The following is a 72,089-nucleotide window of genomic DNA, read 5'->3' as shown; positions in this document are numbered from 1 at the left end:
TCCAATTTTCAACTCAAATATCCACTTCTCAGAACAGCCTTTCCTAAACACCTCATCCAAAGAAGCAAATACCAACCACCCTAACAGGTTATGTTTTTCCCATTTTCTTGTTCTCACATTTCTTTCTTCTCACTTTACATTTTCTCATTAGGCTTCAAGCTTCATGAAGGCAGAGGCTTGCTTCCTTTCAGATCCCTAGCTCTTGACACAGACCTTGACACATATTGAATATTTTTCTAAATGTGTGTTTAATTCATTAGTTAGTGGCATTGGGAGTTCTGGATTTCAATCTCATTATTTGAAAAGTCACTTAATTTCTCAGCATTTCAATTACTTCATTTATAATTGAAGATAATTACAGGCTCTCTACCTCTGCCTCAGTGTGAAGCACAAATTGAATAATCTACATGAAAGTGCTATAGAAACTGTAAATATTACCCAAATATTAGTTATTTTAAAGAAACAAGCTTACATACCAGAATAAGCACGAGACAGAGTCAGGAACCTAAATGCAACTGTTCTCAAGTCCTTATTGTGAGACATGACTTTCCTGAGCTTCCGAATCTTCATTGCAAAATGGTGGCAATTCTGTTTTGTAAGTATTATATGACACATTTAGACAAGTGCAAAAGTCATGTGTGAAAATGAACAAAAGGTTACTTTTAAAGCCATGGAATCAGACCAAGGAAGCCTTAACATTCCATTTAGCTTGTCTAAACTTCAGACAAGGGTTTTCCTGACTATAGGCCCCTGACCTCCCTTTTCTTAGAGCATTTACTTTAGAAAACTTGCAACTGTAAATTCTTTCCCTGCCCCTTTGAGATATTCATCTTCTACTAGCCTCTTGCCAATTTTGTAACCCAGAAATGATCTTACTCCAGGACCTTGGAATCACCCCTTTGAAATGTAATTATCAAGAGTGATAATGCCCCTATCTCCTAGTCACTGGAAAAGGGTAAGAGTGGAACTTTGTTAAGTGACAAGTAGTAAACACAGATGAACCAATATCCTCCAGCACTTTTCTACTAGCTCATATCAGTGCTTAAAATGTTTCTGCTTTTTTTTTCAGTAGAGTTGAATTCAGTATCTCTCCCATATTGCATAATCTCTATCCCTATGGTAATAGTCTTGAATAAAGTCTTCCTGTGTCACTTCTCACTGTGTGATAGAGATGCAAAGATTACTCAGAGCCCAAATATTAAGAGCAATGAGAAGCCCGAAGGGAATGCACCCAGACAATGCCCTCAAGAAGGGAGAAACAAGACACAGCCCTGAGCTGGTATTTGCTTCAGCTTTTACTGAAAAGACGAGAAATTCAAGAGAAAAAACAACTTAATCTATCATTTATCAAAGGAATGAAAAGAAATTGGCTATGGGGCAATCTCTGGAAAACATCTTGAGAAACAAAGGAAAGGGAGTAAAGCTGGATAAGAAATGACCTTAATGTCCTTATCTAATCTAGCAGAAACTATTTGCTGTTTTCAGCATGTGCTGTTTTTAGCACTTAGGTTCTGCATCAGTGCATTTAAGATTTTTGCCCTTTGGGCACTCCCTGTTCTTTGTCAAGCCTATGTGCTCCCACATTCCTGTTTAACTTGTCAGGTGTTTTTTGTTAGTTTTGCTTGTTTGGAGGGGTTTGGAGGGGGTTGGACAAATTATGGATAAAAATGTTGTGAAAACAGTGACAATAGCTTTATAATATAATTTGAAGTTGTGTAGTATTATGCCTCTGGATTTGTTTTGTTTTTCTCAGGATTGCTTTGGCTATTTGGGGTCTTTTCTTGTTCCATATGAATGTTACAATGGTTTTTTTCTATTTCTGTGAAGAATGTCATTGTTTTTTGATGGGGGTTGCATTGAATCTGTAGATTGCTTTGGGTACTATAGACATTTTCACAATGTTAATTCTTCGAATCCAAGAGCATAGAATGTCTTTCTATCTTTTTGTGTCCTCTTTAATTTCTTTTAGTAGTGTTTTGCAGTTCTCACTGTAGAGACCTTTCACCTCAAGTTCTTGTTGCAGGTTTTTTGTTGTTGTTTTTGTTTGTTTGTTGCTTTTTTTTTCTTTGCTTTTTTTAGAAGTCCTCTGAAAATATGACATGATTGAAAAAATTTGTTCTGGGTACCTTTACATTAATTAATTTCATACCTTTGCCATATGGGTCTCCTCATTTGCTGAACTCCTGCTCAAGTATCCTTCAGTTCAGAACTATTGAAGCACCTGCTTTCAGTAGATACATTTGAAATTTCTAGACCAAGAGATGCCCATGAAAATAAAATCAAACTGGAGTATAAGAGTAGATCAGATTTATATTTGACTCAGTGATGACTTTTATTTGATTAACTGACCGATTCTTTATCATCCTCTTACAGATGGATCACTGTTTAATCTCATGGTTGCTTTATATCACAAAAAAAAGTGAAAAGTGAAAACACAGTACTATCAATCTGTGGACACGAATTCAAATTGGGTAAGAATTTGCTTGAGAATCTATGAGAAAAATCTTTGCTTTTCAAAAAATCAGTGCAGATGGAACACAATGAATGACATCAATGTTTCATTTGATTTTCCATTTTGATACCACTTGCTAGTGACTGTCTTGCTGATACCATAAACAGGCAGCAGATGAGCATACCAAAGACACTTATTTTTAGAACAGCCAGTGATTTTACTCTAAAATATTTTGCAATGGAATAAAAAAAAAATAGTGAGAAATCAAACATCTCCATGCAAAGAAAATGGGCAGCACATATTCCTGGCCTAAATTTTTCTTATGAGTTTGCAAAGATATAACTACAATTCAAGGCCAGAGATAACTCTTCAATTACAGATGCCATTCAAATTTATTGCTAGCCACCTTTATGAAATGCAGTTGCTGGTTTGTCCATAACCCTGAAAAAGACCTTTCCGTTTCCCAATTGCTTCCACTAAGGTACTCCATCTTCTTCTTCCACAAGAGCTATGACAAGACTTGTGCAACCCCAAAGCTAGGGTGTGGCGCTCCAGTCAGTGGTCATCTGTCTTCTCCTATTACTGCTGAGATTCCTATGCCTTGGCTAGATGGTCTCTTCAAGGATGCAGTCAGTACCTACAATTCAACTTACCTGGGTAGGATGATTGGTTTTGCGTGTCAACTTGGCTAGGCCAAAATACCACATGTAGATGTTAGTGGGAAGGTATTTTTTAGATGAGATTAACATTTAAATCAGTAGACTTTGAGTAAAGCAAATTTACTCAATTACCCTCCATAATGTGGATAGGCCTCATGCAATCAAACGAACGCTTTAAGAAACTGACTGACCTCCCATGAGGATAAGGGAATTATGCCAGAAAACTGCCTTTCGACTCAAAGGCAAATCTTGGACACATTAGCCTCCACAATTGAGTGAGCCAACTCCTTAGCAATCTCTCTCTCTATATAGATAGATAGATAGATAGATAGATAGATAGATAGATAGATAGATAGATAGATAGATAGATAGATAGATAGATAGATAGATAGATAGATAGATAGATAGATAGATAGATAGAGATATAAATATAGATATATATGTAAATATAGATATATGTAAATATAGATATGGATAGATACAAATATAGGTATAGATACACACACACATCCTACTGATTCAATTTCTCTGGAGAACCCTGAGTACTACACTAGGTGGACCACACTACTCTACAAGTGATCCTTAATATTTGATGGCAGCATGAACCTTCCTCTTCTTTCAATTTCCTAGGATTCTCAGCCCCAAGCTGATCAAATGACCAAGGTGCTAAGATTTTGTTATCCATGGCCTTGTTCTCATGAGAGCTTGTGACAAAATTACAGCTTCTAATGACTACTTTCATTCTTCCATTCTTTCCTTTCTTTATTAAATTAACATGCACTTTTAATGACATTCATTGGAAGAGATATAAGCAAGCATTGTCATCATTTGTCCAAACCATTAGTAGATTATCCTTACAAAGAAGTGTATAATGAAGTGACCTTCTTTGCTTCAACTTTCCTATTCTCCATAAGGCAGTCAACATGATTGTTTAAAAACATAAATTAGTTCATGCTGTAACTCTGCTTAAAATCTTCCAATGGCTTTCTGGCATTTTTGATAAAATCTGAACTTATCATTTCCATCAGGAGATCATCAAGACCACAGCTGCTCTGGCTTTGCTGCTTCTTCACATTCATCTCATACACCAGCTAGAGGACATCAGCCATACTGGCCACATTTATATTGCTCAGACAAGTACATGACATCTTAGTAATTGCTTGGTAATTGCTGTCTACAAGGTTTGTAATGCTCTTCCAAGAGCTTCCCCTGTTGGCTCTATTTGTCCATGGGACACAGTGAAACAGTTTCCTCCTTCGACAGAACATCTCTGCCTGCCTAGTCCAAGTCCAACCACCCTACAGTCCCTCTATATCATCTTAAACTGGCTTATTTTCTTCACAGCACATTTTATCTGAAATTATCTTGTTTCTTGTTTTGTATGTACGTTGCCTGTTTCTACCTCTAGAATTTAAGCTATATAAGAGTGTGAAACGTTCTGTCTTGTTGTCCTTGAATTACTAGGGCCGTATAAATATTCTAAATATTTGTATTTAATAAATACTTGCCGAATGTAGAAATCCAGAACAAGGCATTATCCATACTTCAAAAACCATAGCAAACCCACCAAAAAAAAAAAATTGCTCTCAAGGCAGACACCTATTAGAAATGAGAGCAATCAAAAGACTTGTCCTCAAAAATAAAGGAAAAGATGAGTCTTTAGATCTGCAGTGTAAGGTGAGCTCTGGTCTGGACTAGAAGTAAAGCTGACAGCAGAGAACTGACCAAGAACTCACTACATTCTTTCCCTGAAGATAAGATCAGCAGCAAGTCTAGGGCACCACCAGCTGTTGTTAAATCTTGGCAAAAAAGATAGCTGCTGAGCTGAAGCAGAGATGGAAATTTGTCACATAGATCAAAATTTGGCAAACAGTGTCTATAAAGACATAGACAGTAAATATTTAGGCTTTACAGGTTATAATGTCTCTGTAACAATTATTCAACTCTGCTGTTGTAACCCAAAACCTTAAATGGATGATACATGAAAAAGTGAGCATGACTTTGTCCCAGTAAAACATTATTTATAGACATTCTAATTTGAATTTCCTATAATCTTTTAATGTTTTATTTTGAAGTAATTATGGATAGACTAAAGTTGTAAGCAATAACATAGAGAGATCCCATATACCCTTTATCCTATATCCCCAATGGTAACATCTTACGAAAAAACAGTACACTATAACATCCAAGATATTGATTAATACAGAACATCTCCATCACCACAATGAACCCTCCTTTTGTACTTTTATTGCCACATCCATTTTTCTCTCCCCAAATTTAACCTTTAGAAACCACTAATCTATTTTCCATTTTTATAGTTTTGTTATTTTGAGAATGTTATGCAAATAGAATCATACAACCTTTTGAAACTGGCTCTTTTTATTGAGCATAATTTTCTGGAGATCCATCCAAATTGTTGGGTTTATCAATAAAAGGGTTTGTTTCTTTTTATTGTTCAGTAGTATTCCATGGTGTGGATGTACCACAGTTGTTTAGCAATTCATTTATCAAAGGATATTTGGGTTACTTCCAGTTTGGGGATATTCAGAATAAAGCAATATAAACAATCACTCTTAGATTTTTCATCAATATAGGCTTTCAATTCTATGAGATAAATGTTAACTAGTGCAATTGCTGGGTAGTTTGGTAGTTGCATGTTGAGTTTTTAAAAAACTACCACACTGTTTCCCAGACTAGCTGTATCATTTTATATTACCACCAGCAATGTACAGTGATTCAGTTTCTCTGCATCCTCACAAACATTCGGTGTTATCACTATTTTTTATTTTAGCCTCCCTAGTAGATGTGTAGTAATATCTCATTGTGGTTTTAATTTGCCTTCCCTAATGACTAATAATGTTGAATGTCTTATCATGTACTTAAGTCACATAAAATAGTATAAACACTTCAGTAAAATGTTTATTAATTTCTTTTACCTATTTTTAATTGATATTTTTTGGATTTTTATAGTTGAATTCTAGTTCTCTATCTATTTTAGGTGCTAATTCTTTCTCAGATATGTAGTGTTAAATGTTTTCTTCCAGTCTGTACATTGTTTTTTTTAATCTTTTCAACAGGTTCTTCTGCAAAAAGAAAATAAATAAATGATGCTAGAGCAATTGGACATCCATAAACAAAAAATCAGAACTTCAACTTAAATCACACTCCTTATACAAAAAATTAACTATAAGATAGTAAACATTACTATGTTTTATTTTATGAAACAATAAAATATTTTTAGAAAAAAACTTACAAGAAAATCTAGAAATTTTTTTTTGACAATAATGTATAAGCAATTAAATAGAGGAAGGAAAGCCTTTTGAATAAATTTGAAGATGTCCAATTTATTAACATTTTTTATACATTGTGATTTTGGTGTGACATCTAGAAATTATTGGCCTAGCCTTAAATCTAGAAGATTTTCTCCTGTTTTTTTTTTCTAAAATTATTTTATAGTTTTATGAAACATAGTACTGCTTACTATCTTATAGCTTTAGTTTTATATTTAATTCTATTATCCATTTTGAATTAATTTTTGTATAAGGTGGGTAGTGTTAAGTTGAAACCCTGATTTTTTGTTTATGGATGTTGAGTTTTCTGAGATTTTTTTATAATGAATGATTTTTTCCAAATTCTCTTTCTCCATTTATTGATATGATCATGTGATTTTTTCTTCTTTAGACTGATAATATGGTATATTTGACTTTCATAAATTGAACCAGATTGCATCTCTGTAATAAACTCTTTTTGGTCCTGTATAATTCTTTTAATGCACTGCTGAATTATATTTTCTAATATTTTGTTGAGGATTTTTGTGTCTATATTTGTGAGGAATACTATCCTACAGTCTTCTTTCTTCTCACTTTGGTTTTCATTTGGTCTGTTTATTCTAGATTCATAATACTGGAGCTTAGATTATCAGTTTGAGACTTTTCTTCTTACCTAATTTAAGCATTTAGTGCTAAAACAATTTCTTTTCAAAATTCCTGTGTCCCACGAATTTGATTTGTTGTATTTTAATTTTTAGTCAATTCAACTTTTTAAATTTTTCTTAAGACTTCCTCCTTGACCCTTAAATTATTTAAAAGTGTGTTGTTTCGTGTTCAACTATTTGAAAGTGTGTGGTTGGGAAGAGCTGGGATGAAAGCCATACCGTACACTATTGTATGGAAACATTCCAGTGCAACACTGGAGGGTGTGATACGATACAGATACTGACAGATATCTGTGTGGTGACAACACGGAAAAGCCACATGAGATAAAGACATTACAGGCGGACATGTCATGTTAACACTGGTGGCATAGTTGTGGGTGATTTCATTATGAGGGTACTTCAAAAAGTTTATGGAAAAATAGAATTGAAAGTTAATATGAATCTTTCTGTGAACTTTTTGAAGTACCCTCATACTTTTAAATTTAATAAGATTTGTTTTATGCCCAGAAAATATTCTGTCTTAATATATATTCTGTGGATGCTTGAAAAAAAAAAAAAAATGAGTATTCTGAAGTATTTTCATGGCCATGTTAAAAAAAAAAGAAAAGAAAAGAAAAATGTGCATTCTGCTGGTGTTGGGTGTAATGTTCTAAAAATGTTGATTAGATCTTGTCAATTGGTGATTGTATTAGTCAGGGTTCTCCAGAAAAAAAGAATTAGTAGGATATGTACATACATATATAAGAGGGGGTTTATTAGGAGAAATGGCTCACCAAGATAGGCTGTTTGCAAACTGGAGACCCTGGGATACCAGTAGTGGGTATACTCAGTCCAAGTCTGAAATCCTCAGAAACAGGGAAGCCAATGGTATAATTCTCAGTCTGAGGCCTAAGGCCTGAGAGCCCAGAGGTGCTGCCAGTGTAAGTCCTGGAACCCAAAGTCTGAAGATCGTGGAGTTCTGAGGCCCACAGACAGGAGAGAAGAAGATATCACAGTTTTAGTTGGTACAGAGAGTGATTCACCTTTTCCTCTGTTTTTGTTCTCTCTGAGCTCTCAGCAGATTGAATCGTGCTCACCCATATCGAGGGTAGATCCTTCCCACTTAGTCCACTCAAGTTGACACGCTAATATCCTCTGGACTCTCACAGACACACCCCAAAATAATGCTTCACCAAGTTTCTAGGTATTCCTTAATCTAATCAAGTTGACACCTAAATTAACAAACACAATGGTGATGTTGAGTTTTTATATACTTGCCAATTTTCTGTATAGTTCTTCTATCAATTGCTAATATGGGATTTTAAATGGGTTGAATGATATCTTGAATTTAGGATGGGCCCTTAATTCAATGAGAGAGGTTCTTATAAGAGACAGGCAGAGAGAGATTTGAGGTACAGAGACACAGAACAGAAGGCTATGTGAAAATGGAATAAAGATTGGAGTGGTGGGTCTACAAACCATAAAATGCCAAGGATGGCTGGCAGCCAGCAGATGGCAGAAGAGAGGCATGGAACAGATTCTCCCTTAGAACCTCCAGAAGGAACTAACCCTTCCTACATCTTAACTTCAGACTGCTGGCTTCTGGAACTGTGAGAGGATTTCTGTTGTTTTAGACTGCCAAGTTTATGATAATTTGTTATGGCAGGCTTAGGAGACTAATATATGGGTGTTGAAGCCTCTAACTATAATTGTGCATTTATCTATTTCACGTTTAAATTCTATCAGTTTTTGCTTCACATATTTTGCATGTTGCATATTTAAGATTGCAATATAACTGATATTAATATACCATTCTTGCTTTCTCCTGATAAATGTTTTCATGGTATACAAACCTAGCTATACTGTTATATTTTAAGTGAATTTTTTATAGACAAAAAATATTTTTAAGCCACTTGTAATTGGTGTACTTAGGCCACTTACATTTAATGTAATTATTGGTATGGCAGGATTTAAGTCAGAATTTTATTTATTTTTGTTTGTTTCATTATCTGTTTACAGTTTTTCATGTCTGTGTTTCCTTTTTCCTGTCTTTGCATTGGAAGTTGGGCTGCACTTTTTTTTCTGTGGTGTTTGGCTGATACAGCAGTTATTGTTGATGAGTTTTTTATCCGGCTAGCCTATTCCTTTCCTAGTGTTTTAGCTAGAGAACGTAGGGTTTTGTTGTTATGATTGTTCTTTCTGTCTGTGCCATTAACATTTCCGGGTGGTTGGCTTCTTCAGCTTCACGTATGGGATACAGGATGCAAAAAGAAAACCTAGGGAACCTACTAACGTTGTGTTATTTCTTGAGTCTTGGGGTCCCAATTTGGTTTGCCTTTTGCTCTCCATCTTTCAGGGTCTTCTTATGTTTGTTTAATATGTAATATTTTTAGATGTAACTAACAAAAACAATACTTAAAAGTTCATCTACTCCATCTCCCTGGAAATGGAAGACTCTCGATTTCATATAATTTTTACTTGTGATAAAATATTCTTCTTTTGATTTTTTTCTAACCATTTAAAAATGCAAAACTCTTCTTACAGGTCAAGTCATACAAAAGTAGGTCATGAGTTGGATTTGATTTATGGGCCATAGTTTACGAACCCTTGATATAGATCAAGATTTCTGAACTTCAACTCTCTTTGCTGGCCTCAACAGCCTGCTTCAAAAAAAGAAGGTGTTATTAGGTAGACATTGGGAAGGAAAAAAATAGCTTTTCTTTTCTAAAATCTGGGAACTTGGGAATAAGGGAAAATGCTATTTAAAAGAATGCAGGAGAAGGATCAGGTAAAATTACGAAAGGCCTTAAGAATTACAAGAGATTTCATGATCCCTTTCAGATGTAATTCCAAATAAAAACAACACTAAGTCATAAAATGAATATAAGAAATTCCACAAAAGTTTCTATTTTTTCTAATTATGACTACTTTTATGTTTATGTGTGACTTTATATAAAATTTTGTTTTTGTTTTTGTTTTTGTTTTTTGTTTTGCTTATGCTCTAATCACATCCCTAATCTGCTTGTTGAGTAATCCAGATCTTCAAATTAAATACATAAATGTGGTAATTTCTCCTCATATACTGACATTTATTGTATTAAAAAGGTAGAACACACTCAAACAAATCATAGCCCAAATAATGCCATGTAAAATTAAGTCATAGAAAGGAGAGAGAGCATAAAAGTAACTAACTGTTAAAACAAAAAATGAAAACATTAAATATCTAAGAAGCTAAAGAATTATCCAGCAAAATAACAGTTCCAAGAACCCAAGATAAAACTGACTTTAGAGAAGAGATTCAGACAGTCTTACAATGGAAAAGTCACACAGCTGCAGAACGTTTTCAATGAAGGCTAGGCGGGGGTGGGGCAGGGGAACACGATGTTGAACTCATATGGCAAATGAATGCACTGCCACATCCTATTCTTCAGCTGAGCCAGCCTGAAAATTCATGCAAAGTGCAGAGTTAGTATACATAATTTTATTCTAAAGCTTTCTTTCTTGAATTACTATTAAATTTTAAATAAACTGAGACATGAGCATTTGCTAAAGTTATTATGATTCCATCATGCACGGCATACAGATCTGTACCCTTCATGCCAGACGTTCTGTGGTACTGAATTCTGCTCAAAGTTTTTTCCAACTTTTTATTTATTTAGTTTACAGACCTTCAGTAAGAAACACCCAGTATCATCTGAAAGGACACATATTGCAAGAAACTAATTTCCTCCCTTATTGGAGCTATGTGATGTGTGACTTCCCATCGAGTACAATTACCAATGAGGCACAGGTGTGCACCACATGAGGAGGTGAAAATGTGATTATAGGAGGAGAGATGTTGGGATTTTGTTCCTGTATCCATAATGTAATTGGCCCCAAATGAATGCCTGCTTTTCTTTCCACATAGTCAACACCAAGCCTGGGAAGCAGGAAAACCAAAAACTTTGCCATTTCCAGATTCGTAACTATTGTAGTTGGATTTAGAACTAAGAAGAAAAGCTTTTAATTCCCCTTCATTAGTACTTGGGATTACTTCAGGAAGTTATCCTGAAAATTCCTTTTCTTCAAATATTCTTAAGCACCTTAGTTGAATAGGTAAAATCCAAATTCAAATAGTTTTTATCTTCCTTTTCTTAAATTAAAATAAATCATCCACTTAACATTTTATTCTTCAAAAGGTGGTTCAGAAAAAGTATGACTTCCTCTTGTTTTCAGTGACAAAATGCCGTTTTCATTGGAAATGCTTATAAGTTTGAATTAATAAAAGGAAAAGGGAACTTACCTAAACTGAACTGTAAGGCAAGGCACCAAATTTTGTTACATAAGAGTCAAATATTCATTCAATATTGCTGATTTCAACTCAGATGAGTACAAATAACATATTCTGGGTAGCATTGCTTGCACTAGCACGGGTTCTGAAACAACCTAAGTATCCATTACTAGGGGACTATTTAAATAAACTGTGATATACCTATAGATTACATTTATAGTAAAAGGATAAACAAGATCTTTATGTACTAATGTAAAATAATGATCTCCCCTAGTATGACTATAAAATTCTACCATTTGCTTTAAAAATATAAAAAAGAATGTGCATATTTATTCAGTTGCTTGTATAAGCATATAATATTTCTGTAAAGATGTAAATAAAGGAATAACTTTAGTTCTTGTGTGGAGGAGAATCAGGGGGCTGAGAAGCATTAGTTTAAAGAAAATAACTATTACTGTCTACCATTTTAAAGTCTTTGAGTTTTTGAGACGTGTAAATGATTATCCATTTTAAAATGTATTAAATTTTAAATTTTAAAATTTTAGAAATAGCTATTGAATTTCTACTATGTTCAAATGTGATAAATGTGATCAGTAACCGTATTGTACTTCATAGATAGATAATCACTAATTTGGGGCTGAATGCATAATGCATCATACTTATATCAAACCAATTAAAATCTCATGAGATAAACATGATCAGATTCAGTTAACCCAGATGAGCCCCTAATACTAAAGTCTACTCAAGAGAACTGATTTTACTTTTGGAGAAAACAGGCAAATACAGATCCATTATGATTTGGGGAACACAGTATATATCCAAATGATCAAAGTTACCTCTTCTATTGCTCAGTCACACTTTCTGAAACTCTCTCCTTTGGCAAAACACAAGAAGAACTATCTAGGGAGGGGTTTACAAAATGTTGACTAATTTATATATTAATCTAAATCAGTTTATATTATTTAATGCAGCCAATTCTAGCTAGAATCAGGGAAGTAAAAGATAACACAGGAAAGTTTCATTTTTGCAGAAAGGAAGATTTTGGAAGCATCTTTCATTTTCCCTGGATCAAGAAGATAGGGGAAAAAAATGAACACTCCAAATACCTCATTACTAAATTGTTAAATATTAAAAAGGAATGACTTAAGAGATGTTGGGACCCTAAGAGAGAACTTGGTTAATTTTAAATCTGGGATAAGACTATCTCTGAGCAATAGAAATAGACAAAGTTATATTAAATGTAGGCAAGTACACATTTACACCAAGGAATTAAGAAATTCAAAGGAATCTCTGATTAGAAATGTCTGATCAAACAGTTGTTTGTATTATTAAAGACAGTAATAATCTAGAAGTGTTTTACTTCTTGGAAAACCTTTTCTTAAATTGGTACCAAAAAAATCCAAATGAAATAAAAATCAATAATGGCATGGGCAAAGTGTAATAAAAATTCAGCATATGGTAATTAAAATAATAACTATATTTATAGATTAAGACTAAACTTAGTTGCCATGTTTATGTCTGAATCATTCCTGGGTATGCCCCTCTCCCAAATATTTCATTTTTCATTAGAGCTTGTTGATATAGGAAGCAGATCTCAAAGTACTTCAAGTTGGGATTTTACAATTACTCATAAGCATACACATTAAGTCTGAGGGAAGGAATGCTAGTTTCGGATGGCAATTTTTTTTAAAAAGTACTGGTAAGTAAACAATAAAAAAGAGCTCACTTTAGGAAAAATTATTCCAAATGTTTAGCCAAAACAAGGAGGGAGAAGGAAGGCTGACTGTAGGAGCAACTAAAATTTTAATGCTGAAGATAATTCTTTTAATTTAATACTGTCCTTAAGTATTTTTAAAATGCATCTTCTTTTGCAGAGGAAAAAAAAATGGCCCAGCGAAATGGTCATGGGATCAATAGTAAACATAAGTTTGTATGGGTATAAGAAAAATTTAGAAACAAGTATTATCATCAACTTTTTTAAAAATTTCAGAAATTCAAAGCACTATTTCTAAATTACTAAAGGTTATTTTAGGGTTTCCAAAGTATAGGTCTTCTCCCTTATACTTAAGTAATTATTACAAAAATCAACTAGATAATTTTTCTCAATAAAGATCTCATTAAACATATTGCACAAAATTATTTATTGAATAAAAGTAAACAACCATGTTAATCCCATTCATAGTCTTCTAGTTCACAAAACTTTTCAATTCTGGAACAATCAAACGAAAAACCATAGAAAGAATGAACAGATTAAAAAAATAACTTAAAAAGCAAAGCAACTGCAGTCTATTATAAGAGAAAGCTGCACTTTCTCCACATTATAATTTTGGTAAAAATGAAAAAAAAAGTAAAGGAAGTACTGTACACAACACATTCTGACCTAGGAAACATTTTATTTGTGTCTCATACTCAAAAATTAATTTAATTTGGTCTCTATAAAATGTAATAATATAGATTAAAAACAATCTCGAAGGCTGCAAACAAAGGAAAACAATAATGAAAAAAAAAGCTCAGTGGAGAAGTGATTAAAGGACAGAAAATGAATCTGTCTCACCACCATCAGTAATGGTTTGGAATAAAGATGACAAAATTTTTAGTTCATGTTAAATTGGGTGGTATTGCATATTTCAGTAAGGACATAGAAGCTAAACAAAGGAATCCGAATGAAAACAAGAAACAAAATTAGATTCAGTTTAGGAAAATTGAAGTTAATATTGTACATTATCAGAAATGTAAATCGCCAGTGGCAAAGAAATGTCAAGTGAACCCCTGGAATTAGATAAAAATTTGAGATGATAAGTAAGTAAGATGTGCCTAATCAGAGCTAAGTATGGTTTCAAATTTGCAGTACTGAGTTTTCAGAGAGCACAGTTTTTCAATCAAAAGAATTTGTGCATACTGACCCCTGCTTGTCAAACTAAAGAAAGGTTTGAAATGACATTTTTTTTTTTGGTCTGAGATGTCATAAAATTGAATTACAGTTGTACATGTACACCTACGTTGTAAACCACTGTATTAAAGTTTTTAAATTGCATTTTATCTCTGGACGTAGTTGTTATGCTTTCAAAAGAAAGGGAAGTAAGGAATAGAAAAAGGAAAGAAAGAAGGGAGGAAGGAAGGGAAGAAGAAAGAAAAGGAAGGAAAAAAAGGACCATTTAATGACTAAAAAACCCAAAACTGACCTCTACTTGACTAAACGTTTTCATGTATCTCCCACTTTCCCAAATCTCAAAGTAGCACTACACAAATCAGCCAGGAAAAGTCTCATTTAGAATCTCCTGTGTACATTTTCATGACCCAGGCAAATAATTTGGATCATCATAATGTCAACTGAGTAAAATCACGACGAGAAGAGATAGGACATTGTTGAGTACATTCTATACGTCAAACAGATTACACGTGTTATCAAGATTAACTCTCAAACAACATTAGAAGTTTACCATTTTAAAGAGGTCACAGAAAAAGAAAGAGCATAAAATAGCCCAAGGTCCTCTGAAAGCTAGTAGGTCACAGAAAATTAATTAAAAGCCACATTTTTCTGTCTCCAGCTCTTTCAGCGGTTCCAACTCTTCTGCAAACTGTATTAAGCCCACTAAAATAGAAAGCATATTTCGTTCTATCACGGGACCAGCAGCCAAATGAAATAGGAAAAGAAGAAGGAAGAGCAAGAGAGAAGGGAGAACTAGGAGGAGGAGGAGGGGAAAGAGACTGCCACGGTCCTTGCCCACCAGCTACTAAAATCCTGTTGAGGAACGAGACAACTAAAGTCCAGAGGTATGATATGTACATATAACATCTCAGATTTTGTAGAAGGAATTTCTCAGTATTGATTCAGACAGAGAAGGTTTTCTGCAGAAGGAACCCTCAGTGTGGGTAACATTTGGATAAAGAATTCAGTGAGGGATACAAAGTGGAGTGAGTGAAAGAGGGATGGGGGGGTTGGAGATTAATTGGGTGGGGGACACGGGGTATAATTGCAATTCATGGTAATGGGCATGCTGCCAGTATGGATCCGGCCATCACATCTTGGGCATAAGTTGTGACAGTCAGCTTTGTTCCCCATGAATATTCATAACCAATAAAATAAAAAAGAAAGAAAATCAGGGAGGGAAAAATTCCAAGAAGGGGAGCAGCACACTTTCAGAAGGAAATGCTGTACATCACAGAGGAAGGATCGTCAGCTCCAGATATTTTTGGGAATCTCACATCTACTCATATCCCCAAATGAACTTTCATGTTTTATACTTTAACCAGCTTAGTTTCCCTCTTTTTTTTTTTTTTTTTTGGTTTTTGTTTTTGTTTATTTACTAGACTTTAAAATTCACAGGGGTTTGCAATATTTAACTTTCAAGATGAAATCATAGCTCATAATCTAAAATCATTCACCTGAGACTGAATGTTCCATTTGACCAATTATTCCTAAACAGCTGACATTATTTTTTGCATTTTAAATTCCTATCCTTAAATTCACCCTGATTGAGCAATGATTTCCCTTTTTTGGTGATATTTCTTTCTCATAAACGGTCATGTTATTTATTTCTTTAACTGAAAATCTGCATAGGATCCGCCACTAAAAGCTTGTTTCTACTGGGATTTATGGTAAAATAACTGCTAAGTTTTTAAAACATTATATTAGTAAGGTCATAACCCATTAATATTTTATGCCCAAATGATAGGTGCACTGTTGAGCATTAGAAATGAATAGCTTAGTTTAGCTCCAGGAAAGAGGCAAAGCTATTACACAGACTTACTCATCAGTGTTAGCTAACATTACTCTCCAAAGGACTACATCCTTCTCTTCAGAAAACAGTTTTCATATTTCACTTTTTCTTGTTTCTCTGGAAGACAGACAGTGTCTATTTATTCGGATATAAATTATTAGAAGGGGCCCATGAGTACAAATGTGAAACTGCTTAAGCCTAAATAATTATGTTAACGTTTTAATAAATCTCTAAGGCCAGGTTTGATCTTTCATTGAGAGACAATTTCATTGTCAATGAATGTTTCTAATCTCATCACAGATGAGACTGTGATGAGGCTATTAACCCTCAAAACTTTGCCTTTCATTCATTTAGTCAGTTACTCAACTAATATTTACTTAGCACTAATATCAGGTGATATTCTGGGAACAGGTGAAACAGCAGTAAAAAGAGTCTCTGCCCTAAAGAAGCTTACATTCTAGTGGAGGAAAACCAACAATAAATAAATATACAATTAGATGTATAATATGTTAGACAAGAAGTGGTGTGGAAGAAATCAAAGCAAAGTAATTCAGTAGGGAATACTGGAGACAGTGGAGAGAGAAGTTGCCACTTTACATAGGATGATCCGGGTGTTAATAAAGGTCCTATTGTGGACACTCCAGAGGAAAGTGAGGCTTATTCTGCATGTATAGAAATAGGATGGGTACAGAGACAACATGGAAACACTGAGACCCTGCCTGGGTAGAAAGGTCACCAGTGTGGCACTGAGAAACTTCAAGCTGGTAGCTATACAATCCCAGACCCCCAAGTGCTTAACTAAAGAGGTAAGAGGTCTCTTAGTTTCTAAAGAACTGCAATAGTTCAAAAACACATATGAGAGTCAGAGTCCTACCAGTATGAAGCCATTTGGCAAGAACTAGAACTTCAGAGAGAAAGAAGACCTAGAACCAAACGTGGTTCTGGAAATTAAAATCAAAGCTAAATTATATGATGCCCAAAGAAAAACAAATTTAGACATTGTAATTGACCTTACCGTGCTGACACTTTATCATAGGAGCTGAGCTGGCCCCAGATTGTCAGAATTAAAGAGAAGATTACATAATCTTTCCACTAATAACAAACCCGCAATGAGTAAAAGGATATAATGGAGAGACCTAATAGATATGGAGTTACAAGACATTTGAATAAGGATCTTGGATCCCTCAAATTTTTATCATAAGCTGCAACCTGGATTTCTCAGAGATTGATTTGTTACATGTACCAAGTATCCATGTATTAGCATTAAGAAGGGAGAAATTACAAGGTAGATTGTGAAATGGAAATATAGGTTAAATCATGGGATAATAATGTATAGACAGGAACAGAGTAACAAGACCCCTATAATCTTTCTTTCCAGTGGCCAAGAATGACTACATGAATGATAAATAACTTTTGGGAAATGCTAATATGTCCCTATTATACCTCTTCTTAATCTCCTATAATCATCTAGTCCAGACATTTCCTTTAAAAGTCCAGGCCATTCTTTTTTTTTTTAATTAATCAATTATTTTTTTTATGTGCCACACTCCATGCTAGGGCCATTCTTAAGGTGATTGCCTATACTTTTTCTTTGCCTTAAACAACGAAACAAAGAAATGAAAAGAAAGCAAAAAAATAAAGAAAAACAAGAGAAAGAAAAAAAATCCCCTTAGCTTATAAAATCAAGAAAGGAAGTTACTTTGTCTCCACTGATTTATAAAATATTGTCTTATAGAATATATATTACAAAACATGCTCTATTTTCATAGCAAGAATATGGGTTTGCATATATGTCAGTATTTCAACACTGACTAAAATTGAAGTCTAATCTTTTGGATCAGTAGCCTGTAGATTGCCACACAAAATATCAGCTATTTTTATGAAAAATATGTATTGTTTAATAAAGATTCCTTAAAACTCTTTGCTATTATAATATCAGACTTTAGCCATGTTTAAGTTTCAGCCATAGATACAAAATCCTGGGTTTTCCTTGACTAGTGTCTAGATATTGAAGCTGTCATCCATATGTATTCTTGAGATTGACTTCCACTAGGGAAAGCAAGCCACTGAGAGTCCATGGCAATGCTTCAAACCGTGATGAACCAAGGCAATTTTATTTTTGTTGACCATTGCTCCAGGTCATTGTAATTTAATGAGTAGTAATCCTATTTAAAAATATGTTGCAAGCAGCAAGGTGCCTGCTGGGAGAAAGCGGCTATGCATGAACAGATCAATATGCATTGTGTGCTTTCAACCATTCAATAATCGATTCACCCTTGTTATGAGAAAATAAATGCCAAGGTCCCCAAAGTTAATTTCTGAAGAAAGCGTTTACAAGGCTATCAGATTATTAAAAGTTTCCATGGGCTATCTTCTGTTTGTTTATTTTTTCCTGAATATCTGTGCCACATCTCACAACTTCCCGTTCAAAAACTGTAAGAGATCTTAAAAATAAGTTCTGGCTGGAAGATTGGCTACATTTTCCAACCATCACCAAAGTGCTGAAGGCTTATTTGGACTAAAGCATTTTACAGACTCCATTCTTTTGTTCCCTTCTAGTCTTACTTTTAAATATACCAGCTGCATTTAACAAACTATCAAATAAGGCTTTCAGCAGGCTTAACTATAAGATGTCAGATCTTCTACTTCATGTGTTATTCAGTAATTTTCAATTTCTCAATTTGTTCATTAAAAGAAAATAACATATTCTTTAGTCAGAATTTTCAGAAGTCTTAGTTATATTCTGTGGGCTTTCAACATCTCCCTGTTACCATAGAAATAGGTTTATGAAGGACTGAATCTGTGCAGCATAATCACAAACATTAAATTGGCATATAAAAGCATTCCAGCCTAGCATCTCCACTGTCTATGCTAACGGTTTCACTGCTTTTATAGCAGTATCTTACCAGCCTGTAATTCATTCAGGGAGCCTTAAACACTATTTTTCATTGAAGTGAATTTCAGAGGAGTGTCTCATACATTGTGTACCATTTTTCTGTTAGCTAGCTGAGCTCTCAGCAAGTCATAGTGACACATCAGTGAGATCTGTGGATTAGAAATCAAACCAGAGAATTACACACATCAGAGCACCAAATGCAATGCATGAGTCTTACTCATTTGACTTCAATTAGTAAGCTAATGAGAGTAGTAAACGAGATTCATTTCCTTGGATTCCAATCACATTGCCATTTAACAGAAATTGATTAAAAGTTCACCTCAATGAGTAAATATACTTGGTCACCTAAGTTATTAAACTTGATTTATTCAAATACTTTTCTCTCCAAGAAGGTTACTACATAATTCTAACTGACATGGAATTTATAAATAAAGAAGAACATGTTTAGGGTTTCTTTCGATTAATAACAAACCTGTTCTGCCATTAAACCAGTCCAAAACAACTCAAGTACTCATTTAGGTAGCTTTAGGAAAGCAATACTCCTGCACTGTTCATCTGCTATAAAGTTCAGTCAGGACTCTCAACCCTTCCATTTCAATGGCTCAAAACTTTGATTTTAACTCCCTGTAGATCAAGAAAGCAGATGTTCTATTCTGCTATCTACCCAAACTAGAGTTAATTAAATTCTTTCTTGTAACTAAAACTAGCAAGAATCTAAAATTAACATCTACTTTAATTCTTCTGTGTGTCTTCTTTCATCGTAATCTTCTTTTAGGATAGACACCGTTGAGCAACTTTTCAATTGATAATGGAGAACTAGTTCCACATGAGCTGATGTCAGTGGTGTTACTTTTATTTTTACAAAGGTCAAGTCACTTCCACAACCCTCAAAGGAAACACTAAACTCAACTCATCCTAACCAGGCAGACAGTGCCCAGTGCCATTTGTCAAAATAATCAAGTGTGACTATTCTCCTCACACTTTGGTTGTAAGGCAAGGTCAGGAAAAATTAGACCTAGTGATTATTTGTTGATTTGGCAGCCTAGCACGCGTCCTCACTTCTCGTGATAACAATGTCCCTGCTCTCATTCTATTTGAATCTAGTGAGGCTGAAAATCTATCCACAGGTATAAAATGCAGAATTTACACTTAGCCAACCAGGATTTTGCAGTGCTCAGCCACAGTATTGGTTCAAGGAGTGCACAAGATCCACGTTAGACCAATTATGGCAATATATCTCAGATCTAGAAAGTAGGTTCTCTTTCCCCCTATAGTCAGTTTTGTGAAGATATGGGTTTGATGCTCCTGAAGGAAAAAAGCCACTACAGTAGAAGGCAGCATGAAAGATGGGAGAAAGCTGAATTCTTACGACAGTGTTTCAGTCCATGAATCTAGCTTCACCCCAGGACTTTTCAGTAAGGGGAGCCAACTTGCTATAGCCAGATTGGGTCAGATTTTCTTTCATGTCCAATGGGTGAAACACATTCAGCTTCACAATCAGCAAGCAAAAATTCACTTTGGGGAAGGTGGAAACATTGGCCATCAGATGCACAACACCATTTTTTGGTGCAAGAAACAGGAATAAAATATCACTGTACTCAAAGAGAAAAGAAAAAGAAAAAAAAACAGCTACCAGAGCAGTTTCACTGCTTCTCTTCATTTTCAGTCAATTCCTTTTTTTCCCCCAGAATCTCAACTCTTCTGAAATATCAGTTATAAGCAACTTGGATTTTAACCAATTATGCCATACATTTATTTATTATTTATTGTTGGTCCACCATTTTGTCTGTCTGGAAACACAGAGATAATGAGACATATCCCCACAAGAGAAGTTCACTGAAATAGAAGGTAAGGCAAAGAAGAGACAGAAGAACAGAATACAAGGCATTCTACTCATGGTTCCTGATTGTTTCAAAACAGATTTTAATGGAATGGAACAGTGAAAATATTCAGTGAATTATGAAATTCACTAGGAAGTCAAATTTCCCCACTTCTCTTGCTCCATTGGTAAGTCCTGACCATATGGTTAAGGCTGAGCAAAAACAAGTTTTGGTGTAGTTAGGATGCTATGAGAGCTACACCTGTGCACTACTTAGATCATTCATTGATTTCTCATCTAGCAATTTTACATCTAGGGTCATGTTCATGACTCATATATTTATTAGGACCAAAAGTACAATCAATGTAAGTCAAGGTCATAATTTGACTTAATATCAAAATCTCCTTTTAAATATATAAAATGCCAACATTAGCAAGGAAGGAGAAAGAGTATAACTTCCAACCCATGTAAAATATATATCTCTCAGTATTAGCATATCAGTATTATTACATATTTACATGTAAAGTGTCTCTTTAGAAATGTCTACCCAGATTATAAAATTTTCTTAGCCCAAAGTTCTCCCATTCTCTTCTTTAAACTTCATACCCTTGAGAACAGTTTACCCCCCCAAAAATGCTTACTTGTTTTAACTATGTGCACATCACACATCAGCTATTTGCACTCATGAAAATGAAGTATAATTTAACACTTAAGAATTTTTAGATTCAGATAGATTTATTTCACTTTTCAAAGATGGGCAAATGAATTCATCTCTCTGAGGCTCAGTCTCTTTATGTATAAAGGGAGCATAAAAATAATTGACCTGATTGATTGGGTAAAAGAATTAAATAGAATGAAATATAAAAGCACTTTTAAAAAGTGCTCACATACAGCAAGTCCCAAAAAATGGTGGCTAAAAATTCAACATACCAATCCAAAATATACTATCTTTGAAGTGAGAAACTTTAGCCTAAGCATTGAAAATATTTTGTGTTATATGGATTATACTGGTTTCCTATCACTGCTATAAAAATTTACCAGAATCTTAGTGGCTTAAAACAACACAAATTTATTACTTTACATTTCTGGAGGTCAGAAGTCCAAAGGGGTCTCGCTGGGCTCAAACCAAGGTATCAACAGAGATGCATTCCTTCTGGAGGATCTAGGGGAGAATCCATTTTCTTTCCTTTTCCAGCTTCTGTAGGATGCCTGCATTCCTGGACTTACAGTCTCTTTCTCATCTTCAAAACCAGCAGCATCACATCTTCAAATCTCCCTCTGACTCTGACACTTCTTCCTCTTCCCTCTTATATTTGTCTACATATTTCTCCACATATTTCTCACTGAAACATACCCACCCTGAACTCCTAGAATAATTAAGTTTAAAAGAGTCAAATCATTCATTATTTATTATGTTTATCTCCTTTCATGATTTGAAAACATAAAATCATGCTATAGAACACCAAGATTGCCAAAAATAATCCAACCACTCACAGAGAGCATAATTTGAGCCAATGTTCTAAAAGGCCATGGATCACAGAAACATAGATTTGGAAAGAAACTTAAATTTCTTGTACTCAAAATGTATTATATGGTTAAATTATTTAATTTTGACGAGATTTTCATAAGCTTGGTCTTTACATATCAGTGCTCTGATTTCTTGAATAATGCATATTAAAGTGTATTTGGAATATAAAACTTGAAAGTCAAACAACAGACTTGCTAGTAATAAACGTGTGCATGTGTATGTGGGAACATGGTGGGTGGTGCAAGGGTGGGAGTAAAAGCATTCTCAAAGGGAATCTGTGAACTCATGATTCTTGGCATTTACATGCTTGACTAGAATGACAAAAGTTTTTGGCCTTCTGCAATAAATTTATTGTAGGAGTCCAGAGTCAAGCCATTTTCTGGATCTGTGAGGAATATTAACAAAATTCCTATTTATGTTCATGGAAAGGATACCTCTGTCATACTCAGGTTACTTTGGTGTGGGCAGTGGTAACAACCTTCATGCCACCCTGGAGTAACATTGTCAGAAAAACTACCACACTCCAGTTAAATTTGAATTTCAGATAAACAACAGATTTTTAGTATAAGTATGTCCAAAATATTTTATAGGGTATACTTATAATAAAAAGTAGTCATTATTTTTGAGTTTAACTAAAAAATTCAAAGTTAATTGGGCCTACTGTATTTTTTTGCTAAATCTAACAAGCCTGGAGAGTAAAGTTCATTCCAAATAATCCTGGGTACCAGCTATTTATTCTTCCCAAGGACTCTTCTCCAGAGGTAGCTATAGTGTTCAAGCTATCAGGTTTAGCTGCTCTTGATTTTTAATTCTCAGAGGGAACCATAGGTTCAGTGCAAAACCAGGAGAACTAGATTTCCTTACTAGACTAAAGTAACAGATAAACCATCAGAAAACCAATCCAATTCTAAATGAGAAGTAAAGGGGTATAACTATATTATGTCTAAAAGTCAAGGGGAATGGAAGTACCAAGACAATTGCCAAAGATGTCAGAATTTGGGGAACAGACCAATCAAAGGCCCCTCTTCTGCTGTGCTGAGTGTGTGTGTGTGTATGTGTTCGTGACTGTGTGTAGTTAGATTACCTCAAATAGTGGTTCTTGTCATTAATTCTGAGGATTGTGTACTCATTTCAAAGACTAATAAAACACTATATAAAGTATGTACACACAATATTGCAATTCTGCATAATTTTCAAGGGATTCAGGCGCTCACTACAGTCTATAAAACTTTGGTTATAATCCTTTGTCATATATGTTGAAGATATATTTTCAGAGTATTAAAATTTTTGAAACAGACATACTTATAAAATTTTCCCTTTATGTTTTTAATGTATTGTTTAAGGAATATTTTCTACATCAGAATATAAAAATATCCTCCCATAATCTCTTCTAATTGCTTTAAAATTTTACATTTTACATTAGTTCTATAACTTATGTAGTTTACTTTTGTATGTGGTGTAGTAATTTTTCTTTTTCATATCAAAGGCAATTATATCAACATCATTATTAAGCAATCTTCCTTTCCTCCCCTACTGCACATCAAATACATCAGGTTTCATTTCAGCATCAGTAGATTTAAACATAAACCACTTCTGCATTCTTTTATCAACCAATCTCTATATTATTACATTTTCTTATTGAATTATTATGAGACCATTATTTCTCCATATGATTTTTTGAATCAGTTTGTACATTTTTACAGAAAAAAAAATCCATTGGGGATTATAACTGGAACTACATTGAATATGTAGACTGATTTGAAGAAAAATTGTCATCACTTTAAAATTCATATTCTCATCAACAAACATAAAACATTTCTCCATTTGTTTAGATTTTCTTTTATGCCTTTTTAAATCTTTTTTTTTCATTTTTTTAAAATGTTGATAATATATTCAGCAATTTTGTGGAACTCTCTTAATGCTTCTAACCCCTCATATTTTTTTCCAGTTTGCATTTAGATGATTACATTATCTGAAAATAAAAAATTATCTTTGTCTCTTTCTTTCAGTTCCTTAAGCTATATTTGTTTTTGAAGACTTAGTGCATTATCCAGGTTATACAACATAATATTGAACAGTGGGTATAATGTGGGAATCACTATCTTGCTCCTATCCTCAAAAAAAACCAAACCTATTGAGGACTAACTTTATTCCTCGCCCCTCACATTTCCATGGACTTCCTATTTTACAACACTATGCAGCTACTGCCACCACGTTGTTAAACTGAGGAGTTTAACAACCCATCCAGGGGAAGGAACTGAGCATGCTATAATCATTCCTTCTGGGCTACTCTTCAAAACTAATTTCCCTTGGGAGTCCTAGATTTTATGGTCATCCTTGAAGTATTCATACTGAGATAGGCAGTGGAAGACCTCTACTTGGGTAACAAGTTCAATACAAAAGGAAAGAATTAGAAAGCCAACATAACCAATATCTGTAAGCCATGTTCTCCAAGAATCTTTGTCAATACTAAAGCTGCTATATTTTATCTTTATCTTTGGGCTTTCTGTGTCGATTCATCAATTGTTTTCAAAACTAGGAAGAAATAAAAGTATTTCTTTCACATCCCCAAATTAACATTGTGCTATTTACCATTAGTTATGATTTTAAATATGTTTTAATGCATATCCTTTATCATATTAAGAGTTTTCCCTATCATTCTCACTCGGCTAACTAAGTTCCTGTTATGAACAAATGCTGGGTTTTTATCAAATGGTTTTCTTCATCTATTGAGGTGCTCATTTACTTTTTCTGCCTTACTGCTTCATAGTGTAGGTAATTACACTCCTATGTTGAATGATTATTGCATCTCTGAAATTAAATACCCTACAAAAAAGGAGACGGTGGCCTTCCCCATTTTTTAATGGCAGAAACAATTTGTTTAAGGTAAGGATTTACCGTTCTTTTAAATTTTGAACAAAATTATTTTTAAAACATAGGTTTGGGTCAGGCACCTTTTTCAGAGGTTGTTATTAGTCATAATGTAATATATAGTGGGGTCATTGATAATACATATCTGTCTAGAAAAATCTCACATTTCATGTCAATTTTTCCCATACAAAGCTTTGTCGTATTCCTGTTAAAACTGCTATCTTTACTTATATCCATATTTTATATAAAACATACTTTATTTTCTAGATAATTTATTTTACATACATGTGGGGTACAATGTTGATTTTCAATAATTGCGTACAATGTGTGATGGTTGGATCATGATAGTTAGCTTATTCGTCACTACAATATGTAATCATTTTTGTGTCCATTGACCATTTCCTCATTAGCTCCTCTTCCTCCCCACGCCCCTCCCTTTTTCCACTTCTAGTTTTCTAAAAGTTCAGTGTATTACTGTGATTGTTGTTTGTTTCTTTCTTTTTCTCTGTCTCTCTTTATTGTTCATTTCTTTGTTTATCGATTCAGCTCCCAGTTATGAGTGAGAACATGTGGTATTTCTCTTTCTGTACCTGGGTTGTTTCACTTAGAATAATTTGCTCAAGGCTAATCCACGTTGTCGCAAATAGTAAAACACACTTTATTTAAAATTTATCTTTATTTCTTTATCCATCTTGCCACAGTTGTAGCTTCCAAAGAATATCCTATGGGTTTGTTGGCTCATTTTTTAACTTGGCTCATTGTTTGCTATTTTCTTAAATCTTGAAAATTCATAATTCTTTAGCTAGAGGAGGACTTGGGATTTGTACTAGATATACAAAAGCCTAAAAAAAATTTTTTTAAATCACTCTATACATTTAATGCAGTTCCAATTTCAATTCCAAAAGGATTTTTTGTAGAATAAAATATAAATATAAGGCTAACACTAGAGTAATAAAATGCCATGAAAACCAGGAAGGTTCATGTTAGAAGGAATTTGGACTCAGTCAAATGATGATTTAGACAATAGCTTGTCCCTGGACTAAGATAAGTAACTAACAAGCAGCAGGATTAAAATTGACACTACACATACTAAGGGAGTCAATAAAATAGGAGATAATTAAACAATTATTTAGAATAACAGACATATAGGACTTGATCAGAAGCCAACCCTTTCCTATCTGTGTCTCCATCAAAGAGATATGGAGTCTACCAATATGACTGAAGCATATATCAGATTTCATCGTTGTGTTCACAGAATGACATTTTTCTTTGAAAAACAAGAATTTGGGAATATAAGCACAAACTTTTAACAGTGATTATCAATGAACCTTGAAATTTTAAGTTAGTTTGTACTTCCTACTATGTACATACTTTTTCTTTATTGATTGGACAAGTCTCAATGAACATAGGACTACTTTATAATACAAAGTAATAAAACATCCCAACTATGAGTTATAAACCTTTAGTTACCTGTTAGGTTGACTGTTTTTGGCCCTCTCCCCCCAGATTTAAAATTATTTTCTTATCCAAATGACATCAATGTGCAATATGCAATATTCTTAGCCCATGTGGTATGAAGAATAGTGTGCGCCCCCACACACACTTGTCAAAAATATCCACTTAATATCCAAAACCTGTGAATGTGCTACCTTACATTATGACAGAGACTTTGGAGACATGAGTTAGCTAAGAATCTTGGGGTGGGGGGAACACTATTATGGATTATCCAGGTAAATCCAATGTAATCACAAGGGTTCTTATAAGGGAAAGAGGGAGGAGACAGCAGAGTCAGGGGAAAAGATGTGACAATGGAAGATCAGAGAATGAGAGACAGAAAACTTTGAAGATACTGTTTTGCTGGCTTTGAAGGTGGAGTGAAAGACTAAGAGCCAAGGAATGCAGGTAGCCTTTAGAAGCTAAAAAAAGCCAGGAAAACAGATTCTCCCCTCCAGCCTCTAGAAAGAATGCAGACCTGCTGACACCTTGACACCTTGATTTTAGGACTTCTGACCTCCAGAACTATAAGATAATACATTTGTGTTGTTTAAAGCCACTAAGTTGCCACTTATTTTGGCAAAAATGCCATTCCTTTGGTCCATTCAGCTTCAGTGGCTCTGATGCTTTAATGTCATGCTTGGAGCATAAAACTTTTAAGAAAACTGAGAAACAGTCGTTTTCTTCTGAGGTGTTGCCACCTCCCCGAAGTGTGATACGGAGAAGGGCACTAGGGCCCCATGGCTAAAGAGCTCACACATTTCTACCTTTTCCAATGTCCTAAGAATCTCTTTTTAATCTGAGGGAAAGCACTCAGTCTCCCATTTCATATTTCTCTCAAAGCCAGACTGTTTCCTCTCTTTTCAGAAAGCCTAGCATAATCTGATTAATGGGTGTTAGGTTTTAGAAAGTGAAGTATCTGGCAGGCAACCTTTTATTTCTGCCATCCCTAAGGCAGAGAAACACAGAACTTGCTACTTTCTTCAATGAAGGACGGAACAGAGAAAATAAAGAGGAAAATATAAATTATGTCTCATATCTACCATCCCATACCCATTAAACATTTACTCAATGTTAAAGTAGTAATCAGTAGGTTTTCAAGGCTTATTTTCTTTGTAAATGAAAAAAAAGTCAGAAATTTTATAGTAAAAATATGTAAAAACTGTTTGTCTTGGACAACTGATTTAACCTTTCTGATCTCCTTTTCTTCATCCATGAAACACAGGTGATAGCATTTGTCCTAACTCGCAGAGTTAATGAAAGGATTACTTAATAAAATATGTATTGCACAAATAATAGTGTTGTTCTTTAATCACTGATACCAAGCATTGATAGGAAAAAGAGTTAGCTAGTGTATTAAATTTTAAAGTACATACAAACATAATTTAATCTTATAAAGTCTCTATAGCATGAGGAAATTTTGGTGGAACCATGGGAGTGGGTCAAAAATGCTCTCAGGCAACCAGTAGGAACACTTAATGTTTATGCTTTCCATCTGGAGAATCTTTACTCCATTGGATAAACCATTTATTTCTTTTCGGAAATATTTCCTTGCTTCCCCTCATTCTCAGTGCTCCATGCTCAATGTACATATTCTAGAACACATATGTTCCATATACGATAAAATATTTATTAAGTGCTCCTAATATTTATTAGGATTTTGAAATCCTAACTCCCAAGGTGAGGTGGGGGCTTTGTGAGGTGATTGGGATTAGTGATCTTATAAAAGAGATCCCAGATAGTTAGCCCCTTCTACCATACAACACAGCAAGAAGGTGCCATGTATGAACCCAGGAACAGCCCTTCACCAAACACTGAATCTGCCAGTGACTTGATCTTGGACTTCCCAGCCTCCATACCTGTAAGAAATAAAGCTCTGTTGTTTATAAGTGACCCAGTGTATTGTATTTTGTTACAGCAGCCTGAATGGACTAAAGCACATAGTCATAAGTAAATGCACTGAAGAAAATAAAATATGGTGATATAAAACAGTTCAGAGTTAGAGAGGCTACCTTATGTAGGGAGTTATCTAAAGTTTCTTTACATAAATGACATTAGATCTGAAAAAAGTGACAAGAGAGAGTGAGTTATGCAAATATATAGAGCCCAGCATTCCAGGTAGAAGAAATAGGCAACTTGGAAATGAGTCAGTGTGATCAAGAGGCACAAAGAAGAAAGCCAGTGTGGCTGGAACATGGAGATGGAGAATAAGAATACTAGGAAATGAAGTTGGAGAGGGTGTCCGGGGCTTCATGCCAAAGGTTTATAGAGATATCATATTCTTATTTGCAGTAAACACGAGTTGCACTACTCAAATTCCTCTTCAAAGAAAGACCTACTGCCAACCTGTAAGGAACACAATCAACCAACAGTCTTCCTCGCTATCCCTAGGTCATACCCTTTCCGGGATGGATGCATCCATTGAAGGGGGGGAGGCACAGCATATAAAGAGCCCAAAGTATCGGCCTGCTGGGGGAGAATAAGATGGGCAATACTCACTCCCCAGCTCCCTACTGAGGGTCTGGCCAGGGTTTTGTCAGGCCTGCATCACATTAGACTTTTTCCTCTGCTGAATCTTCTTGTTTCTCCTTCTATTCTCAGGTGTTGGTAAATATCTTGTAGCCTAAACTCCATCTTAATGTCTGCTTCAGGGAATCTACCTACAACCATATCTAAATGTAACAGAGAGTCTTTGGAGGGCTTTGAGGAAGGGGAGTGACGTGATCTGATTTACATCTTTAAAAGATCACTTTGACAGCTGTTCTGAGAACGGATTATAGGGAGATGAGTATGAAAGCCAGGTAATAGTAGGACCATTACAGTGGTCCAGACATGAGATGATTGTGCCTTGACTCAGCTGGTAGCTGAGAGAAATGGGGAGATCAGGATCTATTTTAGGTAGAACCAACCATTCTCGGATTTGATATGAGGAATGAAAGGGAAAGAAAGAATCAAGGATGACTGCTACATTTTTTGGCATAAGCAACTTGGGTAGTGCAATACTATTTATTAAGAAGGAAAAAAATCATCTAATAAATTAACCACTTCAAAATATTTTTTCCTATTTGATTTACCATGATTCTATATTTATAGCAGAGAGAGATTTCCCATAATTTCTTAATTTATCCACTCAAATATTAGTAATTAAGGCTGGTTCTAGTTAGCTCATCACTCAAATATGTCTACTCAACAACAAAAGTTCCTAAACCTCTTGTTGAACATTACTGCAAAGGATACTAATTGCTGGGTAATAGTAGCCTAGGCTTAGCTATGGTTTTATTTGTGTATTTTATTTTTTATTTTATATTTTACTATGTAATAGAAGCACTTAATTTAAAAGTCCTATTAGGACTAAAAGTCTTGTGGGAAAAAAAAAATGTAATCCCCCTGCTCACCTCTCCACAACTATTCCCTATAACACCAAAACCCTCCACACAGAGGCAAACACTTTCACATCTTTAAGCTATTTCTTTTTAACCTATGTTTTGGAAAGAAGTTAGAGTTTTCATCCTCTCTAAAGACTCAGAAATAGCCTACAGAAATCAGATTCATAAGTACATAATAAACACACAGATATGTTCAATAGGACTATTTCTTTGATATCTAAGATTCTATTAGAGAATTTCCTGTTAAACATGGCAGATTTTACACATGTATTTGTTTACTCCCTTCTGAATTTCTAGCAAAATGACAATAATAAGGTAATAGAGTTTTAAATCACAAGAAAAATAAAATGAGGAAATAACCGTGAACAAGACATATCAACAAATATTAGAAAGTGGAAAGGAAATGAATGAGTTGTAACATGTTTAATTGTGTGGAGAGATCTAAAATGTAAATACACTCAGTGGGCCATACCAGTGAGATGAAAACGCTTTGTGCTGCAGACTTCTACATAGCCTGGGAAAGCCTCTGCAAGTGGAGAATGTTGGTGAGTAGTGGGCTGAAAATCAGAAGTGTATATTAGCACCTATCAGACAATCCCTTCTGCCTTCAAGCCTAGACCCCCATCCCAAATAGCCAGACAACGATTCCCTCTGGAAAGTGGTGGAAAGCTTCAGTTATTAAAGAAATTAATCAAAGAGGTTGAAAAGATGCGAAGGGCAGTGGGGAGGAACCACACAGAAAAGGAGAATAGTTAACCCCTATGTACTAAACAATGAGTTTCCAACCTTCTCTCCCCATCTAAACTCCTATTATTTTAGCAACTAGACACTCTAGCAGTAAATTAATCTCTGGAGAAAATAACCAGAAAAAAAGGTCAACTAGACATCCAGGGATCCCACAGTGAATCTTCTGGTTTTCTCTTATGCCCAGTTTTTATAAATAACACCTCCCCAACCACATACACCATAAAGTTTCCAATCAATTTTTTAGTCCTTACTCCTAAATTTGAATGGTTTCCAAAAACCAAAAGGGATTTGAGAAAATGCTCCAACATGAAAAAGAGACAACATATAAAAGAAACTTGGCATAAACGCACAGAATATAATTCAGTAGGAAAAAAAAACATTTGAGAGCTAAAAGAAGATATTTAGTTAAGCAAACAAGAAAAGGTTGTCATTTTTTAAGTGTCATCCCAAGAACAAAAAGAACATGTGAAAATGTGAAAACAAAATAACTGAAATTTGAATTTCCATAAAAATTTTGAGAGATTTAGCTGAGTCAATCTTGTATAAAGAAGAATTTTTTTTAGAAAAAGATTAAGAGAAGAGAGTTGGAAAATAGGGAGGAAGGATAAGAAAATTAAAGGCCAATACAAGAAGTAAAACTTCTACCTAAACAGGTGTTCCAGGTAAAAGAGAAAAAAAAATGAAAGAAAAAGTTATCTCAGAAATAATAAGATTGCCCACAATTGCGGTTAGTTACCATATTGAAACGGATTACTTAAGCACAATGAATTGGAAAAGAGCTGAAGGCACATTAGCATAAAATTTCAAAATGCTGGGTATAAAAAGCTTTCATAGAAAAAAATAAAAGATTATGGATAAAGGATCAGTATAAAACACAGCACAGAAATTCTCAACAACAACAGTGGGAGATGCCTTAAAAATTCTGAGGAAAAACACTTGAAATTATAATTTTATAACCAACCAAACTATCAAGCAAGTACGAGAGCAAAATGAAGACGTTGTCAAACAAGCAAGCCTTGCATCGCTTACACACTTTCCTGGAACCTACTGGAAAAGAGCGCCACTGAAATGGGGTAGAGAACCAAAAAAGAGAAAAGCGTGGAATCCAGGAAACAGAACACAAAGGGAAGGGACAGGAATATTTGGGATAATGGTAACGGGAAGACCCAGCACAGCAGTCGTGCATCAGGCTTGAAGAACAGCGAGTGCGGTTTGGAGCAATGTATAGAGAGTGGACAAGGGAGAACAGACTGTGGCACTATACAGCTTGGTCAGAGTGGAGTAGGGGCTGCCACTCACATCACAGTCCGTGTGAATGCACACCCCGGACGCATGCAGCACGAGACACCTTTTGTCCTTTTTTGTGACCGCGCTCAGCCAGTGAGCCAACCGGCCATCCCTATATAGGATCCGAACCCGCGGCGGGAGCGCTGCTGCGCTCCCAGCGCCGCACTCTCCCGAGTGAGCCACGGGGTCGGCCCACAAGACACCTTTTGAACACAGTGGGCCTGGGAGTGAGCCAAGTCAGATATCCCTTGGTAAAAAAAATAATAATAAATGAAACTGGTATACCATCTGATATAATTTATCAGATAGCAAAAGATACTAAGAGGTGTCTCACAGTTCTGTGGAAGAGTTTGGAAGGAATTAATGATAATTAGAGAGAAAATTAGACAGAAAATGAAAAAAATGAGGCAATTTTCAACTGCAGGAGAAAAACGTGAATTTTCAGTAATGGAAAGGTAAGCAGAGTATTGGAGTACAGTATACGACTTGACCCATCAGTGAACAATATTTATATAATCCATAATATAAAACTGATTATTAATTTAATCAATATTAGAAGAAAAAGAACATAAAGTCTAAATTGATGCACACACAGAAACCATTTAATTTAGAAATATGGGCTAAGTATGAAATAAAACAGCTGAAAGAGTTGAATGTTGTTCCTTGAGGAAGCAGGACCTGGCTGTGGTGCAGGAGAAATGCTTTCATTCTAAGTCTTATTTTATAAACCTATTTAACTTTCTATAGTAAGTAGATATTACTATTACTTTGACAAAAAATACATTTGGAGAATATGAGAGTCAGGCATCAAATGCCAACTGTTCCCGTTTTGATTGCAGATTTTCAGAGTATTATTTTAATCTGTTGATATTGCTTTCATGATGTGATCTGTGACATGGTACAAATTTGATCTAGCAGAAATTCATAATGAGGAAGCTATTTTTCTCAAATCCTAAATACATCTTTTATTTTGTCTTTGTCAATTTCTTTTAGAAAAAAATCAAAAAATAAATAGGGCTGATTACAGTCTATTAAGAACAGATGGATAATGTTCTCATCAGGAAGTGGATCAAGTGGACATAATTTTTTTCTCCCTTTTTATGTCCATCATCTGCACTGGATACGAGAAGAGGAAAATGTGTATATTTATAATATACAGATTGAAAAAACAAACATTCCTAGACTACAGGTTCAAAATCAAAAAGAAGAAATTTTATTTTCCTTCCAGGGACAACAGACAAATAACAAAGCAATCTTCACAGCTCTTAATAAGATCCCAGGGTAGTAATGAAGGTCTCAAAAGTGAAACAATTGAATAGCTGAATTTAAACTAAACACTTTTCCTGGAACCTTCTAGTTGTTTTAACAAAGAGTGTGGCATATAGAATACTGGACAACAGAGGAATAATGCATTTTCACATTCTTGAGAACACCAAGATTTATTATCAGGAGTTCAGCACTGATTAATGATATCACAATGAATACCAAAAGAGAGCAAGGAGAGATTTGTCACTTATTATAAAGTGTAGTCACATTTGTTTTAGTTTCTTGCCAAGAGTTCAAGGAACCAAAATCATTACTTTCTGAATGAAATATCGGATGCCAGATACTAATAATAGGGGATCTGGAGCTCTCCATTTTGCCTGGATTATCATCTATGCATACAATTTTGGAAGGGAATTGAGTGAATTGCTTAGAGCTTTGGAATACTTGAGAGTGATAGCACTGCCTAGGGCAAGACACTGGCCCCTTCAGGCCACAAGGTAATTGTGTAACTGGCAAAGTCCCTCAGCTCTAACCTAAATTCCTCTCCATCCATGTATTATTTTGCTCCCTGCTGTCAGTGAGCCAAGGGGTAATTTTGTTATGAATATATATTAATTTCTGTCTTCCACGTGCCTCATTTTTTGGTGCATAAAATGATAAACCTAAACTTCATCAGTTAATTTTATCTACCAGAATGTTTCAGTCTCTAATTCAAGGACATAAACTTGAATCAGTCACAGCTAACAGCAGGTCACAGACGCTGTTAGCAGGTAAACTTAAGGCGTTTTGTTGCCTTCATCCAGTAGCTGGTACTAATGTCAGTTTTTGTTTTATGTGTATGATATATGTAGCTTTGTTTGACAAGAACTTGAAGTGAAATGCAGTTTTGCATGGTTAAAGAATATACCTGTGCTTCAGGCCCACATAACTTTGATCACACTTTTTAATTAAGCTTTAAAAGTGTGTGCTTGTTTCTAGTTTCTGTCCTGTTTGACTTATACATGTTTGACATACTACATTTTTGTTCCTTGTTGTATTCTCTTTTTCTATTTCTCCCTCCCTCTCCCTCACCCTCCCACACAGGCACATGCACACACACGCGCGCGCGCGCACGCACACATACACACACACACACACACACACACACACACACACAATTTCTGATGCTAGCATTAATCACATTTCCAGGAACCCTGTTTCAAAATGTTAATTTTCTAGCCCCACTAAGTGTAAATTTCCAGAACCTTGCATAAACTTATTTAGTGACTTTGCTTTTGTAAATATAATAGAAAGTCACATGGCTAAATTCCCACCCTTTGTGCTAAAATCTTAAACCAAATTGCTTTCAACAAAAGAGCTCTAGAGAAATAAACTTATTGGCCACATATAATCACAAGAAAGACTTCAAAGTTTTTAACCAGTTGCAGTAGAATATAATTATACTCATAGGACATGTCTTTAGGAAATAATCAACAAAGAAATGGCATGATCACCAACTGGCCAGAACCAGCAGAATTCTCTATAAGGCATGATGACATTGAATATTGTTACAAATACTAGGACCTAGGTAATTTCTATAATCATAGTAGGTCTATTAAATGCCCTGCCAAGATAACAAAGCTACTGCTCCTTGTAAGGAGATCTTGACAGAAATTGACCATATGCATTTAGTCCTAGAGAACTGCTTATCCTGAGGCAAATCTGCAGCTGTCAGCAATTGGATCACTTCTACTCCATTCAGCAATGGATGTGACAGCATTCGCATCTGTCTCTATCTTCTTCTTCTTGCACTTCCTGTATACTACAATCAAGCCTAGCAATCTGCCGGGACAACCTTCCAATTCTGCGGAGCCTAGACCCTTGACTGCCTTGGCTGTGCATTTTTTAGGAGGTAAGTAAGATGGCAAATAGGTATCTCCCCCACCTGCTCTTGCCTATCACTAATCAGGTGATGAAAGAGAAGCTCCACAAGAGAATCACAGTTATGGAGAGGAATAGATGACAGCCCATATGGTGGGACGTTCAGGGCACTATCAATCTGTGAGAGAACTAATACTGCTGAGTGCTACTGAATAACTCACAGATTATCAGGGCAAGAAAAAGCCTTAAATTTAATCTGGTCAAACCCACCATCTGATAGTACAATTCCTACTAGAATTCCCTGTCACTAGTTGTTTACCATCTTCTTAAAAATCCCCCATAAATTTGCAGTGGCTGAAACTGAAATACAGTGGGTTTAGGATTAATGAGAGGTATGGAAGTTGAGACATTAAATTCAGGAATGTATGTGGTCAAAGGAAAAGGGAAAAGGTAACTTAAGGTGAAATGACAAGAAAACTCACCAGCATCTGAGGGAGTCCATATTCTTTGAAGATTCAAGTTTAACTTTCAATTTGAAGGAAATTTGATCTCTTTGTTATTCCATTCTTCACACATTTACTGAATACCTAGTATTTGCTAGGATTTGGTGATACAGAAACAATCCGTACATATATGCTCTCTGCCCATCAAGGAGCTTCAACTCTGGCTAAAAGAGACACATGCTGCATTAAGAAAAATCATCATGCAATGTGCTGAGACAAAGTACTTCTGTAAGACAAAGGTAGTTCTTTGCTGGGATGATTACACAGAGGGAGTGAATATTTGCGTTGGAATATCTGAGGGGGTCTTTGCTAGGGGACAAAGCTGACATAGCAGGTGGATGGGAGGCTGATAGAACCCCAAGCAGTGCGATCAGAGACAAAGTCTATGACAGGATTAATGAATAGTTAGAAGTCAAATCTGTCTATACCTTCACAGAAATGGGGGAAAGGCAGGAAAGGATGCTGGGAAGGTAGCAGAACTCCATTCAGAAGAGTATAATATGCTAAAGAAACTCAACTTGACCAAGCAAATAATCTATTTCCTAATATGGGGATTCGGAGGTTCCAAGTTAAAAGAAGCAGTAAAAGACAGTTACTTGGACTAAAATAATTTACTGTAGACAGGGTCTTATATGGTCCAGAATGGTAATTGGTCAGATAATTGCAAAAATAGGAAATCAAAGAAAATGTACATAACATCTTAAATGTTTTATTACAAAGAATAATTAAAATCTGTAATAATGAACACACTAATAATATTGATTTGATCATCACATATTGTACACAAATACTGATAGTCAACTCTATACCCCATAAATATATATAATTAATTATGTATCAGTTATAAAATAAATTTTAAAAAATAAAATAAGTAAAATGCTAAAAAAAAATCTTATTTAATGTAAAAAATAAAGCACACTCCTTAATATTTTTGATGTAAGACAGGCCTTTTCTTAATAAATGTGTGGATCTGCCTATTATAATTCTCCCTTTTCCTTTTTTAACCATATATATAAACCATTATATACAATTCCTGCTTGTCTTTTCAGTGGAGCAAGAATTTTCAAATGCTATCAAAAAGCAAATCTCTACATTCTAATAACTTTTCCACCAATTGTTTATATTTGGCTTACTCACACCTAATTTGACAGCAAACAGTATTTTTAGCAATTCACCTTTATCAGGACTTTCCAGAGCATTCTAATTAGTTATCATGGAAACAGCTTTCCTTTCACACTCACATACTATGTTAACTCAAAGATTATCAGTTAAATTACATAATTATAATAATAATTGACATAAATGGTTTGGGAATACACTGTGCTAAGCATACAAGCCAGCTGCACAAACATATCAGACAGTACGGTAGCCTAATAAATTGTTAGCTCTGCTTGTTCAGCAAGTCCTGGACAGAGAATAGCATATTCTATGAACAGAATGGCAAGGGTTAGCTATTCTGAGTTGGTTAAGCGCACAGGGAAAATGGAGAATCTGATTTAAAAACCATTTTTTATCTCTCCTCTATGTATACTTAGACATGTAATAGACTAGATCAGCTTTTTCAATCATGTATTTACATTATGTTCCTACAAAGAGAAATAGTAATTTCAAAGATTTTCTACTTTAGGGAATTTTCAGACATACTAAAAATGCTTCATTAGATTCCTAACATCCAAGAAATGACACTTGGCCTCAGGTCAGAGGACTTGGTGTCAAAACGAGTTCCATATCAAGGAAAACTGACCCTTGATTTTTTTTTTTTTCAAAAGCATCTATGTGGAATGCAAGGTGGGCAATCAGAACCCTAGTGAGATGGAGATACCTGGCAACAGTCCCCACTGCAGTACATAAAAGCTTTGTCTCACTCCTGCACCAAAATATCTTTGAAGTCCAATTTATACCCCGGATGACCATAAGCTGACAAAGAAGGGATAAGTATTAGAACTTTAAACTTTATAAAGACCAAAAATTTCACGTGTCTTCCAAATCCAACCCCAACCACAGATGATAACTCTTCACAATCTCCAAATGAAAATCAGTAGATTTTTGTGTCAGATGTGGCTTCATTACACCCACAAATATTCTCACTGGATAGGGGGTAAAATAGCTAAGTCACGAAGAAATTTTGTGACTTGTACATTGACACACATCAGCCTCAAAATAGTATAGAATAAGAAAAACCCATGTTTCAGGATCTTTAGGACCCATGATGTAACACTTCAAGCTTTCTTTCTGAGTCATTGTGGAAAGTTTCTCGATATATTACCATGAAACAGCCTAGAATTTTCAGTCTTTTTCATGGGAAGACATAATTCATTTAAATCTAATCTGGACAATTTCCTTAAGAAAAATATAAGAAAGTGAATTATTTTTCTATATGTTAATATATATGTAATAATGCAACATATAATACATGTAAAACATGTGTTCTTCATTCATCCTCAATGTAGCCTAAAGAATGCAAGAAAATTTAAGGGTTTATAGTGTATTAAACATGATTCTATCAAAAATAGCATTCTAAATCCTTTGAAGTCACCTGATAAATTAATCATGATTCTTCCCAAAGAAATGTAGCTGAATTGTAAGCAAAAAATTAAATTTGTCTTGCTATTCACTGCCATCACTTCGGTTATGGTTGAAAACTATACAATATTTGTAGGAACTCATAAATGATAATATATAAACATTTTAAACTGAGGTATGCAAGCCACCGGAATTTGTTACAAATGTCAGGTACCTGGCACACATGCAAAATGAATATTCATATTTCCCCATGAATATGATGCCATGATGTAATATTACATATTCAAAAGAGCATAACACCTTAAACCAATAATAATTTATTAAAGATGAGAAAATATTGTAACTGTGCAGCTGGGTAAACATCTTTCATTTGAGGGAGTCTATATTTGTTTGTATTTTCATCAGGCAATAGAGTAAATATATAACTAACATTTTCTTTCAGCATACCTGATTCTCTTTTTAAACCTTTAAATAGGAATGGATATGATTTTAATTTGGTACGTTGGCAAGTCATAAAGTAATTATAAAATCACCTAATGTCAATTTTCCCATATTCTAGAATTGGATAAAGGGTACTACATCATGAAAAATAATTAAATTTCATGTTCTAAGCCAAAAGTATCACTGATTTTGGTTAAAAAAAAAAAAAGAACTTGCCATGATTTTAATAATACTAACAAAACATCTACTAAGCTCTCATAGCAGGAGTATTTTAATTTAAAAAAAAAAAAAAGTTGCCATATTCAAACTAGTTAAAACTTTCAAATGAACTAAAGCTAGGAAAATCACAGGCTAGCTGTGAGATTTCTTTGAGCACAGACTGTGTGTTTTCATTTAGGCACTCCCTAGGCCTAGCTCAGTCCTGGCACCCTTTAGATATTTACTAGCACACATCAACATGCTGTGGATACCTTAGCTGGAAGTTAATGAATATTAGCTTTCTCCACTAAAAGAAGGAGATCTTTCAAAGCGGACAGGAATAAGTTAATATTTCTCTAAATCACAGATGCTTGGAAATTTTAACATAAGTGTTGTGGTAGCTTCTAAAAGTAACTTTTTCCAATCCAAAATTTTAGGTGGCAGAAAGGAAGGAAAGTATTCTAACCATGGGAACTATTTTAGCAAAGTGAGAAAATTAGTTTGGATGCAGCATAAGATTCCTGTTGGGAATGGGTAGCAGCTAAGACAGGGAAGGTAGGCAAAGCCAAGACTGCTGCCCTTGAATGCCACACTGTGATGTTTAGAGCTTACATTGGTTTACAAGTATCTTAGCGGCATGAGAAAGCAGCATTGTGAAAGATGTCTCTCCCAATAGTATATAAGGTCTCCAAGCAGATGTAAGGTGAAAATAAGGTAGAAGTGGGATGAGGATTGCAGGAAGAGTCTATTGATAAGGAAAACACAGTTCTTGGAATGTAGCAAAGGGAGAAATAATTTTGATGACAAGATGCAGATAAAGTCAAACGTACAAAGCATATAAATGGAGAGAGTTGTTGGATTTGGCAATTAGGATATTATCAGTGAATTTAAAGAGAGGATTTCAGTAGACTCAAGATGGAAAAGCTAAATAAATGGTAGCTTACAGTTAGAGTACATAATTATGAAGAGACAATGGTTGTTAATTCTGAATCCAAAGTTTTGGCAACTGTGAAAGGAAAGTGAGATTTTTGTGTATTTACAGGTTGCAAGGAAAAAATTTGGAGATGGAAAATTTGAGGATACTCTAGATCAAGAAAATAATGAGTGAGCAGAAGCTTTGAGGAGGAAATGTATTGCAGCTCCCTGCAGATACAGAAAGGAAGCAAGAAGAAAGATGAATATACACAAAAGGTACTTGTGAGTGGAGAAGAGGGGGAAGATGGGCAAAGTCATGACAAAAGTGGTAGCCGCTATCCTTTTTGTAAAACATGAGGTGAAATTATCTTACAAGATTGGGGCTAGTGGAGTAATATTAATGGTTTGAAGCAATCCTAAATTTAGAAAAACTACTACTAGGAAATTAATAGAGGGAAAAGGTTGTGCTTTTGCAGTGAGTGAAAAAGTTCATTAGAGGTTACAACAAGTCGAATCTATACATCTAGCACCTCCCTGTAGATATTCTATAGCCTGTAAGCATTAGAAAAGATAAATTGGTCAGGGATTGATCCAGACTCAGCAGATCAAGTGATAAGTTAAAGGTACAGGGCAATCTAGGGTCTTCAGACTGCTTAAAGGTGATCAGCGAAAATTCTGATTGAGCAAGGATTCAAGTGCAGTCCCACAGAATAATGACCTAGGAAAACAAGGAGCTGGGTCGTTAGAGGAGTCTCCGTGAGAGCAGAATCTGGTCAATGAGCATGGGAGAGGATCGGAAATACCACGACAGCAATATTACAATGCCAAAGGTACAGCTGCCTTTTCTTCCTAATAATCTCCCCGGAGTCTCACAAACTTTAAAAATGGATGAAATAACACAGGAGCTTGTACTGAAAGATAAACAGTTGCTTACCACCATTTGAAATCTTATTGTTCAGTTCTCAGAGCATGTGTAGGAAAACTTAACCTCACTAAAGAAAGAGACAAATCTGCTATTACCTTCCAAAGAGTAGCAAGTGATTAACAGCCATCATCAAAATTAACTATACATTGAAGGTAAGATTAATAAAATCACTTCTCTCCTTGTCTAATCCACTCTCAGCATAAATAAGGCAGCTTCAAAACAGTATTAATTTTCTCAGAACTCTAGAATGCCATCTTATTAAGGTAAGTATATGTTAATTCAATGAACATTTATTGAATCTCTATTATATGCTGAGACACTGTCACTGGGGAATCCAAATATGCCTAGTCCACAAAACTCCTTTGATACATGTGTCTGCTGGAAGGTGCTTTCAGATTGGTATAGGGAATAAGAAAAATGGAATGGCTACAAGGAAGGAATAAGCTGAGGGTTAGCAGTGAGGGGTATAGATTGCAAGAGAAAGGAAAAGGAGTCAAATAACACCTTAAACCTGGAAACCCAGTTGGAAAAAAGAAAGAGAGAGAATAGGAAACAAAGTACCCAAATCACAGCAAAACCATGAATTAGAATCATAGGCAAACCACAAGAGAATAGTGTCACTTTCAATGATAAACATGTTGTGGGTAAACAGTATGATAAGTTAACTACACTGGCTTAAGAGGACATGATTGCTAATATCTAATCAGAAGAGAGTAATTGTTTGCACTCCAAGAATAATTTATGTTATAGTTATTAATATAAAGAGTTTATAGTTCAGCTATAATGTAAATAATTTATGTTATGGTTATATAACAATTTATATTATGTGTATAAAGTATGTAATCATTATTCATTGTGCTAGGGATCTTGTAAATAACACAGGTAACAAGCTAGAGGGAAATTATATTGCATTTTGTATATATGTGGCAAACACATAAATAAAGAATTAATTAGTGGAATGTACATATCTCCACAAGTTGTTTCTATATTAGTCAGGATGTTTTTGCTCACAATGGACAGAAAGCCAACTCAATTCATTTAGGCCAAGAAAAAGGGGGGGGGGCACTAATACGCTATTTCATATGACTAAAAGTTTGGAAATGTCAGCTTCAGGTATGATTGGAGTCTGAGGCTCAAACAATATTATGATCAGTATTCCATCACTTTCCATCTCTTGGTATGGCTTCACTTTGTGATGACTGTATTTTTAAGCATGATCTCTCTATATTGTGGATACTGACATTTCCAGCCTTGCCTTATCCTAAAAGAAAGCAATGCCAGAAAAAAATTAAAAATAGAAAGATTTTCTCAATAATAGTTCATGCCAAAGTTCTTCCTGGCACCTACTTTTTTCATGGATTAATCTCTGAACTGCAGCCAGGGATAAGGAATCCATGTGAGCCACTCCTCACTAGGCTATGAGAGTTGGAATCAGCTCAACCAAACCATATGGGCTAAGAGAGAAGCGGTGGTTTCCAAAAAGAAAATTGAGTCACTGCTATCAGAGTCATGTTCTAAATTAGCATTTCTCGAGTTAATTTGGAGGGCAAGGATGTGTATCAGGAACTGGGGAATGAGAGAAAGAATTTTATGGCTATAAATAGGGATATGGAAAGAAGGGGGAGTAAGAATTAAATGAAACTGAGAACTACTTTAAATATATTATTGTCTATGATAAGGACATAATCTATGTTATTTCTAATTCCAAATTGCCCACTCAAAATATATATGTTGTTTTCTGATTCAACTTTACCAAAAATAATAAGAAACTTTCGATATACTATAAACTGACTTATTCCTAAAAATCCATCAAAGAAAAAACAGAAATGGTCCCTCTGTTTTTTTCCTAACCAGTCTAGCTTTTATTAAAGCTGTTTATGATAAACATGCCCATTACAAATAAATCATTTGTTACAAAATAAGAAGCATGAGATGGTAGGATTTATGTACAGTGTGTGTATAAATGTTATTGGTTACCATGGCACTGCCCCTGTTGGGAAAATAGGATAATTTAATCATGCCCCTTACCTTGGGTCTGGTTGGGGGTGGTGCAGCATATTCTTTGTAAATAAGTTGTGTGTGGGTGGAGTTAGTGTGCATGTGTGGCACCGCAAGCTTGGCTGGCATTGACTGCCTCGGGTGTCTTCCATGCGTGGCCATGCTTTCCAACCTACAGCTTCCAAGGACCTGTTTGCTAGTTATCTAGCTCTAAGAACTGTGTGTGAGGGGTCTGTTGACCCAGCCTGGTGTGTGAGAGGTCTGGGGACCCAGCCTGGCATGTGAAGGGTTTGTGACCCAGTCTGTGAATGGGCTTGAGGGGTCTGTGAGCTCCAGATCCAACCCTAGCTCAACAATTGGCATAGTTGGCAGGATTACGGGCAGGTAAAAGAGTATGACAGTTGACGTAGTCTGCGACAGGATTCTGAGCAGGTTCAGGATCCAAAAGCCCTTGGAAGAAGGGTGGAAATGTGGCTACTTTTGAATATGCTCTGCCCTGTGGCCACCTTCCTGTTGACTGGGATCTGATTGCTGCACACTGTACTGCAAGGCAGCATAGACCAGAAATGGAAAACCCCTTGGAAAGGAGAGGAAACATGGCTATCCTTGAGCATGTGGTGCCCAATGGCCACTTTTCTCCTGACCAGAGCTTGGCTGCTGCTCACAATGCTGCAAACTAATTGAGATTTGTGGCAGAAAACAGTTGTTGGAAGCATGGATAAATATACTGGAGGATGGCATGCAGCGACTGGCCACTCCTGTTTCTCACACCAGGGAAGACGACCAACCCAGTGGTGAGTTGGGGGAAACCATGCATCTCCAGGCACGACCTGTTGTGCACGAGAAATTGAGGTACAAGCAGCCTATGGGACCAGACGGACAACCGGTGGGCAATCCACAGGTGACCCAGTTCAACATCTATGTCCCATATACCCAGGCTGAACTGGTTGACTTGGGGAGACAGTAAAGCAGCAGGTACAGGGAGAGCCCCTGGATGCTGCAGCTAGGGGACCTAGGGGTGGATGGTGTAACATGCTCTAGAGAAGATATAGTAAATGCATGTCATGTTTGTACAAAGACAGATAGCTCGCCGGGTGCCACATAAACCCGAGAAGGCTCAGAGGGTGCCACTTAAACCCAACGGCTGGCCAGGTGCTTCATAAACCAGAGAAAGCAGATGGCTTGATGAGTGCCATACAAACCCAAGAAAAGAGTGACTGAGTGGATGCAGTGTTCAAACTGTGGGCAAACACTGCAGAACTGCCCGAGACTGTGAGTGAATAGCTGGTGTAAGCCAAGCTGATTCAAGTAATTCAGGAGCCTGAGATGGGTCAGCTAGATGCTAATAGCCAAGACAATGAAAAGGCCCTAAGGGCATTTCAGAAGTTTGGGAGAGCGCCCCTCCCATCACAGAGGCCTAGGAGAACTGAGTTTCTCCAGAGGACAGACCAGGGACACTGCTGCCCTCAGCAAACTGCTCCCTGCATCCCAGCCACTCTGGCTGGAGCAATCCTGCCTCAGTACCTCCAAAGAGCAAAAGATGAAAACCTCAGTGGCATTCACGTCATGTTAAGTTTGTAGGCCAGCAGTACGTGAGAGCAGTGGAGGAGTGGCAGCCTCCACCTAGATTTCGGAAGATGTATGAAAAAGCTGGGGACTCAGGCGGAGACCTGGGGCAGGGGTGGAGCTGCTGCAGAGGTCATCAACAGAGCAATGTGGAGGAGAAAAGTGGGGTCAGAGCCCCCACAGAGAACCCCCACTGAGGAAATGTCTAGTGGAGCCAGGACATCAGGGCTGTTGCCAGGAGCCCAGAACTGTGGGGCTGCTGGCAGCGTGCAGCACTGGCCTGGAAAAGCTTCAGGCACCAGGGCAGCTCAATGGGCTGCTGTTGGCGGAGCTGTAGGAGTGAGGTTGCCCAATGCTTTAGGGGTCCAGGTGCCCCAGTATGCTTAATGTTTGCCCTGTTTGGGTTTTGGATTTGTTTGGAGCCTGTTTTTCCTTTCTGTCCCTCCCTTCTGGAATGGGAATGTGTACCCAATGTCTGTCCCACTGTATCTTGGAAGGAGATAAACTTGTTTTTGACTATTTATAGGTTCAAAGCTGGAAGTTTTGCTTTTGGTCTCAGATGAGACTGTGGAATTTGGATTTTTGAATTGGTGCTGCAACAAGACAAAGTCTTTTGGGACTGGGATGGAGTGTGTAATATGTGAATGTAAGGGTTGTCTATCCTTGCTAAGGGAACATCATGGAAGATTCTGAATGTGTAGATTGTACAGCAAGGGACCCTGAAGGGATGGATTGTTGGGAAAATAGGATAGTTTAATCAGGCCCCCTAGCCTTGCCAGTTGGGGGTGGTGCAGTGCATTCTTTGTAAATAAGTTGTGTGTGGGTGGAGTTAGTGTGCATGCATGGAACTGCGAGCTTGGCCGGTGTTGACTGCCCTCTGGTGTCTGCCATGCACAGCCATGCTTTCCAACCTACAGCTTCCAAGGACCTGTTTGCCAGTTACCTAGCTCATAGACCTGCATGTGAGGGGTCTGGTGACTCAGCCTGGCATGCAAAGGGTTTTTGACCCACTCTGGACAACAGGCTTGAGGGGTCTATGAGCTCCAGACCCAGCCCTAGCTCGACAGCCCCAAGCTTCAAGTACCTATTTTCAAACTTTGAATACCGATTAGGATAACATAAAGTATATCTAAGTTTCTCTCAAGAATAATATCTCAAGTTTATTTGCCATAAAATAAACTATGGGCTTAAGACAGTTAGAGCCACAGTAAACTATAGATTTTATGAACTTCTATTTCATTGTTTTATATAAAAGACTATCCTGCATGTAAGAATCACATTGTTTATGCATTATATTACTTAAGGCATAATTATATAATGTCATAAGTTACTTAGAGAATTATTAAATCACATATTTTATGACTTTGGTCAATTTATGAATATATATCACCACAATTCAACTTGAAAGCATTAAAATCCAATAGTCTCCACCAGAATAGAGCATATAATGTGAAGGTATATTGCAATGCAGTGAGGAAAATGTATGAAATATGAAAGGTGGTATAAATGTCATCCTATAACATGTTCCAAAAAAATTTTAAATGGAACATGCAATTACCTTCAAAAGCTGACTTTAGTTTTTTATATTTCATTCTGGAAAAATAAATCTTTATAGTCATTATAAAGATGCTTAGTAAACTTTAAAAACATTTTTTAGGAAATGTGAATATTTAGAAATTTTAACATTCTTCTTTTATGTGTTGTAGTTCAGCTACTATTTTGTATTTATTCAGACATTTGACTAGGGTCTTTTTTATAATACTAATTTACTTATATCATTTTCTCAATGAAATCCTCAGAAAAGGAACTGAGTTAACAATTTTTAATAACTTTGATGTTATAAACTCATGCACGGATTTCAGGTTTAAGTTTGGTATTTTTATTTCTCTTTACAGTCCTCTCTGTCAAGTAATCTCTAGCCATATTTCCTCTAAGCTAGGCTTTTTCCTATTATATAAATATTGTTAATTTTTGGCCATTAATATATTTACAGGTATTCATTTCTAGCTTTTGTGAGCTGCTATTCTAATTTTTTTATGATCTGTTCAATTTAACACATCTGTCATCCACATTGTTAGCAATCATGTGCATCTTGATACACATGCACCAAGTTTTATTTACGACATTATTCATTATTTTTTAATTTGATAAAAATCAGTTATGTCAAAGACTAGCCCCACTTTTGAGGCTGAGATAGCAAGACTTCTTTATGATGTGGATTTCTAGTCATAGGCATACCCAAACTATGGAGACTGACACCTGATAGTGTACATCAGCTGATTTTTCTTTAATTATTCAAGAAATTACTCATTCATTTGGAGGAAAATAAAATGGTTTCACCGTCTGTATCCAATGGTAGGGATTGCATTTGCTATTCCAGTATTTTCTTCTGCTTTTGAATCTTATTCTAATTTATCTACGTTTACAAGATTGTTTTTCCTCTAAAAACAAATTTTCCCTTGGACAATTTTGAAAGACTTTGCTATCCTCAAGTAAATTTTCAATAACAGGTTTTAATGGTTTTGCAGCATTATCTACTCTTGGCCTGGGTATCTCAAATGTCACTTGTCAGACCCTTCTGATCTGACTAAAGCACATAATAAATATATATCAATCATTTCCTCTCTATCCTTGAGAAGTTTGTCACTGGGCCTTGTTTAGTCATCCCTCAGATGCACTTGTATTTAGATAAAAGAGAATGAGTAATTCTTAAAAAGTGGGTCTTCTAGAAAGCTGACATTTATCTTTCTAAGTATACTGTAGTTTTCTCTATCTTCTTAACCAAAAAACACTACACACAATTTAACATTTTCTTTATGACTCAGAGCCATTCAGTAGAACATAACATAGCTATAGGAGCACATCTCCCACCTCTGTCTCTTTTAACTGTGTGACCTTGTGCATGTTACTTAATTTCCCTGTACTTCTGTTGCATTATTTGTAAAATGGGGGAAACAATAATATTTATTCCACAGATTTATCATAAGGACCAATATGAAAATTCACGTAAAACAAATCCTAACACATAAAAAATACTCAGGAAATTATAGTCATCACAAATCACTACTATTATCCTGATCTTCACCATTATTATTGTTAACAGCATCACCATCATTATTCTGAGATGTGCAGGGCTGCCCTCAGGGAGGTTTATCAGCCTAAATCCACCCTCACTTGCAGACTGCAATGACTCTTCAGATTACCTGAATCTAGCTAGCCCTGTACCTCCCTCTCCTCTTCATTATAAAATATTTTTGAAATAGCTATGAAGTATTCAGAAAATTATCTTATTGGATTTTTATATTATGAACTTAAACAATTGCTATAAAGGGATCTAAGATGCTTTCCTGTGAGCACAGTTCATGAGCTTTAGTACATGGGCATATATGCTGGCAACCTACAGGCCTTATTTATTTCCTGGGATCCAAATAAAGAAGGTACTATGTAAATGACTCCTTGATAAGTGAGGGAATAATTGCTTGTCATTTTTTTTTTTCTGTTTTGATACTGACTATACTATCCTCCAAATATTGTACATCAAACCTTTTCTGGAGTCCTAACTGCAGCAAGAAGAAACATTGCACCCATTAATAAAAAGGCATTACTGAACAGAAAAGCTTTTTTGGAAAAAAAAAAAAAAAATGAAGCCAAGCTTTTCTCACATCGTGATTGTCCTAAGCAAAAAAAACCACAAAAAACAAAAAACAACAGCAAAAAAAAAAAACTGTTGCTCGTTCATATTAATTCATTTGGATCAACAAAAGAAATATTTTTTTCTCTTGAACTGAGTAGACTGATGATAAGGCCACAGAGAAGCAAACTCACAGGCTGACTGTCATCCTACATAGATATTTTTAATGGCTCAGAATTCTACAACACTGAAAGTAATTCTTGAAAAACTCCGATCTCAGGAGTTTCTGGGCTGTTTTAACATCAGTTCCTGAAAGTTTATTTTATGTCTTTGAATAGGTTCCAATCTCTTAAGTATCACTCATTCTCTCTCCTTCATTCTCTTTCACACATATGCACACACACACACACACACACACACACACACACATGCACAATTTAATGAGTGTCTACAACAGAGAAGCATCTTGCAAACAAAACAGGCAATGCCTTGTTGTAACTACTCACATTTTTCTCTCCAAAGCAACCAAGTAGACGATAACCTTAGGTAGCATTTTATGAAATTTTACACATATTTGAGGTAAAATAAAGAATGACTTTTTTGAATAATTTAATATTTTTAAGGTGTTTGTACATTTCTCTTTTTTCCTTTTAAATCCTCAGTGCAATTCTAATTTGTTATATGTCATAATTTCATAACATTGGCAACAATTCCAATATGTGCAGAATCTTTTTAGAGGCACAAATTAAGAAGAAAAAAAAACCGCCTTATGTTTTCAAATGGATGAAACAATTTTATTCAATGAAATGCAGGAAGTAAATTCTTGTCGGCATCCATGAAATAAAATATCCTTTCAAAAATAATGTGTTATTACTGATTTGTGTATACTATGGGCACTTTGTTTGCCAGAATGTTGAAGATCTAAGCTATTTTCCTTTTGAGCTGTTGGCAATTATCACTTCAGCATGCTTGCTTCTGTATGTTAGAAGAACTGGGCTAGGTTGCTTAGCTTTGTCATAGCTGTCTTGAAACCAACTCGCCTTGCTTTTTAATGCTATTCCAGACAATGCAGTGGATCAAAATGTATAAAACATATATACTGTAGTAAAAGTTTGAGATTTAGTAGATATTATATAACCAGAGTTATATACAGGTTTATCTGCATTTGTACATTTTTTTGAGGTTTTGTAATTCCTTATTGTTAAGTCTGGGAAGGTATGTTTGCATTAATTTTCTAAGAGCAATATAGCAAAAGTAGGCCCACTTGAGAGAAAATAAGCATTTCAAAGGAGAATAGTACTATTAAATAATAAAGAGTTGGCCATAGAGAAAGGAAAGAAGCAAATAATCACATGCAGAACCCACATAAAGTCAGGAATTGAAGCTCATACTTCTCTTGGAAGTCTGAACATTCCATGCAGGAAGACCTAAAGATGTTGGTATCGGGATCCCAAAGAAAACAGCCCGCCTGCCAGGCCAATCTACAGTCCAGTGCGCAGATTTAAATGATAAACCCCATCTAAACATGCAGAGTTTCCAATCAGCATCCTACTACCTTATAAATATAAACAGACATCTTAGGAAAGTCTCTGATATGAAGAAGACTAAAATAAAAATCTTTTATTTTAAAGATTTTTTAAAAATCAATTTGATCCTACACTGTTGGTGAGACTATAAACTAGTACAACCACTATAGAAAACAGTATGGAGGTTTCTCAAACAACTACAGATAGATCTTTCATATGACCCAGCAATCTCACTTCCAGGTATATACCCGGAGGAATGGAAATCATCATATTGAAGGGATACCTGCACTCCCATGTTCATCACAGCTCTGTTTACAATAGCCGACACATGGAACCAACCTAAATGTCCATTGATGGATGATAGGATAAGGAAACTGTGGTATATATACACCATGGAATACTACTCTGCCATAAAAAAGAATGAAATACTCCCATTTGCAACAACATTGATGAGCCTGGAGAAACTTAACGTTGAGTGAAATAAGCAAAGCACAGAGGGATAAATACCGCATGTACTCAGTCATAAGTGGGAGCTGAGAGAGAGAAGGAAGGAAAGAAAGACCACAGTAGTGCATTGGTTTTGCAGAGGGAGAGAACATTCCTTGGGCTACAAAGTGGAGTAGGGGGGTAAGGGGAAGGGTGAGGGAGATTGGGGTTAATTGGGTGGGGGACACAGGGTACAAATGCAATTTGTGGTAATGGGTATGCTGCCAGTATGAATCTGGCCCTCACATCATGGGCATGAGGGGTGACAATCAACCCGTATCTCATGAATATTCATAATATATATATATTTTTTTTATTATTATGGGAAAAAAATCAATTTGAAAGAAATAGACCATACCAGGCAAGGAAAATCTCAAAAAAACTAACATTAATATTCAAATAATAATAGTTCCATAAATAAAGGACAGAAGGAAGAAAATCATTAAAGAAATACATCAATCTTCCCACATTTGAAGAATATAAATTTGCAGTTGAATGGGCCCTCTGAATGCTCAGCTTCATGAAATACATCATTGTGAAAGTTCAGAACAGAGGAGATAAAGAGAAGACACTATAGGCTTCCAGACAGAAAGAAAAAGTCATTAACACAGTGTCAAATATTAAAAGAGCTTTGGACATCCCCAAAGAAATAATAAAAAGTAAATTTAGTGGGATAATACCATCAAAGTTCTGAAGGATAATTGTTTTTAACCCTGTATTTCAAACCCATTTGGGGTAGTAAAGAGTGCCGTTCACTAAATATTCCCAACTGTCTCCTGCCCACTTTTGTTCAAGAAAAGTACTAAGAGTATACTACATATATCCAAGGAAATGAAAGTAGTGTCTTAAAAAGATATCTGCACCCCCAATTTTGTTGCAGCTCTATTCACAATAGCCAAGATATAGAAACAAAGTGCTCATCAACAGGTGAATGGATAAAGAAAATGCTGTGTGTATATATACATATACATATACATATACATGTACATGTACATATACACATATACATATACATAATATATGGAATGTAATTCAACCATAAAAAAGAAGGAAATCCTACCATTTGTAGCAACATACATGAATCTGTAGGACATTAGACTGAGTGAAATAAACCAAACACAGAAAGACCAATTCTGTATAATCTCACTTATATGCAGAATCTAAAAAACTCACAGAAATAGAGAGTAGAACAGCAGTTACCAGGGTATTGGGATGTGGGAAATGAGGAGTCATTGGTCAAAGGGTACAAAGTTTCAGTTATAATATAACAAGTTCTGGTGTTCAAGGTACAGCATAGGTGGTGATGGATATGTTAATTTCTTTGTGGCAGTCACTACACAATATATGCATGTATCAAATCTTCATGTTATAAACTTTGAATATATATAATATTTGTCAATTAAGTTTTTTTAAAAAAACTATGTTTTGTTGGCTTGTCTTGAAAAACCTTTACTCTCTGAGGCTCATTCATTGATTCGGCAGCTTTCAAGAAAGTGCTCTGCAGTGAGGCTCCTAGTAGACAGCAAAGATGATGAGAGGGCTCCTGCTTTGAATTCATCAGTCTGTTTGGTTAATGGGTATTTGGATCAATGTGATTAGCTGATGAGCCATCTTGATGCAGCTGATCTCTCAAGGATGGAAAACATTTCTGATGGAGGCAGCCTAAGAGTGAGGAAGTACAGTGCCATTCAATACAGACTGAATCACGTCTTCAACACTGCGTCAAGGGTCCTCATCTTAACCTGTGCTTCTCAGAGTTGAGGTTCAGAACATAGATTGTATTGATTTGGGTGTCTGAAATACCTATGGGAAATCCCACCTGGTTTTTGATGAAAAGTTTGAGCAGTTTTATATAATCCCACGCATTTAAAACAAATTGAATGCCATTTATCGATGAAGCAGCCTGCATAGAAACTGAATGATGAAATTCTATGGAGGTCCTTGTTGCTGTTTTATTGTTTATTTACATATATACATATAACATTTTTATTTAAAATGTGTTTGGGTTACTAAATAAATATAGTATATTACATGGCTCAGTTTTGAATAGCATTTACTTCATCATACTTAATATTGATCTACCCAAATTTATGCCATTCAAGAATTATGGTAGAAGGAAAGTATATGTGTGATACGTGAAATAGAACTAAATCTTTGCATGTCCTAGTGAAAATTCAATAAATAATGTCTTAAACTGCAGTATGTAGATGATCTTTAATAATATGAAGACAGTTTTACAATGAACATTCTAACTGATTTGATCATCATACATTGTAAATATATATGAATATTCAACACTGTACCCCACAAATATATATAAGGAATATATTTTGATAAAAAAAAGATATGGAGACAGATACCAAAGGAATCAGCTTAAGTTATTTCAAACTGAACAGGAGAAAATACATGAGAATGTGAATTAATGGTCAGTGTTGGTCTAATGGGGAAAGGTCTAAATAGATGATCTTAGTTTTTTCCTGCATCTATTACCAATCAAGATGAAGGAGAAGGCAACAGAGAAGGAGAAGAAAGAAAAGAAGGAAAAGAAGCCACTTTTAAGTAGGTTGGCAACCCAAATCATCCATTTAAATGTCTTACCACAGACAAAATTGACCTTCCTGTTGAGTTAATAAAACCCATAGTCAAAAGTTCTTTGCAAGTGATGTATAGAACTTCCTATTTAACTTGGCCAAATGAAAGACCTTTTTGTGAAACTCAAAATGCCAATTTGTACCACTCAGTATTTTTGTTGCATTTCACACCACAGGTGTGTTTTTACAAAGGCTCAAGCTCGCATTTGTCACTTAGATTCTGAACAGGTGAGCAGTGGTCAAGTACGTTCCCTAAATGTACAATAACATGTGGGCCACGATGAGAAATAGTATGTCTGCTTAGGCATGTGGTAATCACCCCAGGCACACTACAGACATCACTAAAAGGTACAAGATCAGTAAGTACCAAACCGTCTTTTCTTTCTCTCCCTCATTTCTAAAGCTTCACCAACATCTTCAGACCATTTTTCCCCATGTTCATCAAATATATTATGTCTCATCTTCCATAAGGCCTATCCTCCACACTTCTTCCTTAGCTTCCTGCTCCCGTTTAAGTGCTATCCTCCAGCATGCCAATCTCATTCCTAACCTAGAATCTCATCTTTGACTGGACTTTCTCTATAGACATATCACTTCTCTGAACCCCTGCAGACTTACCTATTCTTTCAGTCCTTTCTCTTAAAGCAAAACCACTTCCTTTGAGCTCAGTAGCCTGCTAGAGGTTTAAGTCTGTAGAGGATTGAGACTGCAGGGCAGGGCATGGGAGTGCTGAGAGCCTTGCAAATGGAGAAAGTACATTCAAAATCCAGGTAAATCTTTAGGAGACTAGGAGGAAAGGTGTGAGAAAGAGTAAGGGTCTAAGTCATAACTGTGATAAGAAAGGGGAACAGAAAAGTTGGAATATTTATTGATGCCCTCTGTATTGGTTTCAGAGTAGATTTTTATATCCACTTAAAAATGGCTACATTTCCCTGCCATTTTTTAGTTTTATTAAGAATGTTAAGTGGATGGCCTGTATTTTCATTGGCAGTCATGTGATTTCTACTTGTGAGAAAAGTTTTTGACCTTGCAAGAATTAGAACTTTATAATCTGAGTTTATTTTGTCCTCTAGCAGGGAAAAGAACACATTACCACAACAGACCTCTTGAGTCTCATTTTCAAACTAATGCTTTCCAAAATGCATTCAATTTCTAACAAAGAGCAAAGGATAAACAATTAAACATTACATGTAACAGAACTCTTACCCACCTGCCAACAATTAAACCGACTAATTAAAAATTGTAGGATAATTCACATAAGCATATCCTCAGCAACAGTCATACCACAGTCAAAGAGAGGAATAAAATCTTTCCTAATAAGTTCCTTTTCCTTTTCCCAGGCTGCTTTTCTTGACATTAAACAGTCACAAGATTCTGTCAACTGTGTTTCACCTTCTTTCAAAAGAGGGAAATCCCATTCTGTATCCCCTGGGAGGACTATTATATACAGATGAATGTATTTTGTAATTTAGTTTAATAAATGTAGTGTTCAGAACAGATGTTAAAGCTTGAAATTGTCCAGAGAAAGGAACAGCTCAGGTGGCAATAATGCAGGCTTCCTGCCTGCTGTGCTTTCTTCTTTGTCTTTGGAAGAGCTACTTTCACAGGTGAAAAGGTATTACAGTATTTATAACCACTCAAGTCCTCACCACTGGACTGAAGCTGACAAATGGGGTGCTAATTAGTACCAGGAGTAGTGGGGGTGATGGTGGTTTTATGACACAGGCATCTGGCCAGTAAATTGGACTAAGAGAAACAACACATTTACAGAAGCACTGCAAATCCAGCCATGCAATGGGTAAGAGGTGAATTCGAAGACTGGCTGAAAAAGATGGATTTTCTTGAACACCAGACTACTTGGCCTATGTCTATGCTTTTCTGTGGACTTCCTAATGCACTGGCTACTTATATCACCATTATTTAAAAGAATTTCTTTACAGCACACCTGTGAATAATCAGATAGAGGCAAGATATTACTCAGAGTGAATGTCCTCTGAGAATTATAGTTTATAAAACAACCAATCTCAATGTAAACAACAGTCAGAATATTGTTCTGCAAGCTAGAAAACAGTAAAAGAGTAAAGTCCAATCAAATAATCATTTTAAGTGTAATAAGTATTTATCAATAATAAAATGCACTACACACTCATTATTGTATAAGTTTTATAATGATTTATTCCGTTTAACTACAATTTATGAATGTAGCCAGCACATTTACATTGTATTCATTGATTTGGAGTCTATAATTGTTGTGGTAAAGAGAAAGCATGATATAATGGGGTAAAAAAGAATTTGTTAGTAGGAAAGTTGCATTCAAGCTCCAAGAGCATAGTAGTACAGTTAAGAACAAAATCTTTCGACTCCGAAGGACTTGAGACCAAATTCAGCCACTGATCGTGCTATTTACTATATGGTCTTTAGTAAGGCAATTTCTCTGAGTCTTGATTTCCCCATTCATAATATGTAGTTTATTGGAATTGCTCTGAGCCTTCGTTTCCCCATTCATAACACCTAATTTAATGGGTTGCTGTGAGGATTAAATGAGATAATATATATAAACTAGTCATCAGAATTCCTGATGCATTACAATTGCTCATTAAATAGTAGATATTATTAAACTATTACTATACAAAGAAAGTCACAGCCTGTCTCCATTTTTTTAATTGTTCAAGTGTAAAGTTTCAAGTTTATCCCTGGATGTTTGAGGATTAAATGTGATGTTAAACATGATAAAATATGAAAAATCACTTAAAAATTATTAAAAGCTATGTAGATCCTACTGCTAGGGACCTTGTGTCTTATTTTCTGTTGAATAACTATTTTTTTAAGTATTTTGATTGATTAGTCTTAAACTCCCTGTATTTTCACATAAAACTAGTTTTCAAAGACAAGCTTTTTGCAAATAATTTTTATTGTCACAATCATTCACTTTACACGTACTTAATTCTCTCCAACCGTCTTTCACAATAGCAAAGATGTTTTTCCAGAGTAACATATATGCAGCCTGGCACCAGAAAATATAAGTGCAAAATGTCTAATTGTGTTATGAGGAGCAGAAAGAGGATGATCATAGAGAATTTGTCCAGCTCATGAAGACAAACTGATTAACATTTCAAGTTCAATGTATAAAACTACATCTCAGAGAGGTGTTGTCATGTAAAGTAGCAAAGGGAACCGAGTGAAGGACTGAATTCTCAGTGGGTATGTTTCTTCATGCTTCAAAAAGCACTGGATGGTCACAGGAAGTGAAGGAAGTGCTTTTTACAAGGGTATAGGGAAAATACAGCCAAAAAGTCAAGTTAAGAAACAAGGGGAACAGAGTCAAACAGGATATCTGTGGTTATGCACCTGGGCCCCGGCCCGAGGCAAAGGGCGGATAGTTCCCAGAAATAGACAAGTCAGTTAAAGTTTCAAGAGTGCCCCTCAGCTGTTTCAAGGACTCCCACTTGACCGAAGTTCACCCCTGGCTTGATTTAAACTAACCAATTACCTTGCTTCTCGCTTCTGTACCCGCGCTTTTTGCTATAAAAAGGACCCAGGAGCTCTACTCGGCGCGCCAGTCTTTCGAAAGACTGAGTCGCCCGGGTACCTGTGTGTTCAATAAACCTCTTGTTTTTGCATCCGAAGCCGTGGTCTCGCTGTTCCTTGGGAGGGTCTCCCTGAACTGACTGACTACCCACTGCGGGAGTCTTTCATTTGGGGGCTCGTCCGGGATCGGAGACCCCCACCCAGGGACCACCGACCCACCAACGGGAGGTAAGCTGGCCAGCAGTCGTTCTGTGTCTCGTTTCTGTGTCTCGTCTCTGTGTCTGACTCAGTGATTTCGACTGTCTTTTCTGAGCGCGCGCATTTTGGTTTCAGTTTGTTCCGGGTTAGTCGCTCTGGGAGCGAAGTGCGGGTAGCGAACAGACGTGTTCGGGGGCTCGCCACCCGGCAATCCTGGGAGACGTCCCAGGATCAGGGGAGGACCAGGGACGCCTGGTGGACCCCTTGGCAGAGGATTATTGTGTTTTGGTCTCACCGCGTCTCGGGAGGCGCGCTCTGCCATCGGACTCTTTCTTCTATTTCTACGGCACTCGGTCTCGTCGCCGTTTCTGGTTTCTTTTTGTCTTAGTTGTGATAGGTCTTTGCGTCGTCGTTCCCCTATTGGAAATTTTCGAGATGGGGCAAAGTGCCCTTACGCCCCTCTCCCTTACTCTAGATCATTGGAAAGATGTCAAAGCCAGGGCTCACAATCTGTCCATGGAGATCAAAAAAGGAAAATGGCAGACTTTCTGTTCGTCTGAGTGGCCCACATTCGGCGTAGGTTGGCCGCCAGAGGGAACCTTTGATCTTACTGTCATTTTTGCAGTTAAAAAGATTGTTTTTCAGGAGACCGGAGGACACCCGGACCAGGTTGCCTGTGTCGTGGTATGGCAAGACCTCGCCCAGAATCCCCCTCCCTGGGTGCCACCCTCCAGCAAAGTCGCTGTTGTTTCGGGATCAGAAAATACTCAAAGGCCACCTACAAGGAAGCCTTCCGCCCCTCCCCAACCCCCCGTCCTCCCGACACCAGATGACCTATTTTCTCTCTCTGAAACCCCACCTTACCCGGCGGCTCCGCTGCCCCCTCTGGCCCCTCAGGGAAACAGATCGGCACCAGGCCGAGCGCCCGGTGATCCTAGCCCTGAGGGACCGGCTGCGGGGACTAGGAGCCGCCAACCTCGCAGTCCGAGAGACGGCTCCGGTCCTGACTCCACCGTAGCTTTGCCCCTCCGAGCCATAGGGCCCCCAGCTGAGCCTAATGGCTTGGTCCCTCTACAGTATTGGCCTTTTTCCTCAGCAGATCTTTACAATTGGAAGTCTAACCACCCGTCTTTTTCTGAAAAACCAGCAGGACTCACGGGACTTCTTGAGTCCCTTATGTTCTCTCACCAGCCCACTTGGGACGATTGCCAACAGCTACTCCAGATCCTCTTCACCACTGAAGAGCGAGAAAGGATTCTTCTGGAGGCCCGCAAGAACGTTCTCGGGGACAACGGGGCCCCTACACAACTCGAGAACCTCATTAATGAGGCCTTCCCCCTCAATCGACCTCAATGGGATTACAACACGGCCGAAGGTAGGGAGCGTCTTCTGGTCTACCGCCGGACTCTAGTGGCAGGTCTCAAAGGGGCAGCCCGGCGCCCCACCAATTTGGCTAAGGTAAGAGAGGTCTTGCAGGGACCGGTAGAACCCCCCTCGGTTTTCTTGGAACGCCTGATGGAGGCATATAGGAGATACACTCCGTTTGACCCCTCTTCTGAGGGACAGCAGGCGGCAGTTGCAATGGCCTTCATCGGACAGGCAGCCCCAGATATCAAGAAAAAGTTGCAGAGGCTAGAGGGGCTCCAAGATTATTCCTTACAAGATTTAGTGAGAGAGGCAGAAAAGGTGTACCACAAGAGAGAGACAGAAGAGGAAAAACAAGAAAGAGAAAAAAGAGAGACAGAAGAGAGAGAGAGACGGCGCGATAGGCGCCAAGAAAAAAAAAAAAAAAAAAAAAAAAAAAAAAAAAAAAAAAAAAAAAAAAAAAAAAAAAGCCTTGCTGTCTGCCCCCGCCTTGGCTCTCCCAGACCTCACCAAACCATTTACTCTATACGTAGATGAAAGAGCCGGTGTAGCCCGAGGAGTGCTTACTCAGACCCTAGGACCATGGCGACGGCCAGTAGCTTATCTATCAAAAAAACTGGATCCAGTGGCCAGTGGGTGGCCAACCTGCCTAAAAGCGGTTGCTGCAGTGGCACTCCTCCTCAAAGACGCTGATAAGTTAACCTTGGGGCAAAATGTGACTGTGATTGCTTCCCACAGCCTCGAAAGTATTGTGCGGCAGCCCCCCAATCGGTGGATGACCAATGCCAGAATGACTCATTACCAGAGTTTGCTGCTAAACGAAAGGATATCTTTCGCGCCCCCTGCTGTCCTGAACCCAGCTACCCTACTACCAGTCGAGTCAGAATCCACCCCAGTACACCAATGCTCAGAAATCCTTGCTGAAGAAGCTGGGACTCGACGGGACCTGAAGGACCAGCCATTGCCCGGAGTGCCTGCCTGGTATACAGACGGTAGCAGCTTCATTGTGGAAGGTAAGCGGAGAGCAGGGGCCGCCATCGTAGATGGCAAACGGACGGTATGGGCAAGCAGCCTGCCAGAAGGGACATCAGCCCAGAAGGCCGAGCTAATCGCCTTGACGCAGGCATTACGCCTAGCCGAAGGAAAAAACATCAACATCTACACGGACAGCAGGTCGCCATTATCCACTGCCCGGGCCACCAGAGAGGAAATAACCCTGTGGCGGCCGGGAACCGGAGGGCCGACGAGGCTGCAAAACAAGCCGCCCTGTCGGTCAGGGTGCTAGCAGAAACTATAAAGCTTCAAGAGCCAATCGAGCCTGCTCAAGCTAGGACCAAGCCAAGAGAGCTCACTCCTGACCAGGGAAAAGAATTCATTTAGCGGTTACATCAGCTAACACACTTAGGACCAGAAAAGCTCCTTCAACTAACGAGCCGCACCAGCCTCTCCATCCCGAATCTCCGGTCCACCGTTCAAGAAGTCGCCAATCGGTGTCCGGCTTGTGCCATGACTAATGCGACTACCACCTACCGAGAGACCGGAAAAAGACAACGGGGAGATCGACCCGGCGTATACTGGGAAGTAGACTTTACAGAGGTAAAGCCTGGCCGGTATGGGAACAGGTATCTGCTAGTATTTGTAGATACTTTCTCTGGATGGGTAGAAGCTTTCCCTACCAAAACTGAAACGGCCCTGACTGTATGTAAAAAGATACTAGAAGAAATCCTGCCCCGTTTCGGGATCCCTAAGGTGATCGGGTCAGATAATGGCCCAGCCTTTGTTGCTCAGGTAAGCCAGGGACTGGCCACACAACTGGGAATAAATTGGAAATTACATTGTGCGTATAGGCCCCAGAGCTCAGGTCAAGTAGAGAGAATGAATAGAACCATCAAAGAGACCTTAACTAAATTGGCCTTAGAGACCGGTGGAAAAGACTGGGTGGCCCTCCTTCCCTTAGCGCTGTTCAGAGCCAGGAATACCCCTGGCCAGCTTGGTCTGACCCCTTATGAAATCCTCCACGGGGGACCCCCCCCCATACTTGAGTTGGGAGGAACACTGGGTCCCGATGATAACTTTCTTCCTGTCTTATTTACTCACTTAAAGGCTTTAGAAGTTGTAAAAACCCAGATCTGGGACCAGATCAAGGAGGTATACGAGCCAGGTGCCGTGGCCATCCCTCATCCGTTCCAGGTCGGAGACCAAGTGCTGGTCAGACGCCATCGACCCAGCAACCTTGAGCCTCGGTGGAAAGGCCCGTATCTGGTATTGCTGACCACCCCGACCGCAGTAAAAGTTGATGGCATTGCAGCCTGGGTACATGCTTCTCACCTCAAGCCTGCGCCACCCTCCGTACCAGATGAATCCTGGGAGCTGGAGAGGACTGATAATCCTCTTAAGTTGCGCATTCGGCGGCGGCGGAGCAAGCCTACCAAGTAATAACCCTAACCAGCCCAACACCCTCACCTGGCAGGTACTGTCCCAAACTGGAAAGGTTGTCTGGTTCAAGACAGAAGTCCACCCCCTTTGGACTTGGTGGCCCTCCCTTACCCCTGATATATGTGCCCTGGCGGCGGGTCTCGAGGCTTGGGATATTCCAGAAATTGATGCACCGGCCTCTAAAAGAGTCAGGCCTCCTGACTCAAACTATGAAAATGCTTATAACCAGATCAAATAACTCCCCTTGGTTGACCACCCTACTGTCAACCATCGCCGGGCCCCTATTACTCCTCCTTCTGTTGTTCACCCTTGGGCCCTACGTCATCAATAGACTAGTCCAATTCATCAATGATAGGGTAAGTGCAGTTAAGATTCTGGTCCTTAGGCAAAAATACCAAACCTTAAATGGCGAAGATAACTTTTAATTCCGCTCTAAGATTAGAGCGATCCACAAGAGAAATGGGGGAATGAAGGAAGTGCTTTTTACAAGGGTATAGGGAAAATACAGCCAAAAAGTCAAGTTAAGAAACAAGGGGAACAGAGTCAAACAGGATATCTGTGGTTATGCACCTGGGCCCCGGCCCGAGGCAAAGGGCGGATAGTTCCCAGAAATAGACAAGTCAGTTAAAGTTTCAAGAGTGCCCCTCAGCTGTTTCAAGGACTCCCACTTGACCGAAGTTCACCCCTGGCTTGATTTAAACTAACCAATTACCTTGCTTCTCGCTTCTGTACCCGCGCTTTTTGCTATAAAAAGGACCCAGGAGCTCTACTCGGCGCGCCAGTCTTTCGAAAGACTGAGTCGCCCGGGTACCTGTGTGTTCAATAAACCTCTTGTTTTTGCATCCGAAGCCGTGGTCTCGCTGTTCCTTGGGAGGGTCTCCCTGAACTGACTGACTACCCACTGCGGGAGTCTTTCAGAAGTATTATAGACATACACACACATGCACACACATACGCTACATATAAACAACTATAGTAAAAGGTGACGCACATTCCTATCAGGCCAAAAGAAATAGAGTAACAAGTGAAAACTGACAGATTTGGGGAACTTATTCATTCAATAGATATTAATTAAGCTCCTACTATGTGCTAGGCACTGTGCTAGACACTGGTGTATAGAAAATAAACATAATAACTAGATACAGACTTGTGAGCAAAACATAGTAACTACCCCCAAGGAATTTTCATTATAAAGTAAGATTAATGTAACAGATTATTCATTCTTAGATTTTATACTCTGAAATTAGCAAATCATCTATGCAAGATTATAGAATCCAGTAGATTCTAAACAGAGTTTAAATTAGCACAAAAAAGCAATCATATACAACCTTGTTTTTGAATCACAAGTCAATAAAATCTATTAAATAAATGAGGGAAAAATGCTTGAAATGTTAATCAGTTTGTCAAAAATATAAAACTAAAATGCAGCTCACAACTGGTTTGTTATATTTCCTCTAAGAGCAGAGCTTTTCCCAGGAATTCCTCTAACCCAAGCTACAGGAAGAAAGAGGTTCCCTGTTATAGCATCTTTTATTTCCTTAATAACACAGGCTTTGAAACTGTTCAAAATCTCAACTATGACAGAGCTTCTTTAGTGTATATTGGATATTATATCAATTCCTAGTCTATGCTTTTATAAAAAGGAAAATTACAATGTGACTGCTGTATTTTTCCCAACTTCAACACATGTCATGATTCTCAAATCTGTGTGCATTAAAATTACCAGTGAGATTTTTAAAAGTATACATGTCTGTTCCCCACCCCGAGATTTTTGAACTCTCTATGTCTGGGAGGAAACCTTGACATCTGAATCTTTTAAAGCCCCATCATGATTCTGATGCACATCCAGGACTGAGAATTTCTACAAAACAACCAAAGGAAAAAGGTCTTAAAAGTCTGCTTCTTCCTTCCCACTGGAAAAACAGCCTGAATGGAAAAAGTTGTATGGCCTATGTTAGACAGTAATGCCTATTTATATGCCAAAGAAATATGTAGTTGTAAGCACTGAACCAAGCTGCTCTAGGTAAATTGAAGCCAAATTGCCTGACAGAATCTTTTGCATACTGTCACATCTATCACACCCTGCCTTCATAGATAGCTGGATGATTCATTACTTTCCATAAAACAGAATATTCCAGCGTTATCATTAAACAGTGACGATGTTCATAATAGGAGAGGATAGCACACACATGTGGATTCAAATAATTAAATTATTTACTTTTTCAGAGATTCAATCCAAAAGTCATAGTCTTAAAAATCCAGGAACTAAGTGGTTTTAATAGTTTCTGAATCTATAAAAGAGAATCAATTATGCATCTTGGTATATACCACTTCTCAACGCAGAAATCTGCATATTGCTTTGCTTACCATGTGCAATGAAAGTAGCTACAGAAGTTTATCATGAAAAAATGCACATAATTTTCTGAGCATATCATCGGTCACATAGAGTAAGTGCTAACACAGTGATTGATAACACAGTCATCTGAGCTTTGACTAAATGGAGCACAAGGCTGAAAAGAAAACAAAAGGCAAGTTCTCAGTGAAACTGGAATGAGCTGGGAAGTTTGACCTGTGACTCCACCACAATTAAGTGTTTTACTGTCATTAACCGACTAACCTTAAGGGGGAACGGTGAAATCAATTAAGCCATTTGGCCTGATCCTAAGGGATATGGCTAAACTTTTTGAAAATTGGGTGCTTGAAAACCAGGTGTGTGATGGCTGATTGGTTTAAAGCTTCATTCACAAAGAGTGGGTACTTTTAAAATATCATGACACCATGAGAAAGAGGTTGGTGGTCTCATATCATTCGTCAGTTAGATATTAAAAAAAAAAAAAAAAAAGCAACTTCAATGTGTCTTTTGGCAGGCGTTGTGCCACCTCTTTTCTGAGATGATTAAAGAAAACAGTGACTGCACTACAAATAACCTATATTGAGCACTTATATATCAGATACTGTGCCAAACAATGTACATGCAATTATGTCATTTAATCACAGTCACATGACATATGCACTATTTTCAGCTCCATTTTATAGACAAGGAAATTGAGACTTAGATTATTAACATATCCAAGATAACAAAACTCATAAGTGGCAAGGCTGGAGTTTGAACCCATGTGTGCAGAGTTGGAGCCTGTAAACTGCACTTCACCTATGAATATAACTCAAGGCTGATGAATGTATCACACCCACTGGCCTCAAGGGGGAGACTGGAAAACACATCAAAGACAGCCATAAATAAAAGCACAGGAAATTGTAATCTTTATAAATTAAAAAACTTTTCCCAAGCACAATAAAGCAAACATCCAAGCAATTATTGTTTCATACCCTAATACTAGAACAAGATGTGGGTGGATTCAATTGTATACAATATATCCTTTATAATAAAGCCACCTTGGATTTGTTTATGGTGACAATATTTTTGACACATATGGGTAATGAGCAAGTTAAAATTCAAATTGAACTAAATTCATTTCACATTCGTGATGAGTGTGGAACACCCCTTCTGTTGGTTTTAAAATATACTCACATATTCTTTGATACTCCTCCCATCAAAAGATGGAGACTAACTGCTCTACCCTTGAATGTGAGCTGGACTTAGTGACTGTTTTCTAACAAAGTAAATGAAATTGATAAATTAACAAATAAAAATGGCGGAAGTGACAGTGTATGATTACCTAGTCTAGGCCATTGTCTTAGTTCAGGCTGCTGTAACAAATTATTTTAGAATGGGTGGCTTACACAGCGAACATTTATTCCCACAGTTCTGGAGGCTGGCAATCTGAGACCAGGGTGCCAGCATAGTCAGGTTCTGGTGAGGGCTCTTGTCCAGAGCTGACTTCTTGTATCTTCACATGGCAAAAAGAGTGAGGGCTAGCTCTTTTCATCTTCTCATGAGAACACTAATTGCTCATCCGGGCTCCACCATTATGACCTAATTACTTTTCAAAGCCCTCATCTCCTAGTACTATTTTATGGGGAATTAGGCTATCAATATGCCAATTTTGGGGGAACACAAACATGAAGTCTATAACAGTCATAAAAGGTATTGCAGTCTCTCTCTCGCTCTTCTCTCTCTCTTCTCTCTCTCTCTTTCTCTCTTCTTTTTCTTCTACTTGCTCTTTCTCTCTCATCCCTATTTCTGGAAGCCAATCACCATGGCATGGAAAAACTCAAGCATCTTTATGGGGAGATCCATATAGCAAAGAACTGAGGCCTCCTGCCAGCAGCCAGCACAAACTAACCACACATGTGAGTGACCCACTCTGGAACTGAATTCATCTGCCCCGATCAAGCCTTCAGGTGACTGAAGACCTAGCCTACATCATAACTATAACTGATGAAAAGCCCTGAGCCAGCACCACCTAGTTAAATTGCTCCCAAATCCCTGACCAGCAGAAATGTTATATTTATTGATTTTAGCTGCTAAGTTTTAGGGTAATTTGTAATGAAGTAACATAAAATGAGTACAACCATATTGCCTGCTAACCAGTTATTGCCTCTCTTCGTGCACATCGCCATTCCTCTTTGTGAGTCAGTTTACTCATCTGTAAAATAAAGAAAATATATTTACCTCATGGAGTTGTTGTAAGGATTCAATGAGATAATTTATAAATACTATTAGAGAAGTTTACAGCAGAGTAAGCCAAAAATAAAGGTTAGCCATTATTATTTTTGTTAAGACAACATTTCTCTCTTGTCCTCGGAGTGGGAGTGGGACTATGGCATCATGGAAGGAAGGAAAGTTGAACTACCTGCCTACTAGTCTTTGCTGTGCTTCTTGATTTTACCCCCTTGTTTAATCTTCACAACTCTCATCGCCCTCATCTTTACATGAGAGATGGTGAGAGAATATTAAACAATTATGTCATTTCTTCATTTCTTATTTCTCCTTAAAACTTCACCTATTTGGGTAGCTAAACCCTTGGCATCCATGAAAAGTTTGAGATAGAAGAATAACATAGAACAAGCTTTGGAGTGTCAAAACCTAAGGCCTAAGGGGCTTCAAGGATCTAAAGAATACAGAAGGTAAAAGTAAAGTTTTCTACTTCCATTAGGAGGAGAAGCAATGAAGGCTTAGATACATTCCAAATAGTTGTGCAAAAGTCCAGATGACAGGGAAAGTACCTCCCTCCCCAGAAAATCTCCGAGAAGTGCAAAGACCTCAGAATTTCCCTGCACACCTGACATGACACAGGAGCAATGGCTGCATAACGGGATTAGGACAGTAGGCCTCACACAACTTTGTGGTTTCTGCTGCCTATCAGGATGATGCAGGAAGAAAACATAGAATTGAAACGCAGCATACTCTAAAGGCCTATTAGCCAAAATCAAGACATGGCAATGACGTGAAGAAAACACAAAGACCAAGGACCAATGAGATGATGTAAAGCACAAATATCAGGCACCAAAGAGTGCTCCAATCTCAGTATATTGCCTGGGCTCTTGAAAGGCCCATTGAACTTATGATCAGCTTCAGAGAAGGGAGAACCATTGTGCATTGACTTAGATTGTTTCTATTACCCAGTAAAAAGGAGGCTTAGAGTAGGTTAAAATAAGATGTAAAAGTGAAGTTATATTTCCAGCACACCTGGTTTGTGGACTGAGATTTATACCACTACAACGTAGATAGAATGAAATTATTTCCACTGTCCATTTAAATTATTCTATTTCCTAACACTTCTCAGAATGTAAGTCAAGTTTTCTCTTTTGTCAGTCTTTTCCCAGCTACTCAAAATTCAGAATTCCCTGAAATTATAAAATCTCCTCAGTTTTCCTCTCCAGTTAAATTAGCTAAATCCCTTCCTCAGCAAGACCTTTTAAAAATTAATAAACTTTATTTTTTATAGCAGTATGAAGTTCACAGCGAAATTGAGCAGAAAGTACAGAGTTTTCATAAGATTCCCTTTGTCCCCATACAAGTACAACCTCTCAAACCACCTATCGACATCCCACACCTCATTGGTACATTTGTCACAATCGATAAGCCTACACTGAAACATCATTACCACCCACAGTTTCCATTAGCATTCACTCTTGGTGTTGTACATTATAGGTTTTGACACGTGAATAATGATATGTATCTAACATTGTGGAGTATCATACAAAATGGTTTCACTGCCCTAAAAATCCTCTGTGCACTACCTATACACCCCTCCCTCTCCTCTAACCCCTGGCAACAAATGGTCTATAGTTTTGCCTTTTCTAGAATGTCATATAGTTGGAATCATACAGTATGAAGCCTTTTCAGATTGGCTTATTTTAGTTAGTAATATGCATTTAAGTTTCTTCCATGTCTTTTCACAGCTTGATAGCTCATTTCTTTTCAGCACTGAATATTATTCCATTGTCCAGATGCATCATGGTTTATTTATCCATTCATTGACTAAAAAACATCCTGGTTGCTTCCAAGTTTTGGCAATTATGAATAAAACTGCTATAAACATTAGTGTGCAAGTTTTCATTAGTGTGCACATAAGTTTTCAATTTGGGTAAATATCAAAGAGTGTGACTGCAGGACTGTATGATAAGAGTGTTTAGTTTTGTAAGAAACTGCCAAATTATCTTCAAAAGTGGCTGTAGCATTTTGCATTTCCATCAGCAATGCATGAGAGTCCCTATTGCTCCATATCCTCACCAGCATTTGGTGTTATCAGTGGTTTAGATTTTGGTCATTCTAATAGGTGTACAGTGATATCTCATTGTTGTCTTAATTTGCAATTCCCTTATGGCATATGATGTGGAGCATTTTTTCATACATTTAATTGCCATATTTATATCTCCTTTGGTGAGTTGGCTATTAAGATCTTTGGCCCATTTTTTTAACTGGATTATTATCTTATTGTTCAGTTTCAACAGGTCTTTGTATATTTTGCATAACAGTCCTATATCAGGTGTGTCTTTTGCAAATTCAGTCCGGATCAACTTTTATTTCTTTTGACATTGTCTTTTGCAATGCAGACTTTTTTAAATTTTAGTAAAGTTCAGCTTATCAATTACTTCTTTCAAGGATCATGCCTTTGATGTTAAATCTAAAAAGTCATTGCCATACCCAAGGTCATCTAGGTTTTCTCTTTTGTAATCCTCTTTATACTTTTGCATTTTACATTTTGGGTTATGACCCATTTTGAGTTAATTTTGTGAAGGATCTGTGTCTATAATTCTTTATTTTATTTTATTTTATTTTATTTTGCATGTGGATGTCTCGTTGTTCCAGTACTATTTGTTGAAAAGACTATCTTTGCTCCATTTTATTGCCTTTGCTTCTTTGTCATAGATCAGTTGACTATATTTATGCGGGTCTATTTCTGGGCTTTCTATTCTGTTCCATTGATCTTTGTGTCTATTCTTTCACCAATCCCACACTGTCTGGATTATTGTACCTTTATCGTAAGTCTTGATGTTCATTCAGTAGCGTCAGTCCTTTAACTTCATTCTCTTCCAATATTGAGTTCGCTATTCTGGGTCTTTTGCCTCTCCATAAACTTTAGAATAGATTTGTCAATATCCACAATATAACTTGCTGGAATTTTGACTGGGATTACATTGAATCTATAGATCAAGTTGGGAAAAACTGACATCCTGACAAGATTGAGTCTTCCTATCCATGAACACAAAATATTTCTCTATTTAGTTCTTATTTGATATCTTTAATTAGTTTTGTAGATTTCATCATGTAAACCTTGTACATATTTTGTTAGATTTGTAACTCTTTCATTTTGGGGGGTTGCTAATATAAACAGTAATGTGTTTTTAATTTAAATTCCACTTGTTTATTGCAGGTATATAGAAAAGCAATTGACTTTGTACGCAGAATCTGGTCTATCTTAGTGAATGTTTCATGTGAGGTTGAGAAGAATGTGTGTTCTGCTGTGGTTGGATGAAGTACTTTATAAATGCCCATTATATCCAGGTGGTTGATGGTGTGCTTCAGTTCAACTACGTCCTTACTGATTTTCTGCCTGCTGGATCTGTTCATTTCTGAAACAGGGGTATTGAAATCTTCAGCTATAATAGTGGATTTATTCCTGTCTCCTTGTAGTTCTATCAGTTTTTGCCTACATATTTTAAAGCTCTGTAATTAGGCACACACATTAAGGATCATTATGTCTTTGTCTTCATGGAGTATCGACCCCTTTATCATTAAGGATTGTCTGTAATGTCCCTCTTTTTCTCTGATATCTTTCCTTGTCCTGAAATCTGCTGTAAAATTAATATAAGTAGGAAAGAAGAAAGGAAGGAAGGAAGGAAGGAAGGAAGGAAGGAAGGAAGGAAGGAAGGAAGGAAGGAAGGAAGGAAGGAAGGAAGGAAGGAAGGAAGGAAGGAAGGAATTAGGAAGGGAGGGAGGGAGGGAGGGAGGGAGGGAGGGAGGGAGGGAGGGAGGGAGGAAAATAAGAAAAAAGACCACAATACATTGAACTTTCAGAAGGAGAGAACAATCTTAAAGATACTAGAGATGGGGGGAGGCAGGGAGGGGGTTTCAAGAGTGATAGGTTAGGTAAAGGGCATAAAGAAAGATTACAATTTATAATAATGATATGCTAATAATAAAAAATAAAAATTTAAAAAAGAATCGAATAAGATGAGTGTAAAGAAAACAAATAAACACATGAAAAAATGCTCAACCTCACTCAGCATCCAGGAAATGCAAATCAAGACCACTTTGAGATACCATCTCACTCCAGTTAGGATGGCTAATATCCAAAACACTGAGAATGATAAGTGCTGGAGAGGTTGCAGTGAAAAAGGTATTCTAATACACTGTTGGCGGGGCTGCAAAATGGTGCAGTCTTTATGGAAAATGGTGTGGAGGTTCCTCAAACAATTGCAGATAGATTTACCATATGACCCAGCTGTTCCACTGTCGGGAATATACCCAGAGGAGTGGAAATCATCATGCCAAAGGGATACCTGTACTCCAATGTTCATTGCAGCTCTATTTATAATAGCCAAGAGTTGGAACCAGCCCAAATGTCCATCATCTGATGACTGGATAAAGAAACTGTCTTATATCTACACAAAGGAATACTACTCTGCTATAAAAAAGAATGAAATACTAACATTTGCAACAACATAGATGGACTTAGAAAAAATTATATTAAGTGAAACAAGTCAGGCACAGAAAGAGAAATAACACATGTTCTCACTTATTTGTGGGAGCTAAAAATAAATAAATAAATAAATAAATAAACACACTAATCGGGGGGTGGGGAAGAAGACAGAATAACCACAAAAATTCCTTGAATTCAAGTGGACAGATATGATGTGGGGGCGGGCAGAGAGGGGTTGGAGAGGAACTGGTAAAGGGGCATGAAAATCAACTACAATGTATATGGAGAAGTAAAATAAAATAAAATATATAAAAAAAGAAAACAAATAAAATAAATATAGCTAATTTCACTTTCTTTTGATTAGTGTTAGTATAGTATATCTTTCTCTTTCTCTTCACCTTTAACCTTTAGGTATCTACATTTAAAGTGGGTTTTTTGTACACAAAATATGTTTTGGTCTTGGTTTTTTTTGTTTTTTTTTTGTCGTTTTTTCGTGACCGGCACACAGCCAGTGAGTGCACCGGTCAGTCCTATATAGGATCCGAACCCGCGGCGGGAGCGTCGCCGCGCTCCCAGCGCAGCACTCTACCAAGTGCGCCACGGGCTCAGCCCCTTGGTCTTGGTTTTTTGATTCACTCTGACATTCTATGTCTTTTAATTGGTGTATATAGACCATTGATGAATACATTGGATTGATACCTATCACATTTGTACTGATTTCTATTGGTTGTTCTTGTTATTTGTTCCTAGTTATTGTTTTTCACACATTTTCTGTCTTTTGTGGTTGCTTTAGTTGGAATGTTTGTCCCTTCCAAAGCTCATGTGAAAACTTGATCCTCGATGTGGCAGTGTTGAAATGTGGGGCCTTTGTGAGAGTTGTGCTCTCATGAATGGATTAGTCCATTCATGAATTAATGGGTTACTGGATAAGTGTGTTATCATAGGAGTGGCACTTGTAGCTTTACAAAGAGGAGAAACATGTTAGCATGCTCTTGCTCAGCCCTCAACATGCGATACCCTGAATCACCACAGTACTGTGTAGAGATTCCCTACTAAGAAGGCCTTCAACAGATGTGCCCCTTCAACATTGGACTTTTCAGCCACCAAAACTGTAAGAAATAAATTTTATTTTTTATAAATTACCCAGTTTCAGGTATTCTGTTAGAAGCTACAAAAATGGACTAATGCAACAACTTAATTGCAATTTCATATGACATAATTTTCTCTAAGCATATCATATATGCTTTTTAAATTTTTACTGTTTTTAGTGGTTACCCTAGAGTTCGCAGTAAACATTTCCTATTAATCCAGGTCCACTTTCAAATAACTCTATACCATGTCTTAAGTAGTGCAAGCACCTTAAAATAACAAAGTATTTCTAATTCCTCTTTTCTATCTCCTGTACCATTACTGTCATTCATTTCACTTATACATGGGCACACACAACTTTAAATAGATTTTCCCCTACTGCTGTTGAAAGCTTATACTCATCTTTCTTCTTACTAAAGTCTAATGAGTTATTTATAGGTTTTAGGAACATCGTTTGGAAGATGGAGTTTTATTGCAGAAAACCAGAGACTGGGTTTTATATTTCATCTGCCCTCAAAGGGCCTAGCATGGTACCAGGCACTACCACTTACTGTATAGCATAAGGCAAGTTAGTAACCTCTCTGAGCTTCAGTTATTTCTCCTGTAAAATGAGGGCAATGACTTAGTTTTTGCAACAATTCAATGAGATAATGTGTATAAAATAATTGTATGCTGTTTAATTTAATTATTTAATAAATGGAAGTTATTTTTGAGCTAAATAAAGGTTTAGATTGTCAAATGATACTCACATAAATTAAAGGTTTTACCCAGAATCAAAAGGCAAAGGTGAAGCAGTTGGAGATCTAGGATATCCCACATGGTTCCACAAGCCCTTTCTTTACTTATCTGACAAGCCTCCTGACCCACAGTAATAGATGAGGTCCCAGAAAGCTACGTCTCATCACTCCATAGGTTCTAGATTTGTTTACCAGAGCAGTCCAAAAGCAGGGACATCCTACTGTAAGCATTCCATAGATAAGGACTCTCCTGCTAGCAATATCACGAGGAGAATTATCAGCGTGTTTACAGTGATATTGAACTGTCTTCTGCCTCCTTTCATTGGGAGGGAGTAAATTATTCTGGTATTCTTGTAATAAATTACTGGAGTAAAATGGGTTACAGGCCACTTGTTTTAACTCTTTCCATTTTGCACTATTCTAGTTTAATCATTATTGAATTCTGAGTGATCTTTGAACGACCCTGACCATTTACTACAAATTAATCCTTCTTCATATCTTGAGTCCCTTTCTTCAGTCTCTACAAATAATTCCACAGGTTTTTTTTTCCTCTTATAATATGTTTACGAAAATATTTATAGCAATCTCTCTCCTCCTCTCTCTCTCCCCTCCCAACACACATACATAAAATGCCTGTTTCCTAAATGTGCTGTTAATGATATATGTTAATGTATGTTAATCAATATTTGTTCTATTATTGTGTCATATATCCATCTGATTTTGCAGCACCAGTGTGGAAAACCACTGATTCATGAAAGTACATAGTTACTACTCGCTCAGGGTGAAACAAGGAAAGGAGGAAGAAAACACTGTAAAGCTACTCATGGGAGAGATAAACTTTGAAACTTTGTTTTACACCTTAGAAAGGAGAAGACGTCTGATTTTTTAAATAAATAAATAAATAAATAAATAAATCCCTAAAGTGGAGAGACTTACTCACTTTACCCAGCTTAAGTCTCTGCTCCTCTTGGTGGCTGAGAGGCTCTGATAGTCCTTCAGTCTTGATGTAATGGTGGCAGAGAAGTGCCTGTATCTGAAAATGAGTACATTTCCATCCAAGGACTTTTTAAAGTACCTTTTAAAAGCTAGTTTTTAAAATACTTTTAAAAATGTTTTAATGAATTTTCATTAAAGTCTTGTTTGCCCTTGGAATATTCTTTTTTATAAGGTGTGCTAATTTCTCCTCCCTAAATGAAGTCACCCAATTATGTAGT

Source organism: Cynocephalus volans, chromosome 2 (assembly GCF_027409185.1).
Source record: "Cynocephalus volans isolate mCynVol1 chromosome 2, mCynVol1.pri, whole genome shotgun sequence".
In the NCBI taxonomy this organism is placed as follows: domain Eukaryota; kingdom Metazoa; phylum Chordata; class Mammalia; order Dermoptera; family Cynocephalidae; genus Cynocephalus; species Cynocephalus volans.
The sequence above is the reverse complement of the archived record's forward strand: the minus strand, read 5'-3'. Positions refer to the sequence as shown.